A 62,905-nucleotide genomic window follows, 5' to 3' on the forward strand; every position below is an offset into this window, starting at 1 on the left:
ACTGGCACATCTGTTTGGCATAAGTGATGCATCAGTATGCCTAATAGTCCGTGTGTTTTCCCATGCCATACGAGATGAGATGATGCGCGAGTACATCAAGCTGCCAGAAGGTGAGGAGCTCCAAACCATCCTTCTTAGATTCAAGAATCACTGTGGTTTCCCTCAGTGTGCTCGGGCTATTGACGGGAATCTGAGAACCACTTATTTTAATTGCTATACATTTTAAACAGCATTCAGTGATTTTACAAGCAGTTGTGGACCACAAATACTGGTAAGGACGTGTTGTCTCTTGAGCAATACCTCTACCCCAACAGTTTAACAAACGTCAACATAGGATGGCCAGGAAGTGTTCATGACTCCAGGGTTCTTCGGAATTCTGTCATCTACGAGAAGGCAGAAAGTGAAGTCCTCTTTCCAAAAGTTAGTTATTTTTTCTTGTAAATTGAAATTCAGCCTTCAAGGTGTTAGTTATAATATTTATAGTATGTAGGTGTGTACATAAACGATACTTATACATGATACTGACGTGTAGGCTTATTATTTAACTGAAAACCTATACTTTGATTTGCATAGTAATGTCATTATCAAAGTATTTATCTTCAATAAGAGCAGTAATATCTGTTTAGATCTATTTATATATATGTATATCTTTTTAATATATATTTTCTTGACCAAAGACCACTGAGGAGATCCAGGGCACACAAGTGCCAATCATGCAGTTGGGGGACCCAGCTTACCCACTTCGGTCCTAGCTAATGAAGGGGTACCCAGAGACTGGGAATCTGACCGAATACCAGCGTCATTTTAACAAAAGACTAAGCAGTACTAGAATGACGGTATAGTGTGCTTTCAGGAGATTAAAATGTCGGTGGAGGTGTCTGGCAAAACGTCTAGATGTGGACATATCACTGGTCCCCACAATTATCTCCACATGCTGCACACTGCATAACATCTGTGAAAAACACAATGAGGCCTACAGTGAAGATTCTAGTGCAGCTGGACCTCCTGACGTACCAGAAGAGGCTGTTGACCCAGTTGGCAGTGCAGACACCAGCCACTACGAATCAGGGAGGCACTGACCCAATATTTTGCTGAATGATAATTATAAACAATGTAATAAAAGATAAGACAACATTCCTCATGCTGAACTTGTATTTATTTTAACTGTATTTTAGCAGTATTCAAACATGTAACATTTCCCAGTGTGTGTATATATATATATATATATATATATATATATATATATATATATATATATATATATATATATATATATATATATATATATATATATATATATATATATATATATATATATATGAAAAAATATATTCTGAACATAAATATCCAACCCAGCCTTTCAAAAAGTATTTTAAGGATACACTGAAATTAAATGTGACTGAAAATCACAAAAATGTAATAAACATTACAATAAGAAAATGTTCTCCAGAAATATAAATTAACTAAAGGTTAGTCTGAACTTGACATTGTCCAAAATAGTAACCCTGAAAACACTAGAAAAACATGAGATAATGTCTAGTCATCCTCTAATGGCGGGGGTGATGAAACTTGTAACTCTGGGATGTTTGGATTTGGCTGGGAGGAACTGACTTGCTTAGAGATAATGCGGCCCTGTTGAGAGGGTGGAGGTTGAAGGCTAGTGAAGGTTTTTGGAGTCGGGGTATCAGGAGGAATGAGGGTTGTACGGTCGGTTGAAAAGAATGGAGGGTAGGAATAGTGAAAGCGACATAATCCTGGTAAAAAGGGGGACAGAGGTGGCCATCATTTTGAGAGAAGTTTGGGCGTGTGTGATCCTGGGTAAAGGGGCCAGGGTGGGAATAATCTTGGCCAAACCTAGGTGGGTTAACCTGATCTGGGTAATAGCTTGACCCGGTGGCATGGCCTGGGTGAGGGTGTGGCTGGTTTGGCAAGAAACTGTGTAAACATTGTCATCATTTTTAATTCATGGGCGTGCTGGGCTGCCTGAAGTTTCAGCTGTAGCTCAGTATCGTCTGCCTGGCTGAGGGCTTCTTTGAATGTCTTTGCAAAAATATCCATTGTGGATTCAATCTTATTTTTTCGCTTCCTCCGTGTGGTAGGTGCACCTGTTAAAAGTTTTTACTTAGTGAGTTATGTGTTTATTGAGTACTATATGATTTACCAATATAAAGGATGTCATTTACACACAAAAAATAATAATAATTACGTTAATACAAATGACTATTAAACCTACCAGTTAAATTACGCTCCTGTTGGTTTGAACTAGGTGTTGGTGTTAAGGCCCTTGTAGAGACTTCTGTGGTGCTCACACTGGATGAGGCTGTCTCACTGAAGGAAGTGTTGGATGAACCACTGCTCTCACTCGAGGCGGTCTGTGGTGTGCCAGGGGGATCATCCGTTTCAGGACAAATGTTTACTTGTAATAAAAATAGTGGCTAATATGAACTAAATATATTAGAAATTACTCTAAAGTAGTATTACTAACAGTTAAGTCAGTGTATGATGAAAAACAATTAAATTCAAATAAAACAAATTTAAAAAAAAAAGTAATTTAATAGACAACTGAAGTACTAGCCTATTGCATATTATCTATACTATTGTAGCATTCATCAGATTAGAAAGTCATGTTAGCTATCATACTTGTAATGACTATAGCTAGGTGGCCGGTCCCAACATTACGCGTTGTGTCGAATGCTGAATGCTAAAATAATATATAAACTTTTCTAATCTGGCAATTGGTGTAACAACTTAATATGCTTGCTAATATATGCAAAGAAAAAAAACTTAAGTTTATCCTTACCTGTAACTTTAATGTCTGCCGGCTCTTCAAAGTCCAATGATGACGTGACATCATCTTCTCTGCAACTATCCAGTATTTGAGGTGGTTGGCAGCTCGGCTTGTCCCCCAATATGCCATCCATTTGATCATAAAATTGAAAAGTAATACGGCTATTGCCACTTCTATTATTGTGGTCTTTCACCGTTTTATACTTGAATTTTAGGCTTTTTATCTTTCGTTGGCACTGAAGCCACGAGCGCCCAAATCCACGCCTCACCATCTCGCCTGCAATTTCTTCAAATACCGATTTGTTCCTATTACAACCCTGCATTTTCTTCGCCCCAAAGGCTTAAAAGACATGAAACCTCCGCATTACTCCACTGTGTCGTGCCTTCATCTTCCATCGCGCCATTAATGTCATGTGATCGCAGGTAGTTTGTGTCAACCTGAGTTGACGTCATTCGCCTTTTTCAATGACGTACGACGCGCATTTACTGGGGAATATCCGATTTGACCGCTTACATGGCAGTCACAAATACACGTATCCGAATCATATCGGATTTATCACCACATATGAGTGAGGCCTGAATCCGATCTGTTGATATCGGAATTCATGCGTTTTTTTCCTGCTTACACGTTCACATGTCATATCTGATCAGTGCCACATGAGAGGAAAAAAATCGGAATTGGGTCACTTGAACCATGCAGTGTAAATGGGGCCAAAGAGAGAATGAATCAATGAACCCATGAACCGTGACAATTGCAGCATTAAGTATGTCACCGTTGTGGAGATCATCGGCTGATTCTTGATATCTGTGTGCGTCTAAACTAGCCTGGTTACAACCAGACCATTCTCAGTAGTAACTGAGTTATGGTCTGGCAAAGCTTCATAGACAAATCATTTCCAAAGGGTCGTCACCAACGGGCGTCGCTCAAATGCCTCTGCGCGCAATTGGATAGACCTCAAACCAATCAGAGCCTGAAACACATTCGTGTGGCTATTATGTTTAAGAATTGTTTTTATTTTTATGAAATGAGGCAGTGGTGTTTTATGACATATTTCGTACGCGAACTTCTCCTACTCCGGAGAACGAACTCCCGAGGACGGGAGGACACTAGTCCGCCTAGAATGCTCTTGACAGTATCACTCAGTATATATTTGTATATGTAGTGCAGGCAATGCATATTATCTTCAATGCATGTTTATAACAAAACGAAATATAAAAAACCCAGCCTCTTTTCGTTTACATTTAAAAAAACACACACATAATATAGGCTATGATTATCACTGTAATAAATTAAATATGACATAAAACACAACCCAGTCTCTTTTTGTTAAATGTCAGTTTATGTGTGATCATCAATAGCAATTATAAAAGTATAAGTAAAAGGTATAAGAAGCTATACAATAAATAAAGCAATTCAGTCAAAGTCAGCGCTAGGAGACAACAACGGTAAAGTTTAATGTCGTAAAAATATAAAGTTATGAAACTTCACTTTGCCCTCAGACAAAACGATCTGTCTAGGAACAAATTATAGATTAATGAGAGCAAAGATCAGCCGTTAGATCTACACAAGACGAGACGAATCATATCTTATGTTTAACTACTACAGAGACATCAGAACCAGCGGCAGACGGCAGAAGGACTGGCCGAGGAAAGGCGCCTCTCGGCGGGCTCAAAGAGCGATTGAGCGCCGCTGAACCACTGGAGCTCACAACGGCAGATCAAATTTAAAAAAAGGCGCTCTCTTTATAAATAAACCACATATTTGAGCTTTAAACAACTACATTCTCGCCTGAAAAGGACTTAAAACTATATTTTATAAAACATTAACACTACCAGAGGGCTCTCGCTAAGACCCATTAGTTTTTATCCACCAAGGGGCAAGCTGGTATATCAGACTTTTGCCGAATCCAGTCGGTAAGACAGCGATAACATCTTTTTTAGATATGAAGGCTTCGAGTGTTGTTCTTTGCTCGGGTTTTAACGAAAAAGAAAAGTTTAAATCGCTTAAAACAGACGCAATAGCTGATTCGAACGAGTGATGCTCCACAGCAGCGGCAAATCTGCTTCAATGTCGCTGCGCTGTCGTCATCGTGTAAAGCCCGCCCCAACGTTTTTAATTGGTGCCGCGATTTCTAGGGATTAGAAATGGGTTTGAATGGGGTCTTCGCCAGACTACTTGCAGAGCAAATCTAAATTTGCCGGAAGTTGTCTGGGTTTTCCCAGGCTACGTCTAAACTTGTTTACCCCTAGAATGTGTTTAAAAATAATCAGAATTCAGAAAGTCTGATCTGAAGCAAGAAAGTATTGTTGGTGAATATTATTTATTAACATTTTTAATCAGTGATGAGTTTAGTCAAACAATTTTCATGACAATTTTTGTTTATGGTTTATTTTGATTTGAACAGATTATTTGTTTTAACACTGTAACAAAAACCACAAACTAACATAAAAAGCCAAGAGTCAAACTCAGGGGTGATTATATGATTTTTTTCAGGGGGGCCAATCATATGTTGTGTTTTATATGTAAAACTGTAGATATCCAAATCATTTAAAGTTCAGCAAGCTTAAAAATCAGCGATTAACATAATACCTTATTATCTTTTAATGTCATTCAGTATTTCCCATAGGATTTAGTGAAACTGTGGGTGGACCTCTGTCCCTCTAGGGTGGTTCGGGGGCATGCCCCCCCGGAGGAAAATTGTGTGCATTTTTATGTTAAATTCATTAATCTGGTGCACTTTGAGATATCAAAATTAAGATCTCCAACCCATATTCAGTGCGCAAATTGAGCGAAGAAAAAGTCTTGACTTCAAGCATTGACTTGAACCTCAACTTTAAACAATGCGACAATGCAGATTTCATTGAGATGTCAGATGAGAGCAGAGAGAAGTAGGGGACCGTGTGTGTGATGGCTGTTGAGATGTGTGTGTCGGTTTGTGGTGTGGAGAATTGGCTGCTGATGGAGGAGGTTTTGTTTGTGAAAAATGAAGTAAAGCCATCAGCTGTAAGAGTTGATGAAGGGGAGGGGACAAAGGAGCGAAGAGAATGTTTTGAAAAGTGCACAAGAGTCAGAGCAGTTGTTGATTTTGTTGTGGTAGTATGTAGTTTTAGCATTGGAGACATTAGTAGAGAAAGAAGCGAGAAGAGACTGATACAGGGTTAGGTCAGTAGCGTTCTTAGTTTTGCGCCACTTCCTCTCTGCCGCCCGGAGTCCAGAGCGATGTTCACGGAGAACATCAGACAGCCAGGGGGCAGAGGGGGTGGTGCGGGCTGGCCTGGATGAAAGGGGACAGAGGTTGTCTAAGCAAGATGTTAGAGTGGAGCAAAGAGTGTCAGTAGCACTGTTAGTGTCTAGTGCTGAGAACTGAGCAGGTGGAGGGAGTGAGGATGAAACCATAGTGGATAGACGGGAGGGAGAGAGCGAGCGTAGATTACGCCGAAAGGTGATCTGCGGAGGAGTGCGTGTTGTGTCCGGAGTCAGTATGAGGTTAAGAGTGATGAGAAAGTGATCTGAGGTGTGCAATGGAGTAACTAAAGTGTTGTCTGTGGAGCAGTAGCGTGTGTAGATCAGGTCCAGATAGTTACCTGATTTGTGAGTAGCTGTAGTGGATACTCGCTTAAGGTCAAATGAGGTCAGAAGAGTGGTGAAGTCAGCAGCCTGGGGTTTATCAAGGTGGATGTTTAAGTCACCAAGCAGTACCAGAGGAGTGCCATCCTCAGGGAAGTAAGAGAGTAAAATATCCAATTCCTCCAAGAAGTTACCCAGTTGACCTGGAGGGCGATAAATAACTACAACATGGATTTTAGCCGGGTGAGTGATAGTGATTGAGTGTTTGATTCAAATGAGCAGTTGCCAGATAGAGAAGGAATGGGCTCAAATTTCCAATCATTTGAGATGAGCAAACCAGTACCTCCACCCCTCCCAATCGGGCGAGGGGTGTGTGAAAAAGTGAAATTATTTGAGAGAGCAGCAGGAGTGGCAGTGTCTTCTGGTTTGATCCAGGTTTCAGTTAGAGCCATGAGACTGAGATGTGAATGAGTGGAAATAGATGGAATAACGTCTGCTTTGTTTACAGCAGACTGGCATTTCCACAGACCAATTGGAATGGACATTAATGTAGCAGCGGAAATAGGTACACTACGCAGATTATTAGGATTACGGCGCCTAGAATGTACTGAGCGTGACTTACGGGTATATGTGGTAATAGTAGAGATTTGGAAGCACATAGTGAATACGGGGTAGAGAAATAAACAGATGAAAACGAGTAAAACACAAAAGTGGACAAATCTTCAAGTGCCTTGTCGGTGTCCTTGCTCGAGTGGAGTTGCGCAGAGTAGAGTCGAATGGTCTTTACACTCTTCGGTCTTCACACGAGGAGGCTGAACGCTCCCGCTGACGCTTCCGCACCAGCGTTAACGAGCGTATTAAATAGATGCTAATCAACACGGCTTCAATTCGCTCCTTCACTCTCAGCGCGCTTCTCCTGCTAACCTACAACAAATTCGTAAAGTTGTTAAAGAAAAATTAGTGGAAAGGTTAGTTTTAACTTTAGATACGCAATCTGATGTGGACAGTTTAGCCCCAAAGGGTGCTTCCACTCCGCATTTAGCTGAACTAAACAGTGATGTGGGGAATTATGGTTTAACGTTCGAGCAACAAAAAGAATTGTTAGAATTTAAAAGCAAGGAACGCGCATTAGATCGTCAACTGGAATGGGAAAGGGAAAAGAGTAGGGAGCGAGAGCATGAACGAGAATTTGAAAAGTTTAAAGCTTGACATAGGTTGGAGGAGTTGAAATTGGAGCAAGAAAGGGAGCGGCTAAGATTAATTTCTGAGGGTAGAATTCCTAACGTTGATTCGGAAAGTTTAACAACTGATCAATCGGGTGGAAAAAAATAAATTGTCCAATATCATAAACATGGTAAAAATTTTAAACAAATTCAATGAGAAGGATCCGGATGTATTTTTTTCACTGTTTGAAAATGTCGCTGAAGATAGAGGGTGGGATGAAACAGAGCGCACCTTTCTTCTACAGAGTGTTTTAGAGGGCAAGGCAGAACGGGCTTATATTGCCTTATCAAAATCTCAACAAAAAATATATGATGTTGTAAAAGAAGCTGTGCTCAAAGCGTATGAACTTGTTCCAGAAGCATATAGACGGCGTTTTAGAGGCTGGAAGAAGGGAGAGAGGCAAACGCATGTAAAGTCGCGAGGGAGTTAACTGGTAATTTCAGTCGCTGGTGTGTTTCTGCAGGAGTGGACTCTTTTGAAAGTCTAAAGCGATTTAATGGTGTTGGAACAGTTTAAAAGCATAGTCCCGGATTGGGTAGCTACTTATATAAATGAGCATAAAGTGAAATCCGCTGCTGAAGCATTGGTCTAACGCGGCTCTAAATCATGATGGTAATCGTAGAGAGATTCGAAGTACGGACGCATTTCATTCTGTTAATTTGAAAGTCAATCCAAACAAAAAAATAGATCCGAATTCTACGTGTAATTATTGTCTTGAAAAGGGACATTGGAAGAGGGAGTGCCCTGTATTACAAGGCAAGTATAATAAGTCCATTCCTAAGCCTGTGGCTTTAGCCTCTGGACAATTGTGCTGGGACTCGAATACAGGTATCGACTCTGATATAAAATCTATGGATAGTGATTGGGCAGGGTCAAGTGGGCCAGTGCGTGCTAAGGTTGAAGCCATCGATAAGTTCCCGTCTCCCACCACCAAAAAATAATTAATGCGGTTTTTGCAGTAGGTTACTACCGCAATTTTTGCTCTAATTTTTCAACCGTGATGGCCCCGTTAACTAATCTCCTGAAGGCCAAAGTAAAGTTTGAATGGTCCTCTGATTGTCAAGATGTGTTTGAAAACGTCAAGTTTCTGTTGAATACACCGCCTGTTTTGACTGCACCGCGGTGGGATTGGGCGTTTCAGTTGTATGTAGATGCCAGCCAGGTCGGTGCTGTTGCAGAAAGATGATGCTGGAATTGATAGACCTGTAAGTTTATTTTCGAAGAAGTTTAATTGCCATCAAGTAAACTATTCAACTATTGAAAAGGAAGCACTTTCGTTGATATGGGCCTTGCAGCATTTTGACGTGTATGTGGGTGGGTGGACAGTACCCATTGTGGTATTTTTGGATCATAATCCCCTTACATTTTTGCACTCCTTGCATTCTCAGAATCAGCGCCTAATACGCTGGGCGTTGTTTCTCCAGCCGTATTGCTTGGATATCAGACATGTTCGTGGAGTTAACAATATTGTGGCAGATGCGTTGTCTCGTTCGTTTAGAGAAATGTAAATTGCCTTTCTGCTGTTTCTCTTTCCTTTTTTTCCAGATGTCCTGCTCTCGTTGGTCAACGGGCTTGATGTTGAAGAGGGCCGGGTGGTTTGGGGAAATTGGGGGTAATCTTTTAACGAGTGGAAAAAAAAAAAGGAAAGGTGATTGTATGGTTGGATTTATCTTTTGGATTTATTGGTTATTTGGAGAATTATTTTTGATTATTGAATATTTTTGATTTGGTTAATTTAATTTATATTTGGATAATTTATATTTGGTATTTGGAGAGAATAATTTTGGGGTTTGGAACAGAGACTTCAAATAGTCTCTGTCTTGAGGGGGGAGGTGTTACGGATAAGGGTAACATGTTTTCCTGAAACGGAACCTGGTCGCCTTTAGGTGGCGTTCTAGATTCTGTTGTGTCTGTGTTCGTCTTTGTGTTTTACAGGGTGGACTTGAGTTACAGGTGTAACAGTTTACCTATAATGAGTGGACTGATAAAAGGATCTGTCTTTCGAAAGAGCATGGTATCTGCGCCTGGGTTCCTGATTTAATTTGGACTTGATCTCTCTCCAGCACCAGTTTTTGTGTTATTGTTACTTTTGTTTGTTAGTTTATTATGTGTTTCCTCTCTAAATAAACATATTTTTGAGTCAACTTGAGTTGAGCGTGGCCTCCCCGTTGTGTTACGCTGCCATGAGCCAGGTAGCATGTAACAATTCACTGTGATCCGAGACGCTAATCGCGTGAGCGAAGTGCATACTTCTCTTTGCGCAGCGCAAACAGACAGCGTTTGTGATTTAATAAGAACACAAAACCTTATCGAGCTCTGATATCTATTTGTGGCAGTCAGTGTTGATATTGTGACGGGGCGCCACAAACAAATCAATGTATGGGAAACACTGGGCATTTATTCACTATCTATCTATTCTATTTTGGCTCCTGCAATGGGTAGGGGGTGTCCTATCCCTGTGCGTTGAGCCGACCAGATGAACCAGTTGTTTCCAGTCCTGACGGTCTTGTGCCAGCTGCTGTGCATCCTCCACAGCAACTCCATGTTGTTGGAAGTCGCCCGCAAGGACGTCAAGCCATCGGGTGTGGGGTTTACCTCGTGGTCGTCTCCAGCCTGCGGCTCTCGGATCAAACTGGAGAATGGCTCTCGTCGGATGGTCAGGAGGGAGGCGGAGGACATGACCGAACCACCGGGTGCGACGTTGCGCAGCTAGGCAGGATGCTCTGGGCTGGCACATGCGGGCTCTAAGCACTCGATTGGAAACCCGCTGGGGCCTCCTGATGTTCTCGAAGGTTCTGAGAGCCCTGCTATCAAAGCCATCTAATCTTGCAGCTAGTGTCTTATTTAAGGGCCAAGTCTCCGAGCCATAAAGCAGGATGGACAGTACTGCTGAGCTGTAAATCCGAAGCTTCGTCTTGCGTGAGATGGTCTGGTGCCGCCAGAGTGGTTTCCAGAGAGACTGCAGGGCTGACGCAGCCAGGGCTCTTCTGCGGGTAATCTCTGGTTTTAGGTGCCCGTTGTCTGTCACTATGGATCCCAGATACACAAAGTTCTTGACAGGCTCTACAATGTCATTGCCAAGCCGCAGGGAAGGTGGATGCGGTCTGTCAACGACGTACATGAACTTGGTTTTCGTCCAGCTCACCTGGAGGCCAAGCTTCTCAGCCTCTTCACTGTATATGCCCAGAGCGTCTCTCAGCTGGCTGTAGGACGTGCTGAGCAGGATGGTGTCGTCAGCGTACTCCAGGTCAGTCAGGGTGTAACTGCCAAAGGACACTCCGGGGACCCGCTCACAAACCCTGGACATCAGATGGTTAATGATGCAGTTGAAGAGGTCGGGAGCAGCCACGCAGCCCTGGCGAACGCCACTGGAGATGGGAAACCAGTCTGAGTCTCTGCCGTTGATGCGGACACAGCTCTGAGCGTTGCTATAAAGCAACTTGAACAGGGCAACGATCTTGGGTGGTGCTCCAAGGGCATGTAGGATACTCCACAGTGAAGTGTGGCAAACGGTGTCAAATGCAGCCTTCAGATCTATAAACCCGATGTTAAGATGGCGGTCTTTACGGAATTCATAGGTCTTCTCTATCAGCAAGCGAACGGCAGAGATTTGGTCAGTTGTGGAGCGGTTAGGCATGAAGTCAGCCTGCTGGGGACGGCGGCTGCTTCTGATGGCTGGGAGAGCACGAGTGAGCAAGATCCTGGTAAAGAGCTTGCCGGTGATGGAGAGAAGGGTAATGCCTCTGTGGTTGCCACAGACTAGCCTGTCACCCTTACGTTTCCAGAAGGGCAAGATGAATCCTCTAGTCCAGTCGTTGGGAAGCCTCTCTGTCTCCCACACCTCATTGAATATGCGGGTAAGCCACTCGATAATGCCTTCACCGCCTGATTTTAGCATCTCCACGTTTATTGCACAGATGCCGGGGGCTTTCCTGTTGTTAAGTTTTTCCAGCGGCTCTGACTTCCTCAGGTGTGACAGGGTCTGTACTACAGACAGCACTGGGTTAGCGGCCGATGAGATGGCAGGATCAGCCGGGGAGGTACCGTGCTGCAGAAGGAGGCTGAAGTGCTCTTTCCAGCGTTCGAGGAAGTTTGCTTCAGTTGCTATAAGGTTGCCATCAGAATCTTTCACCAGGGCTGTCTTGATGCGTGGGCCATTACGAGCTTTGCACAGCAGACTAAAGACACGACTCATATTGTTGTTATTGGCCGCGGACTCTAGATGTTTAGTTTCTACTTGCCAGAACTTCTCCCTATCCTCGGCTATAGCCACATTGTGCTGGCGGTTCAGTCGCTGATACTCCGTCAGGTCACCTCGGAGCCGGGCCTCACGCCGCCGGTCGATGATGTTAAGTGTCCTCTCCGATATCCAAGGCTTTTTTGGGGAAGCTCGAAAGCATCCGAAGACATTGTGAGCTGACTGGATGACACTTTCCTTGAAGGTCTGCCAGTCGTTCACCTTGTCGGTAGCCAGGTTATCAAAGGTGCTGTGGATGTGGGTGTGCTGGCTAGCTCGCAGTTTTAACTTGAGCTGGGCCACCAGCAGGCGATGGTCTGTGTTGCCAAGCTCTGCTCCTCTGTACACACGGCAGTTGGTGACAAACGGCTTCAAGCGTCGAGAAATGAGGATATGGTCTAACGCTTTCCTGGTTCTGCCATCTGGGCTGTACCATGTCCAGTGATGGATAAGCTTCCAGGGAAACCAGGTATCAGCAATGCAGAGGTTGTTATGGTGGCAGAGAAGGGGTAGACGGTTACCGTTGTCGTTTGTGGACCTGTCAGCAAAGGTTGTGCCGACAGCATGAAAAGTGGGATTTTCGACCCCATAAACACCTGTAGACTCCCGGAAATCTCCCTAATTTTCGGCAGTTTTCGACAATTTAGAGGCAGCGAACGTCGCGTTCGTCTGTGCCACAAATTGTCGTAAACGAACCATGACATAGGTGGAGAGCCCCCCGCTGAGAGACCGCGCGGGTTAGCATATGAATAGCAGCGAAACCAGAGAGTCAACGGCCTGACTTGAATTTACTCACTCAGTATTGGCTGAAGCCACTACTTTTAAAAAAGAAAAATCCCTCGTGATTGGTTGGCAGATCACTGCAAACCAATCATTATTGGTCACCCTGGCTCATTATAAATGTAAACCCCAATAATAATAATAATAAATATATAATTTATGTTGTAATAATTTATGTTTTATATTAATGTTATTGTGCTATGAACTACACTATTCATACCATCAAGGAATATATGGGAAAATTTGCCCGGACCGTGCCGTTTATTCAAAGAAAGAGCTTCATTTATAAACACACAGCTGTTTATTCAAAGAAAGAGCTTTATTGTTAAACACACAACTATGTACAGTGCAGCAGTAAAGTCTCTTATGTTGTCCTCCAAAAACGTCAAAAAGAAGCGGACAACACATTGCTGCGAGAGGGCGGTGGCCGCACAATCCATCCAGACACCCCGTCAACAATGCCATCTTTCTCCTCAGATATGAGTTCAATGGTCGCGGACTTCCAAATGTCCACCTCATCCTCAGCCAGCACACTTCGTCTTGCTTCCGGCAACTGTAATACAATCCATAAAGACAATAAGCAACCTGAAAAATACTCTCATTGACAAAAAACGGATCTAATATAATAAATCTTACCCTTTTTCTTCTTGATCGACTCCAAGCTAAACTCCGCCTGCGATGCAAGTTCAGGTTGTTTGTATCTGAAGCTCCGGCGTGTCGATTCATAATACGTCTTACAGGCAGCTGGAAAACAATTACATGAGACTGGTATTAATAAAAACAGTCACGGTAAAATTAAACAAGGAATGAGAAAAACATTAGAAGTAATACTTACACACAATATCGTCGTGATCAGCGGTTAAATCTGGACTCGTGGAAATCGCTCCAAGCAGATAAGAGCTCACAGCTTCGTTATGAGGCGAGGATAGTCTGTATAAACAAAATGTGCAGTTTTAAGCTCGGATCTATTAACGCATCCATGTCCTTATACAGCTGAATAAAAGCATATTCTTTAAATCGTAACGTTACATTACCCATGCTCTGGTTCATAGCGCCTGCAGTTTGCCTCAGAGTTGTGAAGACGCCACAGCTTTACCGAGCAGCTGACTGACTGTAACCAAACGCGATGCGCAGTTTGAAGACAGCTGAAAATTAGTCGAAAAAGTCAGTTTATGACAGTTTACAAAGAAGGGAGTCTAACAACAAACTGATTTTAAGAAATATAAAATTAACAAGAAAATGAAACAAAAGAATGTTAAGAGGTGAATAAAATAAAAAAATGTTGATGTATTTTGGCTGTGTGCGTGTGTGTGTGTGTGTGTGTGTGTGTCTGCCTGCACAGATGTGTGTGTGTGTGTGTGTGAGTGCGTGTGATTGTGTGTGTGTGTGTGTGTGTGTGTGTGTGTGTGTGTGTGTGTGTGTGTGTGTGTGTGAGAGAGATAGAGAATCACACGAGTCTGGAAATCAGTCCACAGAGGGGCTTAATTTATCCCTATATTCTTCAACCTCATTGAGGTTTCAGACCACCAGCTCCAGAAAAACCTATGATATTTATTTTCACTTTATTTAAGTTAATGGGTGTGGCAAAAGTGCTTCAATTACATATAGGCATAACACCGTAACTTTTTATTTTGTGTGTATTTTTTTTTACATAACATTGGTTATTGCTAATGACATACAGAGTAATTAATCTACTCTGTTAGCCCGGACAAGTTGAATCTACTTAAAAAATTGGAGCAAACTGGTTGCCCTAAAAATTTAGTAATGTGAACTAAAACGAGTACATTTAACTTAAAATGTTTTAGTTTAAAAAATTCAGAACCTAGATAAAACTCCCCCTGCTGCTAGTCTGATTTGCATTTGTGTAGCTCACAGCATGTTCATTTACATGATAAAGCCTCCCCTAGAATTAAGGGGAGGGGGGGTCATGGGAGGACAACTGCCAAGCAAGGCCCACGTCAATTTCCGACAATTTACGGCAGTTTTCGGTGTTGCCTGCAAATAAGTAAATGGGTCAGAGAGGTGGGTATAAGGAAGATAACATTTTATTCCAGATAAAATATTTGCATCAGACACAGGTTAAAAAGGTCGTACTTCACTTCAGGCAGAAGTCACTTTAATTTGTACCCTTAGACATAATCAACGACCGACATAAACATCAGGGCCCGTATTCATAAAGATTCTAAGAGTCCTCTCAGAAAACTCCTAATTTAGCTTAAAAACGTTTACATAGGAGTCTTAGCTTAAAATCTATTCGGGACCGATCTGAGAGCAACTCTGAGCAAGGAAAATACAAAAACTTTTATCTTAGTGAAGAGGCGGGGCTGACCCCGTTGCTGCGTATGACACAGTCTTTTGAAGACTGTGATTGGTTGGTTGTCCAAAAAGGGGAAAAAAGGAGCGCTTTTAAGTATAGGGTCTATTCTAAGCCTTCACTTTAAAATTACAAGAGCAAATTGTCCTATTTTACCGTTCTCTCTCACTCACACACACATTATATATATGTATATAAATCCTTTTATTATTTACCATGCTGTTAATTTCCTAAAAGGTATTTGATTGGCTTAGAATTATAAACATTGTTCCACTATTTCCAATTGCTGGCATGTCTATTTAATTGGTGGATTGAAAGTTGGATTTAATGCAACAAACATGATCCCTGCACGATCTAATCTATAGTATTTTATTAAGTCACTGTCATCCATTGTCTGCAACACATTTCTTCTCCCTCTTCGTCTTTCTGCCATTTTCTCCACTGCTAAAGAAACTCTTAAGCCTCTTAAAAGTCCTTGTCCGTGCTCCTAACAAATTTGATCTTAAGACCTCTTTTAAGGGTTAAGTTGCTTTCTGAATTACTTTTTTCTTTACTAGGATTTTTTAGTTCATTTTAAGAGTAAACGCCCACATTTCTAAGAATTTTCTCAGAATTTTGTCACTAGGAGCTACTCTTTGCATTAAGATTCTTTATGAATACGGGCCCAGGCTTACTGCTGGAAGGAGCCGAGGCGTGGCAACAGGGAGTCAAGTGCCCAATAAGGCCGCCACCGCAAATCACCAGTCCCACTCGCCTGTGCACAACCACGCTCCACACACACACACCAAGTCACAGCAGCACTCGTGCAGAAAAGGTCACCACCAGAAATCCACCCTGTATTCGGCACTCGGCTCCTGGAAGCAACAGACATATATGTTACACACAAATCAAAATAAACGTTCAAAAAGAAAGAAAATCAATAAATGAAAATAAATCAATTACTAATCAACAAAATGAATATTCCACTCACAATGGAAAGTAAAGTACAAAAATTAGGAAATCAAAAACATAATGGGAGGAATCATAAATGGGAAAAACAATGTTACAACAGGACAGACAAAAATTTGACAGTGAAAATAAATTCAAAACCAAAAGAATAATAATCCAAAGGACAGAACGGAAGAGTAATATTACAACATCAAAAGAGGGACCAACCTATATCATAATCTCAAACAATAAAACTGATACAAGAATAACAATGCTACACCGCTCCTTCCCAACACGCTACTGTCGTGAAGGAGGGGGGAAAAGGAAGAAGGGCTTAAATCCAAGACGGGGCTTCCGTTGCTCAGTATGTAACGCGATAACGCCACATATAACTCAGTGACATTTAAGCTTAAACCAGATCGGAAAATGCTGCTTAAGCAAAGCAATGCGATTTAAGCATAGCGACCCTCATTAGACAAAGTAATACTGTGTAAGTAGCAGTGTGATTTAGGCCAGGCAACACTCATTCAGCGAAATCCGATTTAAACCCCACAAGACTGGTCCGGCAAAGCAGCAATTTAGGCTCCACCAGACTGATCAGACGAAGCAGCAGCATCCCTGGCGATCGTTCCACCCAGTCCCACAGCCAGGAAGCTAATCACTCTGGAACGTGATTGGTCTAAACATGCAGTATCTGCAGAGAAATGCCGTAATAAGGTGCGATGTCTAGTACACGGATCCGTCAACAGGCACAGGCATGACTAGGAGGCTACGAGCCTGTTCAGTTTATCTGGCGTGCAGTGTGAACCGGGATGACCGAGTCCATTCATGTGAGGCGATCCCCGTACTTACGGTACCCGAATCGCTCGCCCAATCCTCTGTAGCGGAACAACGCCAGCCAATATCAGCCGCCGGGTTCCGTGCACCGCGCTGCGCGGCGACTAAGTGTGACGTCGAAAGAACAGGGCGGAGGCTCGTGACGCCATTGCAGCCCACGGGCCGGTTTATATACAGTACTTCTACCTGCCGATGGGGTAATTACGGGGCAGGATAATCAATTACACGCAGATGGGGAAAAAAAGGTTGTTAGACCTGCCACACATGCATTCCTAATATTGGAATCCGAATGAAGCTTATGCGGTATGTTTAGAAATTCAATCCGGTTTAGCTCCATGTAGGCCTGTGTTATGTTAGTGGCACGAGTCAGTGTGCGGAGCTACAGAATCAGGCGTTGTTCATCTTATGTTGAGGCAGCGTTTCACCTCACGATGACGTCAAGGGTTGGCATATTCTGATTTCGTTTGCTGGACCTGGTGTCAATAAAAGCTTTTCTTTGACTAACAAGGACGTTTTCAGCTCTGAAATGTACAGGATATTCTTATATCACATTTAGCTTTTAGTATATCAAAAGCTCAAGGGAAAGTTGATTTCTCAATTCATCACCCCTTTAAAAAAATTGTATACAATGCTCCTCAACTTTGTTTGGAAGAATAAAACTTATTTTGTTAGGAAATCTGTACTTAAGAACACCATTGAGAAGGGGGGTTTAAACTTTCATGATTTTACCACTTTAAACGACAACTCTAAAAATAAATCCCTATCAAATTATCCCTTTTCATAGGCAAAATATTATTAGCGTGGTGCCTTATTTTTAAACACCTCACTCATATATAATTTGAAATAATAATAACCTACTGTATAAGCATAAATCTCTTTTCTTTGATAGTTGGTTTAAAAATTTACTTTTTAATCAAAATGGTTCAATCTGTAATCATTCTGAGTTCTTAGTAAAGCATGGAATTCCTGTTACTCTAAAAGCAGGGCTCGACATTAACGCTTGTCCGGGACAAGTGGATTTTTTTGAAGGGGCAAGTGAAAGAGATTTTTACTTGCCCGACCGGACAAGTAGCCTGATTAAAACGTCAATAGGCTACCAAAAAATAACTAGGGAATCACCAAAATTCAAGAATGATTCTACAATCATGTGTAAGTGGCGATTGTTAGTGGATAATAATATATAATGTATAATGAACTGAAGGTTAAAACAAGGTTGCGCTCGAGGAGAAATCACAGCTCACACAGAGAAACGTCTCGGGCTATGACTATAACCCTTGTTCCCTGAGAAAAGGAACGAGAACTGCGTCCAAGACACTTTGGGAACAAATACCCACTAGGCCACACCGAACCATGCCCGTCCTAGTGTGAAGCTGGGAAACCAGGCACAACCTAGGACGTGAGCACCCTGGAGCCAGGCGTCGCAGGGAGATCCAGACTGTAAAACCAGATGAAGGTGTGTGTGGGGTGGCCCACCCCGCTGCCTCGCAGATCTCAAGCAGCGAAGCACCAGAAAGGAGGGCCACAGAGGAGGCAACGCCCCTCGTGGAGTGAGCCCTCACGGCTATGGGTGAAGGCAAACCGTGCACCCGATAAGCCATGGCTATAGCCTGGACAATCCAATTACTGATTGTCTGCTTAGCAGCAGGCAGCCCTGTCTTGGATGAGCCAAAACACACCAACAACTGGTCCGATCTCCTCCACTGAACAGACTTCTCCAGATAGATCCTCAATGCCCTGACCGGGCAGAGCTGGTGAAGTCTGGCTTCCTCTGCCATCACGTGAGGCGGAGGACGGAAAGCCTGAAGGACCACTGACCGCATCCCACTGGATGGCACCTTTGGCACATAGCCTGGCCTGGGATACAAGATGGCTTTCACCCCGCCAGGGGCAAACTCCAGGCAAGTTGGCGACACCGCCAAGGCCTGAAGATCCCCCACTCTCCTCAGAGAAGTGATGGCGAGCAGAAAGGCCACCTTAAGGGTCAGGTCCTTGGCCTCAGCCGACTCCAGCGGCTCGAAGGGGGCCTCAACCAGCCCTTTGAGCACCACTGCCAGGTCCCAGGCTGGGACCCTGGAACGAGCCGCAGGCCTCATCCTCCTAGCCCCACGGAGGAACCGTACAACCAGATGGTGTCTACCCAGAGGCCCATCATCTACTGGTGAGTGGAAAGCCCCAATGGCAGCCACATAAACCTTAAGAGTGGACGGGGTTAGACGGGCGGAGAAACGATCCTGGAGGAACTCCAGCACTGCCCCAACAGCGCAGTTAACCGGGTTCAACTCCCGTTCTCTACACCAAGTGGAAAAAAGATTCCACTTCAGGCTGTACAACTTCCTCCAGGAAGGTGCCCTGGAGCTGAGTAAGGTCGCGACGACACCGGCTGACAGGCCCTCCTCTAGGTACTGAGCCCCCTTAGGGGCCAGACCCAAAGGTTCCACAGCTCCAGCCGGGGGTGAAAAATTGAGCCCCCTGCCTGAGACAACAGATCCCTCCTCAGAGGGACCTGCCATGGATGGCCATCTAGAAGAGCCATGATGTCGGAGAACCATATTCGGGTCGGCCACCGGGGTGCTACTAAGAGAAGGCTGATGCCCTCCGGGCGGACCCGCTCAAGAACACCCGGGAGCAGAGTGATCGGGGGAAATGTCATGGCATTCAACCCAAGCGGGGCTGGATGCCTGAGGAAGAACCACAGTGGACAGTGGGACGTCTCTCGAGACGCAAACAGATCCACTTCCACTGGGCCAAACCTCTTGCATATGCCCTCCACCACCTCGGGGTGGAGTCGCCACTCCCCGGGCCTCAGCCCCTGCCTCGACAGGACATCTGCTCCCTGGTTCTAGTCCCCTGAGACGTACATCGCCCTGAGGGACGAAAGTTTCCCCTTGGACCACAGAAGGATCTGATGGGCCAACTTGCATAGAGGGCGCGACCTCAGACCCCCCTGGTGGTTCAGATACGATACTACAGACATATTGTCGGATCGTATCAGGACATGGTGGCCGCGGAGGTCCGGGAAAAAACTCCTCAGAGCTTTGTCGACCGCCAGCATTTCCAGGCAATTGATATGCCAGGAAGAATGCTGGGTCTCCCACAGACCTCTCGAGCCTTCCATGACCACGCCCCAACCAGTGAGGGAGGCATCTGTTGAAAGGATCTTCCTGCAACATGACGCTCCCAACACTGGCCCCTGGAACAGGAACCAAGGATCTTTCCATATGACAAGGGAACGAAGGCACCCACGCGTTACCCTGATCATATGGAACGGATTCCCTCTCGAGATAAACCCCTTGATCCATAGCCACCACTGGAGGGTCCTCATGTATAGCAGGCCGAACGGGATAACGTTGGACGCTGCTGCCATGAGACCCAGCAGTCTCTGGAACTGCTTCACAGTGTGGCTGTGATCTAGCTTCACCGCTGATACGCGTGGGGGACATTCGGGCCCGCATCGTAGTCAAATCCCATACCACCCCCAGGAACACGTCCGTCTGAGAGGGCGCCAACATAGTGTTCTTTGTGTTGAGCCTCAGCCCCAAGCACCTTAGATGAGACAGGATGACATCTCAATGCCGAACCGCCATCTCTCGCGAACTGGCCAAAATCAGCCAGTCGTCTATATAATTTAGCACATAGATGCCCTGGAGTCTGATTGACGCCAGAGCTGCATCCATGCACTTGGTGAAGGTGCGAGAGGAGAGAGCTAGGCCAAAAGGAAGAACCTGGTACTGGTACACTTCACCCCCGAAAGCGAACCTCAGGAACTTCCTGTGGGCAGGAAGGATGGAGATGTGAAAGTATATGTCCTTTAGATCTATCGTGACGAACCAGTCCTCAAACTGGATCTGACTCACGATGGCTGGGATAGTGAGCATCTTGAACCTGAATCTCCCCAGAGAATAGTTCAAGTACCTCAGATCTAATAAAGGACACAGATGACCCCTCGGGGCTGGTCTCTGGTACCCACCGAACCTCTTTCACGACCCCCTGGGGCGGTGAACCGGCAGGGTTCGATCGAGAAAGATATTCGGTGTGTGCTCGCATTTGCCGTCCCGTCGCAAGTCCAACTGGAGGCAACAGAGGTGGTACACAAGCGCGGGAAATCAATGAGGCCCGAAGCGTTGTAAACAGCGGGAGTACAGCATTGATTTCCCCAGAGCCGCGGGGAACGAACACGTCCGTCCCTAGGGGGACCAGCTCTGAGCGGTCTGGCCGCAGCTAGGACCGCTTGCCAGAACCCTTCTTCGCCTGAAGGACGGCCCTCAGGTCACCCTTCGGCTCAGAAGCCTTCTGACGAGAGCGCCACCTCCGTTGCCAGGCTCCCTCGGGAGGGTCGCGGGAGGCGACACTCTCTTTCTGCGCCTGCCGATAGGCAACGCTAGTGGAGCAGCCGATGGCACGGGCCGTCTCTTTGAAGACACGGAGAGACAAATCGGTAGCCTTGCTGAGCTCAGTGATGTCATCGGGGGACACCCCTCTCCCTCATCGAGCTCCTTTAACAGCTCCGCCTGATAGGCCTTCAGGACCGCCATGGTGTGCAGGCAACTATCAGCGCGGCCAGCCGCCACATAAGCTCTGCCCACCAGGGACGAGGTATCTCTGTATGGCTTGGTGGGCAGGACCGGGGCTTTAAGAGAAGATGCGAGGCATCTTCCCATAGCCTTGCTCAGCCATGCCCACAACACAGCCAAAATCCAAAACAGGCGGATCCGACAGGCGTGCTGAGTAAGGTTTTCCCCAAGATTTACACAACTCATTGTGTAAATCCGGGAAAAACGGCAAGCCCCGGCATGAAGGCTGAGCCCGCTTAGTGAAAAAGCGTCCATCCAGCTTATTTGGTGGCCGGATTTCCACTCTTTCCTGTGGCCATTCCAGATTTAATCTAGCCACAGCACGGGACAAAACCTCTACAAGCTCTTCCTGAGCGGGGGAATGAAGAGGTGAATGCACCTGCATTCCGCCCGCCTCAGCACAGAGCCCATCTGAATCCTCAGAATCAGAGAGCTGCAGCACTGGATGATCCACCTCGCGGGAAGAAGCTGCCTCGCGGGCTTCCACACGAGGTGGGAGAGCATCTGATTCTTCCGAAGAGGAGTGGGAGGATGCCTCAGCATACCCAGCTCCCCTTGAAAGATCCATTTGAGAGCCCCACGATCTGCGTCTCCGGGCTGCCTCGGCGACCGTGGGACCAGAATTGTGGGGCTCGCGAGCATGGCCGGCCTCATTAAACACGGCCCACCGCGAGAGTAGCACTCTAAGCGGCAGCTTTTCACACTCGCTGCAGGCAGCCTCCTCGAGAGCCGCATGAGCGTGCTGCACGCCTAGACACTGCACACACAGCATGTGTGTGTCCGAGCTCGTTAGAAAACACAGGCACGGATGCACACACCTCTTAAACTGCTCGCTAGCCATGCTTTCTTTTCTTTTGTGAAACAAACAACACCAAATATGACAAACAATATTCAGACAAAGAGTGCCTGGCTGAAGAGCAAAAGGGCTACCATTACTATGGGCTGGCGTGCATTTGTAGCTTCCGGGCTTGCCGTCACAGGCTACGTGATGACGCAGCACTAATCAGGATTGGAGACTGATTTCATTCATGCTTCAGACGTGCTACGCTAGAGGGCGTATCCCAAAGTGTCTTGGACACAGTTCGAGTTCCCTCGAAAGTACAGCGGTAAACATTCGAAATGTGCAGTTTTTATATTTATAACACATCATACAGTGATAAGCAACATCACACAGACAGGAGTCCTTCCTGAATACCATCACAATTGAAAATGTGACACTGATTTCATATGACAGTTCCATAAACAATTAATTAACATCAAGTCAATATTTGAATAATTCATCATAATGCAATATATATATATATATTCTTATTCTTCCCAACAGTGTCAATATTAGTGCAATCAAACTCAGTCTCTGTGGTTTAGTGCCAGTGAAGTGCCTTGTAGTGTGGGATGCAGTTCCTCCTTGCCCCCGTGAAGAGAGGGAAGCTTTAGCCGGTTTAGCTGGGTGATCCACACTCCCTTGGGGGAAAGTCAGTCGCTCTCTAGGCAAAAGGAGAGACACAGAGGTTAGACGTGCACCGTGTGAGAGTCAAAGCAGCTCTTCCTTTGTTCCTCTGTGTTGCCCTAATTAGCATTGCCATGGGTAACGAGTAGGGAGCCAAGACTAGCTTGTCACCCCCCCCTTTTCTCGCAGGTGGGAGAAAAGTACATCAACATCATGGAAAGTGCCCTAGGTGACACTTTTGAGGATTGGCTGTTAGTCCCGCCCGACGGAGTGCGCTTAGTACCTCCGTCAGTCGGAACAAATGTTCCTCCCAGGTCTCCGAGTGGTAGGCAGCTACATAAGCCTGGTGTGGTCGGGGCACCCGGTTCATCAGCGGTTGGAAGGTTGCTGGTGCCCCATGCAGGCCGAACGGTAGGACTCTGTAATGCCAGTGCCCTGATGGAGTACTAAAAGCGGTCTTCTCTTTTGCAGACGGAGAGAGGGGGACCTGCCAGTAACCTTTTTTTAGGTCCAGCGTGGAGATGAGCTCATCGACCCGATGCATGGGGTAGCTGTCAAACTCTGACACTTCATTTAGCTTCCGGAAGTCGTTACAGAATCGGAAGGTGCCATCCAGCTTAGGGACTAGCACAATCGTATGGACGAGGGCTCGACGACGCCTAGCTGGAGCATCTTTTCCACTTCCTCCTCAATGGCTTGCCGACGAGACTCTGGAACCCGGTAGGGCCGCTGCCGGATTATGACGCCTGGAGTGGTTCAAAGAGTTAGAGAACAAGTAAGTAAATTCAAGAACCGTGACAGAATCACAATCTGCCTTTTTAAATTTAGATTTATAAAGGTTATTATAGAAAAGACGAATTTCATTGCAATCTTCAGTTATAACATCATTAATCTCACGCTTTTTTTTCCCTTCTTTGTTTGTCTTTGTTTTTCAAGGCTGAAAAAATATAAACTTTTTTTCTCTCTTTTCAATCCACCGGGCTCTTGAACTGATATAAGCTCCGTTTGCTTTTCCTGAGTCCAACTCATCTAATTGAGATTGCAACTCTTGTAGTTTTGCTGTGTTTTCTGGTGATACTTGTGCATTAACTGCCAATAAATGTATTTCCCCAATCAATTTCTTTTGTTTTTGTTTTCTTCTCACTGATAAGATTTTCCCTGTATCAATGGCTATTTGTTTGACCTTAAATTTAAACCATTGCCATTTATCCATTCCCAGCCAGACATATCAAGCTTTTTAATCTCCTCAATGAGAGTCATCACCTGTTTACAAAAGCTATAATTTTTTAGCAAATCATTATTGAACTTTCTTTTTTTAATTTGATTTCGCCCTGCAGCTCAGTCTGGAAACCTGTACATTAATTTCTACTGCTTCTGTTACACTTTTGCGGGAACCAATCACAGACTGGCTTATCCACCTGGCGCTATTGGCGGGTTTAACACGATGACGGATAGAGAAGCGATGGGTCGTTGCCCGTTGATCATGCCTCTTAAGCAGTGGTGTAGTGGTGCCTGGAGAAGTGGGTATAGTCTTAATTTATGCCCCCAATTTTTTTTTAAAGTGACAGCAAACTGAACAGAACGACCCTCCACAGCTTCCTGCTAAAGCATCTGCAATGTTCTCAATAAATCCACCGGAATCCTTTGACTTTGCGAAGCCACAAGACTGGGAAAAGTGGATAAGACGGTTTGAGCGCTTCAGAGTGGCTAGCGATCTGGATAAGTCATCAGACACTAATCAGGTGAACACGCTAATTTATTGCATGGGGGACGAGGCGGATGATGTTTTAAAAGGGCTAACATTAACCGCGGAACAGAAACTGATATACAGCTCTGTCAGAGACGGCTTCACAAACTTTTTTGTGCCGAAGAAAAACGTGATCTACCAAAGAGCTAAATTTAACCAGCGAGCTCAGGGGCCGTCCAAATCTGCAGACTCGTTCATAACTGCTTTATACGCTCTGGCGGAAGATTGTGAATATGGGGCACTGCGCGATGAACTGTTGAGAGACAGGATCGTAGTGGGCATTAGAGACACTGTGCTTTCACAGAAAATGCAGATGGAGAGCAGGCTGGATCTGGCAAAGGCCATTAACATGGTAAGACAAGCTGAGGACATTAAACGGCAACAAACGGATCTGAGAGGAGATGCTGCACATGCTACTAAAACGACAGTGGATGCAGTACACACTAAGAAAGCAAAACAGCTAGCCTGGAAAAATAAAAGACAGCCAGTGAAACAGCACAAAGACAAACACGAAACACAATCAGGAGCAGAGCATAGGTCATGCCCTAAATGTGGTAAGTCACATGCTAAATTCCAGTGCCCAGCAAAGAATGCAGACTGCCACATTTGTGGTAAAAGAGGACATTATGGCAAAGTGTGCAAGTCTACTAAAAGTGTGAGTGCTGTCACAGAAGACGACGACGACATATTCCTGGGAACTGTTGATGCTGGAGATCATGCATGGACCGTAGACTTACAAGTGAGGCGTACTAATGTGAGATTTAAGATTGATACCGGGGTGGACGTTTCTGTCATACCAGAGCAGGTGTATAGACAGATATGCTGTGGCACCGCATACAATCTAACTCAAAGCAACAAAGCACTGTTTGGGCCAGGCCGTGTGCCTCTCTCTGTTGTGGGTGTAGCCAGAGAAGTACTAAAATGTGGTGATAAACACACCACAGAGGAGAGCATCGACTTAGAGTCTGTAAAACAGCAATATCCAAAGCTGTGCGGCAGGTTAGGTTTAGTGCAGCATCAGTACACAATCAAGCTCAGACCAGATGCCAAGCCCGTGTCCTTGAAAGTGCCTCGCCGTGTCCCACTGCCCTTAATGTGGACCAGACGCTAGGCATGCTGTCTGGTGCAAAGTTATTCACAAAGCTGGACGCCAATATGGGGTTTTGGCAAATCCCATTATCAAGAGACTGTGCCCATTACACCACTTTTATCACCCCATTCGGGCGCTACTTCTTCAACCGCCTACCATTTGGTATAGCCTCAGCTCCAGAACATTTTCAGAACCGGATGGTGACGGAGGTGACAGAAGGCTTAGAAGGAGTCGTCTGCCACATGGACGACGTCCTTATATGGGGTTCCACACAGGCAGAGCACGACACACGGGTGCATGTGGTTCTGCAGAGGGCACAGGCGGCTGGCATCACACTGAATACAGCTAAGTGTGAGTTTAACAAAACCAAGGTGAAATTCCTCGGATACATCATCTCAGCAGATGGGATAAGCCCAGATCCAGAAAAGACACCTGCTGTACGTGAGATGGATCCTCCACACAACATCAGTGAGCTCAGGAGCTTTCTGGGCATGGTAAATCAACTTGGCAAGTTTGTGCCCAACTTAGCCGAAAAAGATAAAGCTCTCAGAGACCTGCTTTCAAAGGAGAACCTGTGGTATTGGGGGCCTGAGCAGCAGAGAGCGTTCACCAGCCTCAAACAAGAGTTAGCGTCCACTCCGGTCCTGCAGTTGTATGACCCACACAAAGAACTGAAAATCTGCGTATGGGCTAGGCAGCGTACTTCTGCAGAAATGCCAGGAAACCTGGGCGCCGGTGGCATATGCTTCCAGGGCGCTCACAAGCACAGAAAGAAGCACTGGCCCTGACTTGGACATGTGAACGATTCAGTGACTTCATCACCGGTCTCCATTTTGAGCTGGAGACAGACCACAAACCCCTCGTGAGCCTGCTGGGCGGACAAGCACTGGATTCCCTCCCACCTAGAATACAAAGATTCAGGATGAGACTCAGGAGGTACAGATACACAATCAGACACGTCCCAGGGAAAAGCCTCACGACAGCAGACACACTGTCACGGGCGCCGCTGAAGAGTGGTGAGACGGATGGAGATGGCTTGATGGAGGAAACCAACATTTATGTGGACTCTGTAATTGCAAACTTACCAGTAAGTGAGACCTACTTATCCGAACTGCAGAAACAGCTAAGTGCAGACAGCGTGTGCGCCGAAGTGAAGAAATACTGCATCGAAGGCTGGCCTGACCGCAGTAGACTTGATACGCTGGTAAGACCTTACTGGACGGAAAGGGCTGTTCTTAGCACTCACAATGGGCTATTATAGCGGGGTACTAGGCTAGTTATCCCATCAGTAATGCGGAATGGCGTGCTAGAGAAAATTCACGAAGGGCACCAGGGAATAGTTAAATGCCGCGAACGAGCCAAACAATCCGTGTGGTGGCCTGGGCTAAGTAGCCAGATAGGTGAGCTGGTGTTGAAGTGCACAGCGTGCGTTAAAGAGCGTGCCAATGTGACTGAGCCCCTTATGCCTTCCAAGCTACCTGATAGGCCATGGCAGAAGCTTGGGGCTGATTTGTTTACACTGAAAAACAAAGAATACTTGCTTGTTGTGGACTATTTTTCCAGGTATGTGGAGGTGGCCCAGCTGAGCCCGACAAGAAGTGTGGATGTGGTAAAGCACCTCAAGTTAATTTTCGCCAGGCACGGCATACCGGAGATTCTAGTCTCGGACAACGGGCCTCAGTTCGCAGGGGCTCACATGACAGCTTTCGCCACCGAGTATGAGTTTAAGCATGTAACGAGCAGCCCAAGATACCCTCAAAGCAACGGGGAGGCCGAGCGTGCCGTCCAAACCATCAAAAACTTGCTTAAGAAAGCAACAGACCCCTTCCGTGCGCTGCTGGCTTACACTCCTTTGAGCAAAGGTTTTAGTCCGGCCCAGCTGCTCATGGGGCGCCGCTTGCGCACAACAGTGCCAGTTCTCCCGGCGGTGTTGGAGCCAGCTATCCCAGACCTTCAGTCGCTGCAGCGTAAGGAAAGAGAGAAGAGATGGATGAACTCATGCAATTATGACCGCAGACACAGAGTGAGAAACCTCTCTGACCTGTCACCAGGAGATCAAGTGTGTATTACAGATACAAGATCTACAGGTACTGTGACATCTGCACATGAAACACCAAGATCTTACCTGGTCAGTGGACCACAGGGTACTGTAAGGCGAAATCGCCGCCACCTTGTGCCCATGTCGGCAGATAACAGCAGTGAATTACATGAACATGCTGCAGGGGTTAACCTGCAGGATACTTTGACAGGCACTGGTCATGTGTCTCCAGAGGGGCCTCCGTGCTCTCCTTAAACTGTGAGAACCAGGTCTGGCAGAACTATCAAAAAAACAGATAGACTGGACCTGTGAGAACTAAAAAAAAAATGTGAAATGTGAAAAAAAAAGTGAAATGTGAAATGTGAAAAAAAGATGAAATGTATTGGTGGGGCAATGCAGAGTAGTTTGTTTAAGTGGTCTTCTAAGGAGTTTAAGGGGAAGTTTAATCCTGTTGAGTGTTAAATGTTTATGGAGGCTATTGGTGTTCATTTCTAGCCTAAAAGAGACCTAAAAGAGTTAATATTCTTGAGTGTAATCTGGTCTCTATGTAAGTTATGGGGAAAGGAAAGAGTTAAATAGATTTTGTAAAGAAATGTTATAGTAGCCTTGATATTTCATAGTGTTATAAATGTGAGATTAAAAGTTTGATGTAACTGTGATAAAAGATGTAGATCACAGTTTATTGCTTTTCAGAAAGGGAGATGTGGTGTGATCTATAATAATGTTACATGCCTGGGCGCTAGGGGGCGGTAGAGAGCCTTCCTAACAAGACAGCGGGAGAGTTCGTGAGTGAATAAATGAGGTTAAGCCATGTAAACATGCGCTGCTGCATCTTTATTCATTTTATCAAGAACCCAACACGACAGTCTATTATTGTCTATTGCGAGTAGCTATTTTGTTCAAATACAAGGGTGTGTTAGCTAGCTATACCTACATGTGCGTCAAAGCCATTCAAATCTAACTATAATTTCTCTGTTGTTTTGAGAATAACCGTTTTGAGAATCAGAATCAGAATGTTTTATTTCCATTGTTGATGAACAGAATTCACAAATAGAAAATTGCTTTGGCTTAAAAGGTGCATAACAGAAAATTACACCATGTAAACGACCTGATCCGATTACTTTGAGTGTACGTCTTTCTGTGATGTGATTTACAGCACGCGCGCCTCCACAACTGAAGAGTGCGCGCCACGCACACACCAGGCTAATGTTGACAAGAGAGGAAAGTTAATTTTTCAGAGGTATTAAACTTTTTTTTATTTCATAACAAGTTATGAACATAATGTTGGAATAATGACACAGACATAGCCTGGCTACACCATCTCATCTTGTCAGCGTTTGTCCTAGGCTTCAATTTATTTTTCTGAGGTGATTCTTACACTTTACAAAAAATAATAAATAGCTTTTATAAAACTGTATAAGTCCTGGTGGGCGTTGAGAGTTGCCATTGCAACGGGGAACATTCAAGCTGCTGGAGAGGATGTTTCGATATTTCTCTCTGTTTCACGTAAGTTATATAGACTATATATATATATATAAAAAGTTCTACAACTACTTCAAATTGGTTAAGTAACATTACCCACGATGTTTAATTACTTTTGTTAATATTTATACCTCTGTGATTATGGTATCTTTCCTTAATCATCTGAAATATTTATGCGTTTAGTATGTATATAGCCTAACGTTAGTAATGATGCTGAGCAATGTTTGTCGGACCTGCTCACATAGTAACGGTTGCTATGATGTGTGATTGGACAATGGCCGTTTAGGGGGAGGGGCCGGCGAAAGGCTAATTGCATACAGAGTCATTTAATTTATGCCCGTTTATCACGCCTCTTGTGGTCTGATTGGTTGAAGGACTATCCAATTGCATACAGAGTCATTTGAACTATGCCCATTGATCACGCCTCTTGTGGTCTGATTGGTTGAAGGACTATCCAATTGCATACAGAGTGATTTTAACTATGCCCGTTGATCACGCCTCTTGTGGTCTGATTGGTTGAAGGACTATCCAATTGCATACAGAGTGATTTTAACTATGCCCGTTGATCACGCCTCTTGTGGTCTGATTGGTTGATGGACTATCCAATTGCGTACAGTCATTTAATTTATGCCCGTTGATCACACCTCTTGTGGTCTGATTGGTTGAAGGACTATCCAATTGCATACAGAGTCATTTAATTTATGCCGTTTATCACACCTCTTGTGGTCTGATTGGTTGAAGGACTATCCAATTGCATACAGAGTCATTTAATTTATGCCGTTTATCACACCTCTTGTGGTCTGATTGGTTGAAGCACTATCCAATTGCATACAGAGTCATTTAATTTATGCCCGTTGGTCACGCCTCTTGTGGTCTGATTGGTTGAAGGACTATCCAATTGCATACAGAGTCATTTAATTTATGCCCGTTTATCACGCCTCTTGTGGTCTGATTGGTTGAAGGACTATCCAATTATGTATAGAGTCATTTTAACTATGCCCGTTGATCACGTCTCTTGTGGTCTGATTGGTTGAAGGACTATCCAATTGCATACAGAGTCATTTAATTTATGCCCGTTTATCACGCCTCTTGTGGTCTGATTGGTTGAAGGACAATCCAATTATGTACAGAGTCATTTTAACTATGCCCGTTGACAGGGTTGCCAACTCTCACGCATTTGGCGTGATCCTCACGCTTTCAGGCTTTGTCTCACGCTCTCACGCTGCCCAACTTAATCTCAAGCCAAATTGCCAAACCTGCTTTTGATAATAAACAAAGTCTAAGCTTTCACTTTTTTTAAGTTTTAATGCGAAATTCAAGCAATAAATAGCGTTTTGGCGCTAATATGGCATAACAGTTAAAGCCAGAGTGTTGAAAAACGGAGTTGCGACATGCTCTCTCATCTCCCGCGGCGCGCGCGGTCACGTGCTTCACGGAGCGCTCAATACTTCTAGCGCTCGGTCAATACATTTGAATGGCTTGATACACAACAGCTCCACTTTACATGTGTTTGCAGCAAGTTTTGGTAAACAGTACAGCATAGTGTGCATTGATTATTACGTCAACCTTACATGATCGTTTTATAATGGAGAGTGATGGAGACGCAACAATGTTAACATTAATGTTAATGTTTTTTATTGTATTTAGCCCTCAGGTATTCCTTACTTATTGGTCACACTCATACTCATTGGTCAAATGTAACCATACACCTTAACTGTTTTTCAATTGAATAAATGTTCTATATTTTAGTTAATAATATTTATTGAATATTTTGAGATATTTTGGTACTAAATACTATTTTTCCAATAATTATGGTCCATTAATGACCACTTAAAATATTTTTCTTCTAATATTTGTATTATTTATATTACAATTAGTTTAGTAATTAAGGTTAAATTAGAGAATTCTTATTCAAAGAGGCAAATTAGAGTAATTTTGTGGCTCGAAAAATAATAATTTCCATTTTACCCACTGGTGCCTGTATGGCTCTTTAATCAATATACATGTATCTAATCTAGTTGCTCCAAAAAGTATTGCGGTTTTGCATTTTAATAAATATTTATATATGATCAAACACTAGATTTCTTTAAATGTGAAATTTTAAAATGTTAATAACGTACATATCCTTATTTCCTTATATGTACAGTAGGCTATGAATTGATACTGAAATCGAAATCGACATACCGTCATATACCGTCAGCCATCAGAAAATCTCACTCCAACCTGATCTTAAAAGTTGGCAACCCTGCCGTTGATCACGTCTCTTGTGGTCTGATTGGTTGAAAGACTATCCAATAGCTTACAGAGTCATTTAATTATTGCCTGTTGATCACGCCTCTTGTGGTCTGATTGGTTGAAGCACTATCCAATTGCATACAGAGTCATTTAATTATTGCCCGTTGATCACGCCTCTTGTGGTCTGATTGATTGAAGGACTATCCAATTGCGTACAGAGTCATTTTAACTATGCCCGCTGATCACGCCTCTTGTGGTCTGATTGGTTGAAGGACTATCCAATTGCGTACAGAGTCATTTTAACTATGCCCATTGATCACCCCTCTTGTGGTCTGATTGGTTGAAAGACTATCCAATTGCATACAGAGTAATTTAATTGATGCTTGTTTATCACGCCTCTTGTGGTCTGATTGGTTGAAGGACTATCCAATTGCATACAGAGTCATTTGAACCATGCCCAAAACAAAACTGACAAAATTCAAAGGGCTTTACATAGAAAATGAATTAAAATAGTGATAACATATGCATAAGAAATAAAAATACCATGTATAAGAATTAAAAATAAAAACAAGGACATTTAAAACAGTTGTAAAGAAAAAAAAATGATGATGAATAGATCCCTAACTGCCTGATTCTCTAAATTCGGGAATCCCCTATCTGAGATAGAGCAGGTTCGCATGGCTCCTGGACCTTACAAGCCGGCCCAGGGCGGGCTCCTGTAGGGGACGTTACTATGCCCCGCAGGGCCTCCCCTTTCTTGAGTCCGCTTCTTTGCACTGTCTGCTACCGTTTTACCTATGCCTTTAGCACGTAACTACGCTATCAGCAACTTCTTATACCATTAACCCTCAGTATAATTATGCCTCCCTCTTCACAAGCAGAATGAAGCGAAGCACACTGCTCTCCTTTTCTAATCTCTTCCAGTCAGAAAGCCCTGACCAAAAATAATAATCAACAGATGCATAAGAAATAGAAATATACGGTTATAAAGAGAACTTATTTTATTCAGATAAAATAACAAGTACCAAAGATAAGAACAAAGGTAAACTAAAACAGTTACAAAAGGACGATACATAGTTGGACGTACAGGGGCACAGAGCACATTCAGTAAATGCACAGCTAAACAGACGTGTTTTGAGTCTGGATTTGAATGTAGCTACTGCTAGAGCACATCTGATCTGTTCAGGAAGCTGATTCAGCTGCGGCTGGCATAATAGCTAAAAGCAGACTCTCCTTGATTTGAGTGTACCCGTGGTATTTCTAACTGATCCTGATGATCGGAGTGATCTGTTGGGTTTGTATTTAATCAGCATATCAGCAGTGTATTGAGGTCCTAGGCCATTGAGTGATTTATAAACAAGTAACAGTACTTTAAAATCGATGTTAAATGTAACTAGAAGCCAGTGTAAAGACCTGAGGACTGATGTGATACGGTCATATTTTCTGGTTCTGCTCTGTGTTCTGTAGGAGCTTCAGATGTCCAATGTTTTTTTTTACAATAGTCCACCCTACTGGTGATGAATGCTAGCCTGGTCCTATCAGACTCTTGTACATTTAATTTGTACAGAGAGTCTGGCCACGCTCCATTGACAAGCGTTAACTTCCTTGAAGGCGGGTACTCTGTTGAAGTTTAAAACTATTGGATCTGCCCAGAGCCGCTCTGGATCTGCCATAACAAATCGCTTACGTTTGGTCGTGACGTATTGTCATCTCAAACTAGCGCACGACATCAACGTCATTGTTCTTGCAATATTTTTCAGATGACAGTAATCTGATTTAGTTATTGCTTTGACATGACTACTGAAACTCGGCTCCGACTCTAAAATCACACCAAGATTCCTGACTTGATTTTTTGTTTTTTGTTGAGTTTTTAGACCTTTAGCCTCAAGGTATGCATTCACCTTGAGAATTTTATCTTTGCTTCCAAATGCAGTGAGTTACGTTTTGTCTTTATTTAACTGAAGAAAGTTGGCACATCCAGTTGTTAACAGAAAAATACTTAGCGTAGCTGCTGTTCAAAGCATTAAGCAAAGACAATCATGTGCACTGACATAACTGGAGTACAAGGTTATGAGATGCATAATGTGAATGCCTGGCTAAAGAGATGCGTCTTTAATCTAGATTTAAACTGGAGGAGTGAGTCTTATTAGGAAGGCTATTCCATAGTTTAGCTGCCAAATATGAAAACGTTCTTCCTCCTTTAGTGGAATTAGATATCCTAGGTATTACCAGAAGCCCAGAGTTCAGTGATCTTATAGATCGTGATGGGTTATAAGGCAATAGAAGATCAGTTAAATTCACAGGAGCTAAACCATTTAGGGCCTTATAGGTCAGTAGCAACACTTTATAATTGATACGAAACTTAATAGGTAACCAGTGTAAGGATGTTAGAATTGGTGTAATGTGATCATATTTCTAGACCTAGTAAGAACTCTAGCAGCTCATTTTGGTCTAATTGTAGCTTGTTTATTGAGGATGCAGGACAGCCAGCTAGTGATGTATTATTAATCTAGTCTAGAGGTCATGAAAGCATTAACTAACTTTTCCACATCAGAGACAGATCGCATGTTCCGTAGCTTAGCGATGTTTCTGAGGTGGAAGAAGGCTGTTTTTGTAGTATTTGAAATATGATTTTCAAAAGACAAGTTGCTGCCTAATATAACACCCATGTCTTTAACTGTAGCAGATGAAGTAACAGTACATCCTTCTAAGTGCAAGTTATAATCTAAGAGATTCTGTGTACCAGTTTTTGGTCAAATAAGTAATACATCAGTCTTATCTGAATTTAATAGGAGAAAATTACAGGTCATATATATTGAGAATAGCAGAGGGCCTAACACAGATCCTTGCGGCACTCCATAATTTACCAACGTTATCTTAGATTGTTCTCCATCTAAATAGACAAACTGGTAACGCTCTGATAGATATGATGCCTGTCCCTGAGTACCAGTGTAATTTTGTAGACGATCTAAGAGTATTTTGTGATCTATGGTGTCAAATGCAGCACTAAGATCAAGAAAAACTAGTAATGAGACACAGCTTTGGAAAGAGTAATTCATGTTGTTCATTTGAGATGTACATGTGATTTATTGATATAAATTTGCAATAACATCTCCAGGGGATGGTGCTGGAAACCCTTCGGTGGACGGTTCTCTGACTCCGGCGCCTGGGCGACAACAATGGGCCCCTCCGGCCTCAGGCAAACGCTGGCGACTCTTCCGCTCCCTCTTGACAGATAGACAGATAGAGTCCAGTTCCTAAAGCGCACTGCCATCCGGCCTTCCAGCAGCCGGGTGAACTTCTCCAGGCGATGGCGCTGGAAACCCTTCGATGGACGGCTCTCTGACTCCTCCCCTGCCTCGTGGACGACGACGGGCCCCTTCAGCTTCAGACACCTGGAAGTGAGTCCCCCGTTCCCTGCTCCTCCTCCCTATGATAAACTCTATCTATCTATCTATCTATCTATCTATCTATCTATCTATCTATCTATCTATCTATCTATCTATCTATCTATCTATCTATCTATCTATCTATCTATCTATCTATCTATCTATCTATCCATCCCGTCTGTCCGTCTATCTATCTATCTATCTATCTATCTATCTATCTATCTATCTATCTATCTATCTATCTATCTATCTATCTATCTATCTATCTATCTATCTATCTATCTATCTATCTATCTATCTATCTATCTATCTATCTATCTATCTATCTATCTATCTATCTATCCATCCCGTCTGTCCGTCTATCTATCTATCTATCTATCTATCTATCTATCTATCTATCTATCTATCTATCTATCTATCTATCTATCTATCTATCTATCTATCTATCTATCTATCTATCTATCCATCTATCTCTGTCCATCTATCTCTGTCCATCTATCTATCTATCTATCTATCTATCTATCTATCTATCTATCTATCTATCTATCTATCTATCTATCTATCTATCTATCCATCTATCTCTGTCCATCTATCTATCTATCTATCTATCTATCTATCTATCTATCTATCTATCTATCTATCTATCTATCTATCTATCTATCTATCTATCTATCTATCTATCTATCTATCTATCTATCTATCTAGGAGGAGCAGGGAACGGGGGACTCACTTCCAGGTGTCTGAAGCTGAAGGGGCCCGTCGTCGTCCACGAGGCAGGGGAGGAGTCAGAGAGCCGTCCATTGAAGGGCTTCCAGCGCCATCGCCTGGAGGAGTTCACCCGGCTGCTGGAAGGCCGGATGGCAGTGCGCTTTGGGAACTGGACTCTATCTGTCTATCTGTCAAGAGGGAGCGGAAGAGTCACCAGCGTTTGCCTGAGGCCGAAGGGGCCCGTCGTCCCCCAGGCGCTGGAGTCAGAGAGCTATCCAAACGAGGAGGAGTTCGGTGGATTTCACCCAGGTGATTTTTTTCTCTCTCTCTACCCTCGTCGCTTCTCATCCTTCCATCTCCTTTTCTCTCACTTTCTCAATGGACTCTCGATTTTCACCGGTTCCTCTTTCTTTTTAGCTTTGATTGGAGGCAGGATGCGTAGCACTGGTATTTCTCCAATCTGCAATAGAGACATGATTTTTAAGTTGGTCACACTATGGATCCATGTTACAATATTTGATGAGCAAGACAAAAGTATGGGGTATGTAGTGCTGGTTCTGTGTGGCCCTTACCATTTTCGGTGGAGGAGGAGCAAAAGCTATCTCCAGTCTTTTATTCCTCCGTTCCGCATGCCATGCTTCCAACTCGAGTCGGTTCTTTTCTCTCCCACTGTAAAGGAGGGAGATTATAAAGAGATCACACAAACCATACAATTATAATAGCCACTGATGATCATCACAGTAGCTTTATCGCTTTGTGTCATGAAGACATGTATTTTTATATCTTACGTGATATCATAGGCTTTGAAAAGCTTCTTTCGTATTTCACGGCATCCCTCAGGCAGCATAACTTCTATCTTTTCAAAAAGCCTTTCTTCCAAATTTGGCAGCACTCCTAATACGAAGTCAGGGCAGCAGAAACGGCCTAAGGTCTCCTCGTAAAAAGCAGAGAGCTGTTTACATAATTTTCTGATCTGGTGAGGCAAAAGCAAAACGATGAGATCAGCCATACAGTCCTTTAATACATTTGGATGTGTGTGGTGGTGTGACGGCTTTAGATGGGACACGATGTGCTTACCTTGTTTCTTGTAGGGATTGGGTCAGATTTGCACGACTCCAGGTATTCAAGCTTCTTTTCCATCTGTGGTATGGCTTTACTGTTCTTTGCCTCCTGTTTCTTATTTAAGTCTGACTGCTCTCTAAAGGCATCTATCGTCTTCTTTCTGTACAAAAACACACAAGACAAAAAGATGGTCAAACACTGTTACTGTCTTCAGTTCCCAGACTTCCCACCGATTGAGAGTGTGTAGAAATCAAACACATGGTTGTGCACAAGAAACATACATCTTTTCCTTTTCTTCCTGATAGCGGATCTGATCACAGTGATGTTCTTTCATTAAATTCATGTACATCATCCCTATAAGTTCATCAGAGTCCTGTTCTTCAGAATCATTGACGACTTCACTGAAACAGTAACAGAGATGAAGAATGTTATCAGAAGCAGTATCTTCACTGTACATATGCAACATCATACATTAGGGGTGTAACAATACATCGCTTTTTTATATCTCGATATACAATGTAAACGATATGATTCGCGTTATAGAGTTGTTTTATCCAAGGCTCAGCTTACTGTGTTTATAAGGTATAATTCAGCCAGAAATGTAAATCCTGTCATCTACTCACCCTCATGTCGTTTCAAACCTGTACGATTTTCATTTAACTTCAAAACACAAATGAAGATCAATTTCAAGAAACCAGAGAAAGATTTCTGTTCCTCCATTTAAAGTCCATTCGTAAAAATAATCAAGTATACAAAAATCGAGTGTCTAATCCAAATCCAAGTCTTCTGAAGAGACTCGATGGCTTTATATGATGAACAGATGTACTGTAGTAAACACGGACCTTTAATGCTTGCGTGCTAAAACAACATGAGAGTGAGAAATATGGGATGATTTTAGCCTGATCTAAGCTCTACAAGAAAGCATGTCAAAATGATTATTCTCAAACTGTAAATGTTTGGTTCTGCATTTACGCTATGGGATGATTTTAGACTCAAAATGATTAATAAATGCACACACACTTATCCATGAACTTGGTAAATGTTGCAGACACGTTTTACTATCCACAAACAAATGCCTTTTAACTTGTGTGTGCAAAATACAGAATTACATGAATATGCAGCGATTTGTACAAATAGAGTCATAGTTGTGAATACAAAACTTTGATAAGTGTGTGTGCAATTATGAATCATTTTGAGTCTAAAATCATCCCATAGAGTAAATGCAGAACCAAACATTTACAGTTTGAGAATAGTCATTTTGACATGCTTTCTTGTAAATACGTGGGCGTTCTGATGAGAACGAGCCTGTAATAGAGACAGAGCGTATTTAGGCCACGCCCACACCGGGGGGGGGAACAATCCAACACTCTCCATTGACTTTGCATTGCGTGAGGCTGCCTCATTGTCATTTCGGACTTATAACAAAAAACAGAACAATGTCTAAAAGCTAATATGTGACAAGGTGTACAGCAAACAAGCTAAAAAACAGAAATAAGTTTTTATAAGCTGTCGACCCAAAAAAACGAGCGTTTAAGAAGATAAAAGTGGATAAAGGCAATACGAAGTGAAGCTTCAGCTGAAGAATGGGTCAATTTTGGGATCCTGACACTCAGTAGGGTTGGGCGATGTCCCCTAAATTGGCAGTTGACGATGTTTACAGTAAAACATCGTGATGGTCGATGATATCGTCGTTTTGGGGGGGGGGGGGGTAATTATGTAAATAGGTAGATAATATACTATATCTATTTACATAAATACTATTTTCTACTTAAAACTATAATTTCGTTATTTTTACTAACCCAAATAATGAATCATCCGCTATAGGTTGCACGTGAGGGGAAAAAAATAGGTTCCTTCCACTAAGAGTTGAGCTCTTTTTTAAAAAAAATTATATCTCCTTACATAAATACTATTTTCTACTCTTAAAAAATAATTTCGTTATTTTACTAACCCAGTGTTTTGTATGTGAATGCTGTTGCAACTTGCACGTGAATATTACTACAGGAGTGAAGCACAAAGCTTTTAGCCTAGAAAGGAAATAATGGTCAGATAGCACTTTTTCATTCTGCTTTGCGATCTGGATCTGGTCACTCGATTTTCCGTGAATTTTAACAATAGGCCCAGTCCATTTTATCCCAATGGACATGGACATCTCGTTTCTTTTCCTAAATCTTCACTCACGTCGCCATTTTCGCAGGGGATTATAATCGTTTCTTCCTTTCGTTTGCTTATAATTAAGTCTATTAACTATTCACATCCTTTACTGCGGTAAAGTATAAAAAACACTGAAGGACGAATACCTTTTTACTTCAAATTGTATTTAACACAGTTTGTTCTTGTTATTAAACTTGGTTAGGCGCGTCAAGAATAGCGGTCTATTTGAATAGCGCATTTCACACACACGCCGCGGTGATTTTAGTTTCGTTTTCTCTGGCAGTGAATAATCAAACATTGCCTAAATGTCTTGCCCTTGTGGAAGATAAAATCCGCTCTTCAGAACTTTTACAACAAGTGTTGCCTTGCAACATCAGGAGAAAACTTGAAGATATTCGAGAAGGTGTCTATCCAGCTCGTGTCCCACATTCCTCTCAAAGCGCAGAGCGGTAGGCCTATATGACGCATCTTTGCAGGGAAATAGTATGAATAAAATATTTTTCTAACTAATATTTAATTTTCTTATATTCTTGAGGTAACGATTATTTACTGAAAATCGTTTAAATGTTTTATAGGCTGTGTTGTTTCACTGACGGAAGTGCTAAAATAAACACGCATGCATATGGATGTTTCAGCCTCAAATGATTTCAAAATGTAGGCTATGCATATATCTGGCATAGACTACAGTATTTAAAATAGCATAGGCTATATGCATTAGTTACATTCTCAATTTAATTTACAGAGTAATTCCTGCTACGTTTTTAGTTTAACTAATACTATAGAAGAGATTAGTGTGTGTCGCACTCGCAACGGGGGCGTGGCATCACGATGGTCGCGCTCCATCGTGATGTCGGTCTGCCATCACGATGGACGATGATATCGTCCATCGGCACAACCCTAACACTCAGTGTGTCTCAATATGTGTATGTGTGCAGTAAACATTTTGTCACTGTTAAGTCAAATATCCAAATGTCCGTTTTATATATTATATTTACTGTCGCTGATTACGTTCCCCTCTAGTCGTCGTAGTTCTCAGTGTAATATGACCCGCGCGCTCTGTCTCAATGGCCTGAATCCACTTTTTTGTACTTAAACGCTCGTTTTTTGGGTCAATAGCTTATAAAAACATCTGGGTTTTTGCTTCTGGGTTTTGTTTAGCTTGTTTGCTGTACACCTTGTCACATATCAGCTTTTATACATTGTTCAGTTTTTTGTTATAAGTCCGAAATGACAAAAAGGCAGCTTCACGCAATGCAAAGGCAATGGAGACGGTTTGATTGTTTTCCCCCCCGGTGGGCGTGGTCTTCAGATTATGACGCGTGTCGCTCTCTCTCTATGAGTGAAGCGGACCGGTGATGTTCCAATGTAGTTAACTAATGAACCTTATTGTAAAGTTTTACCGTTGTAGTATTAGTTCTTACTTTGCTAAATATATATATATATATATATATATATATATATATATATATATATATATATATATATAATTTCTGATTCAGGCATAGCTTTCTGCCCACCCAATTAGGCTAATAAAGTAATGATTAAAAAACACAAATGCTTGATCAAGGGCCAACCCGAGGATAGTGGCGGGAAATATCGGCCCGACTCGGCCCGCAAGTTCAGGCTCGGGCAGAGAATCTAAACTCTACTTTCTTGTGATTAGATCTGTGACTGACTGCATTGATCATCTGAAGCGCACACACACTCCTCAAAGTGAAAGCGCAAACATCATTTAAATCACCAGATCACATCTAGTTTTAGTAATAGGATTATTCGAAGAATTTGAGATGGTTTATTCTTATATGTTAAGTGCATTAATAACAGGAGTGAGCGCGGATGAACGTTTCAGTGACATTACTACATTAACCACTATATGTAGTGTTGAATATAATACATAGTAATGCAATGGGGGAATATTTGTTTGTCCTGATAATAATATAATAACAATAATATAATTTAAATAATAATTAAAAAAACATCTCTTCTTTATTTATATCGCGATAAATATTGCATCATGAGTTTAGTCTCAGGCGTTTGCATGGAATCGTGACACGAGTGCATCGTTAAAGGGTTATACATATGCAAAACATCCATTGTGCACATTGGCATGACAGTGCTATTGTGCTGACCTTTCCCACACGTTAAGCTCTTCCGTTTCTCCTGGAGTTCTGGTCCAATCCTGATCTCTGAAACATGACGAAATAAAAAAACAATAAATCAGTGTCTGGCAACCAAAACTGAAACAAATTAACATGTAAAAGTACTTACTCTTGTTCGGCCTTCAGGTCAATCGTCTCGCTTTCTGGCGTTTTGTGAGACATATGATCGGCCACTCCGGAGTCCTCACACTTTTCGGAGCTTATATAATGCAATTCCATGGGGTCTGCAGTTGTTTCAATCTGGAAAAAGTCCCGAATCTGGAGGGAGAATTACAAAAACATCAGCTCGCGTGTTGCATTTTATCCCACATTGCTGTGTTCTGACATTACTGAACCTTATTTTCATTTTAAAATCATATCAAAAACATATACAGATTCTTTCAAGATTGGCAGTGCATTATTCACCACTTTCAGCTGTTTCATCGGGTCCTTAATTTCCGGGTGGCTACCGTCCATGATCCTATCAAACACCTCCTGGACCCAGGTCTTGAGTATATAATAGTTGTGGCTCTGTTGCTGAATTTCTCCAGCTTCCCTTTCCTGTAGAACACATGAATAGTCAGTGATCTTAAGAGCCAGAACTGTCCAGAAGACATCAGTGTGTCTTCTTGTCCATGTAAATGTATGTGTGTATTTACCAATTTAGTTATTTTTGATGATAATCTCCACTTCTTTGCCTCTTGTACTTCTATCCTACACTGTGAACGTGAGTTTTGGAAAGAAATTTCTTTGAGGACAGACCTCATTTCCTCCAACTCCTTCTTCATTCCTTCCTTCATATTTAAAATATCACTCTGTATGTCAAGAAAAGCTGCACTCCTTGAAACCCTTCTCTTAGGCTCCTCTTCTTCTCTTTCCTACCGTAAATATATCACAAATGTATTATTATTAGTAATATGCATTGCTAAGGACTTCATTTGAACAACTTTAAAGGAGATTTTCTCAATATTTAGATTATTTTGCACCCTCAGATTTTCAAGCAGTTGTATCTCGGCCAAATATTGTCCTATCCTAACAAACCATACATCAGTTTTTAAATTTCATTATGACTGGTTTTATGGTCCAGGGGTGACATTAGGGCTGAAACAATTCCTCAAACTTTCAGATTCAGCTCATCTCAAGATCAGAGACTGCAAAGCGAGAGAGAGCGCCATCAGCACTGGTGATATCATTTAGTCTTTTTAAATGAAGACAGCTGAGCTTCAGGATGCGATGCTGAGCTTTTAAGCTTCATTTGCGTCAGCTGAAGAGATACGAGCAACTCGAAACACATGAACAGCATGAATGGAGTTTGCACACGCATCACCGTCATTGTGATGTGTAAGTGAAACGTTTAATGGGACTTTATATAGGCCTACTTGATGTCACCGAAATTCACCATTAAAGGGGTCATGAACTGGCTTTTTAAAAAATGTTATACTGTTGTCTGAGGTAAACTCATGACGTTTGTGTGGTTTTTGCATTCAGAAACATCATAATGATTAAGTAATAGGCTATTTTCTGCCCTGGTTTTGAGGCTCTCTGAAGAAACGGTCGGTTTTGATGGGTGTGCCGCACTGAAGACTTGGAAGTAAACGCCCACGGCTAGGATTGGATAAGATTTGCATATTTAATGAGCTTCAGCTCCTCTCAGTACATGTGGGGATTGTTTTGAAAGTGTCTGGGGAATCGCTCACAGGATTCTCAAAATATCTTTATCAAACAAACAATGATTCATCTCTCATCCACCCGCGATTGATTGGAATTTTGTCGCCCGATCAGTGAATATAACCGCGAACCGTACACACATACACACGCGCACACACACAAACACACGAGCGTGCGTGCGCGCAAGAAAGGAATTTTATTTCACTATTTATGATGGCTGAAAAGGCTGAAAAACACATAGCCCCGGGGACGTTGGGCCCTGGCCCATAACGTTACAAGTCCGAGTCTGATCCCGAATGAACCAATAACAGCTTCTCCAGCCTGTGTGTATATATATATATATTTATTTTATTTATATATTTGTATTTGCATTTTGAATATAATATGGCAATTGAATGCACTAAATTGGTTTAGTTTTCACAGATATTAATGTATGCAATTTCAGCAATAAAACTTAAACTTTTTCTACTTCTAAGGAAACAAATTAGTTGTTCATTTTAAGATGCACGTCTTATTTTCTCTTGTATATTTAGTATTAAATATAGAGACACTGAAGGAAATAATACATATTATCATTACATTTTACATAATAATACAATTAAGATATTATCGGAACACAGGATTAATATTAATAATGTCCCATGATGGTTGAGAAAACTAATTCAATAGTATGATAGCCTTCTTACCCTCTTCGCCAAAACTTTATACATTTTTGGCTTTGATGGAAGTGTCTTCAGTCCAGGTAGGCCTTTGGCGCCAATAGGTGGTGTGACACCTAAAGCCTGAACACATGAACACAGGATTAATATTAATAATGTACCATGATGGTTGAGAAAACTAATTCAATAGTATGATAGCCTTCTTACCCTCTTCGCCAAAACATCATCAATTTTTGGCTCTGATGGAAGTGTCTTCAGTCCAGGCAGGCCTTTGGCGCCAATCGGTGGTGTGGCACCTAAACCCTGAACACATGAACACAGGATTAATATTAATAATGTACCATGATGGTTGAGAAAACTAATTCAATAGTATGATAGCCTTCTTACCCTCTTCGCCAAAACATCATAAATTTTTGGTTTAGATGTAAGTGTCCGCAGTCCAGGCAGGCTTTTGGCGCCAATAGGTGGTCTGACACCTAAACCCTGAAGACATGAACACAGGATTAATATTAATAATGTCCCATGATGGTTGAGAAAACTAATTCAATAGTATGATAGCCTTCTTACCATCCTCGCCAAAACATCAGAAATTTTTGGCTTTGATGGAAGTGTCTTCAGTCCAGGCAGGCTTTTGGCGCCAATAAGTGGTGTGGCACCAAAACCCTGAACACATGAACACAGGATTAATATTAATAATGTCCCATGATGGTTGAAAAAACACATTCAATACACCCTTTTCACAGACTGTGATGACGCGTTTTTAACGGTCATCAATATCGTAAATCCTGCAACGGTTTTTGTATTTTCTTTTCTTTTATAAGGTAAATGTACCTATCAGGCTCACCAAAATCTACACTGTTATAATTTTATATAGCCGATATGACAGCCAAACAGTTTTTTTTTTAAGTGATTCCAATCATATTTCAAGCGACTCATAACGGCGCATCTGAAGTGTCTCAGCTGAAGGAAAAAATACATATTATCATTACATTTTACATAATAATACAATTTACATATTATCGGTTTTAATATATCGGACAAATGTTCTTATCGGGCCGATGACGATATCATTAAAAATACGCATATATCGTCTGATACCAATATGGTGGCTGATAATTTGCGCATCCCTAAAATGTATCTTGAAAAATGTATGCAGCCATGACTTTATGAATGAGACTTTCTGCTCTGATAAGGTCTTTTTAAGACTCAGAGAAGCCCTGGACATATGAACGCAGGCTTAATGTTAATAATGACTCATGATGGTTGAAAACACATTCAATAGTATGATAGCCTTCTTACCCTATGCCTCGAAAGTATTTCTTTTATATCTTGATATCTTGGTTCTGTCCACAGTCCAGGTAGGCCTGTGGCGCCAATCGGTGGTGTGACACCTAAACCCTGAACACATGAACACAGGATTAATATTAATAATGTCTCATGATGGTTGAAAAAACACATTCAATACACCCTTTTCACAGACTGTGATGACGCGTTTTTAACGGTCATCAATATCGTAAATCCTGCAACGGTTTTTGTATTTTCTTTTCTTTTATAGGGTAAACGAACCTATCAGGCTCACCAAAATCTACACTGAGACATTTTAGTGCACAGGGTATTGGTTTGAGTACTAGAAGTTATGTTAAAATAAAATATTAATCTCTCACACAATCATATTTAATGTTATTTTAAATGGCAAAAGCATTTCGATTAAGATGTACATCTTTGCCTCTGATTGGCTGTGGTCCAGATATTCCTGCTCCGTGCTGTGTGTGTGATTGAAATTGCGACCTGAGCAGCACCAGATAATTTCAACCCACAATAAATAAACACACGAGTGTTGTAAACTATATTCCACTGCTGTCACATACAATAGTCCATTAACTGTTGATCACCAGGTGGCACCATTAACCCTTTAGATAGGCCTGTGCTAAAAAAAACTTAGTTTCTGGCTCTTATATGGAGTTATACAGCAAATAAACGAAGGAGAAAAAGTTAAAATCTGATGCTGCACAAAAACTAACAATGCATCAAAGCCAATGTTTTTACTAATCTTTCACAGGTCCCAGACAAAGATATCCAGTGCACAATCACTTACAGTCATTTTGTGTGTTTTATCCCCCAAATCAGTGACATCATTTATGAACTTGGCAAGCTTAAAAATACTGGATTTTTTCAAACATTTAGTAAGGGTAGTATGATAGCCTTCTTACCGTCACGTTGCCTACTGGGTTGAGTTTGGGAGGTGGTTGTGGTCGCGGTAAAGGCTGGTCTCTTAACATTGGTCCGCTCTGAGCCGGACTGTCACTCAGGGGCCTGAACTTGCGATGTTTGCTACACATTATGATCTAAACAAATACAGCTGAGCCAAAATCTTATTAAGATCTAAAACTGTAACGTTACACAGATCCGAGATGGGGTGTGCAATTCCACTGTTCTCGTGCACAGATCTGGAAATTAATACTGATTAATTTCAAAAACAAGGCAGATGTAAAATGCTGACGGGAAGTCGTAGATCTGGTTCAAATGGCAAACTGAGAAAAAATGCAGATAATAAAATGCTGATGGGAAGTCGTAGATGTAGATCTGGTTCAAATAGCAAACTGAGAAAAAATGCAGATAATAAAATGCTGATAGGAAGTCGTAGATGTAGCTGGTTCAAATGGTAAACTGATCAAGAGCTGTAGGAATAATATGCATAAAGTCGAACACAGGCGCTGATAAATGTAGAACGAGTGAGAGCCTTTAAGCCTCTACTACTGTGACGTCACGAATGGAACGCATTCCGCAGCTGCCGCGGTGATTGTTTTGATTTAAAAACGGTTCAAGATAACCATAAAGATATACACGCGCTGCCTATAATACGACCTAAAAGTGTGTAGTCTTTTTGTGAGTGTGTAGCAGGAGAGTATGCAAGCTTTGGGACATACACCTTAACTCTGTCACCGCTGTCAAATCATCTTGCCACCGTTAAAATCCTCCACATTCAATTGAATTTCACGTTGATCTGCCATCAGTGGGTGTTTATTGTAGAGACAATTTGATGTATTTAAAAGTTAATGGTCAAATGTGTCATTGCAAAAGTTCTCAGATGAAATATAAATGTGGATAACGTTAAATAAATATCATTTCGTCAGGTTAGATACTGATAATTATCCACTCACACCCCTTTATCTTAACAGTCGGACTCGCGCATCTTTGCCATGTTTGTAGTTTTTTGACACCTTTTTATCCGCGTTTGTAGTTCTAATCGAGGCAATATCAGCCGTTAGAGTGTGAAATAGCAGACCATCCGGGTATCTTTGGAATACTTCAACATACTACGATGTGGGACGTACTAATTCTATGTTCAAATATTATTTATAGGATAGGAATGGGGAAATGAAGCCTCGTGAAGCAGCTGAGGCTTTCCCCTGACTGTTCCGGGAAAAGAGTCAAAGCTTCGAGAGTGTAGAGAACAGCGCCATCTGGAGCTTATTTAAAATAAAGCAGCCAGAAGCCTGTGGAAGAAGCTCTGTCAGATGAAGCAACCACAACACACTCAATCGTTTCAATGCTGTGTGTACAATACACACCTTACACGTTTGTGCTTAATGTGTGCATTAAATTAATTAATTTACCCATTAAATTGTGACAATAAAATATAATATGAGCTGAATATGATTCAATAAGATCTAACGTAGGCCTTCTCTCTCTCTCTCTCTCTCTCTCTCTCTCTCTCTCTCTCTCTCTCTCTCCCCACACACACACACACACACACACACACACACACACACACACACACACACACACACACACACACACACACACACACACACACACACACACACACACACACACACACACACACACACACACACACACACACACACACACACACACACACACACACACACACACACACACACACACACATTGTGGACATTGTGTGATAGGATCATCTGTAATTAAATGTGCTTTGACACTTGGCAGTGATAGTGCTGGTGTAACTGTAGGAATGACAGTAGGTGATACATTTTTAATTATTTAATTATGTGCTGTAGTTATTTGCTGTAGTTCACGCAGTATCTATGTTTACCCAGCCACACTTATATCAGTATATATATTATCAGTATATATTATCAGTATATATTATCAGTATATATATGGAAGCAAATTAGAGACATAATTATTTGAAATTTAACAGCCACTGAATACTTAGTTTTGAAATATTTTAGTTTTAAAAACTTTTATCTGAACTTCTTATGCTCTGAATTCACCCCTTTGAAATTATTTTACTTTGGAAACCATTCGAATTTACCTCTCAACCTGAATTTCGATTAATATTTTTCAATGCTCACAAATTCAGATACAAAAAAAAAATCAACTTGCAGAATTTCAGATAAAATAGATTCAGGTTGATTAAATTTGATTGCTCAAATTCAGATCTCAAATTTCAAGTTCATATTTTTCAAAGAAAACTTCAGTCTAATTCTACTGCTCAAATTCAGATCGAAAAATTCAAGTTAAATATTCAGACGGTAACATCCGGGCTACCCAGGATAGGAAAAACAGTTGAGCGCCTATCAGAGCACGACGACCTGTCTGTCGTGATGACTCGTGATCCAATCATCCAAGAAGTCGATCTGCACGGAGGGTATTAAGATGTCTTCCAGGGGAAATGAAGTAAGTTTGCTGTTTATGTACAATCAGACTCAGGGCTCGACAGAAGTATGTTGTTGCTAATTATGTTTGGAACACATAGCTATGGTTTGTGTGAATCGTCTCTCTTTGTAGACAGTCAGCTAGGTAACACGTTATAAGCTAACGTTAACGTTACTGAGAATGAGCGCTCAATGCGTGCTCTAATAACACACACACACACACACACACACACTGGACGCTCGTGGTGTTTTCAGCATTTCACTGTATGAGGACATGATGTAGGCTACATGTGAACTTCATGACAGAGCTGCTATGAGAGTCAGTTCACGAGAATCTCACCAATTCTTTTGATAAAACTATCGTCATTCATTTGTATCATATACACACAGAACTCTAGTGTCTTTACGACAACCTGTCAAAATAAAAGTTCGGTATCGCGAGGAAATTATAACAGAAATATATTGCGATTACACAGTAGAGTAGAGTATAGTCTACTTCAAGTAACTTTAGGCATAATAATACAGTAGTTTATTAAAACACACAGAAACTCAAATGTCTATAACCCACCGAAATAAAGGTCCGGTCTAACTCAAAGAAATTATGAAAGAAATTGCACAGTAAAATGTACTTTAAAATAATAATAATAATAATTTAAGATACTTAAAAAAAAAAAAAAAAAGGAATATCACAAGTTTTCATACAGGTTTTAATTCAAACAGTAAACTTGCCAAAACATTAACACCGTTTTGTTCCCCAAAAAACACCATTTCTAAAATTGAATTTGTATTTTGTGCCTATAATGTTTTTAAAAAAAAATGTTGTGTGTGAAAATTGTCAGCTGAATACGGTGTATCACGGTATACTCACTACAAAAAACTAGACTACTACACCACTGAGTATAACGTAACGTTACAGCGGGCTATTTGTCATATAAACAGCTCTCTATGCAGATTACCTATACTGACCATACCTGTAGGCTGGTCAATGATATCCCACATAAAACGCTTTTCAGAGTAGGATAAAGTTACATCACGCCAGACTTGGAGTGAATATATTAGCTTTAGGGAATCGGTTGGATAAGTCATGGTAAGCTAATAAGCTAAAGTTGGGGATTCATCCGTTGTGTGAGTTTTCAGTGATTTACTACGAGCCTACTACTAAGTTACTAATACACTCTTATCATAGTTCTAAGATAATAACCATTGCTTTAAACATATTGCTGAATATTGAGCCCTGAAACCGCATTTAAACTGTTGGGAGAATGTTAGGATTTGAAATGTAATTACTGTATGTTCATTAATGCAGCTGTTTTTTCTGACTTCCATTTTTTTGTTTCTAAGGAATGGCTGCTTGACCACATTTTGGAACGACTCCGCTCTCGTTTAGAGCATATTCTTGGACAATTGCCTCTGGATTTGGACTACTTAGAGTTCATTAGCACACAAGAATTTGTGTTTTTAAATGCCATATCCAGTCATGTAGCTGTTTCACAGCCTATTTTAGATGCCTTGACAGAGCTACATAGCCTTGTAAATGTAGAAAAAGAAAAAAATATGCAACACTGTAAAACTGTACAATTTGAGCAAGGACCAGTTGGACGACCGAGAATGGTCCTGTCTTTGGAGTACATTTCCAGCCTTTTGGACCTTAATCTGTCCATCCCATGCATAGCTGCGCTTTTGGGAGTGTCGAGGCGAACAGTCCATCGACGCATGGCTGAGGCTGATCTCTCAGTTAGGGCACTGTACAGCACTCTGACAGATGAAGAGTTGGACCAGTGTGTGATAGACATAAAATCCAGGCAGCCTCATTCTGGATATCGAATGGTGAAAGGACTTCTTCAAGCTCAAGGACTGCGGGTGCAGTATGAACGGGTCAGAGCTTCCATGCACCGTGTTGACACCATCGGAGTCATATCCCGAATTACAAACTTAGGTTGCATAGTTCGAAGAACCTATTCCGTTCCTAGCCCCCAGTCCTTGATGCACATTGATACAAATCATAAACTAATCCGGTAAGTTTTTAAAGTCCTTTTATTGACAAAGGACAGATTAATTAAAAACTGTAAGATAATATTGTAATCAAATAATTATACTTTTGTATAGGCCTATTCAGCATACCATCTTTATTTAATAGTGCTTTGACATACTAAATTACTTTTTGATTGCTTCTAAAAATGACAGTAATAATCCAGGGTTTTAGAAATTGCTGTATTTCATTTTGCAGTTGTTAAAATTCAGATGTTTTTTCAAAAGCTTACCTGTGAAAAAGCAAACAACTAACATTTTCTCTAAGTTATATTTATCTTTTTTGTATGTGTGTTTTCCTACAGCTACAACATTGTCATCTTTGGTGGCATAGATGGCTTTTCACGGAAGGTAAGCACAGTATTCAGTGATAAATACACAGTACACGTTTGTCATTCTTATATACATTTGTGTTTCATCCAAGTAGTAAAACTGCATTGTACTGCAGATTATGTATCTTGGTGCAGCTTCCAACAACCTTGCTGCAACATCCCTGGCATTCTTCCAAGAATCTGTGGAGAAGTTTGGTTTCCCTCTTAGGTAAGTATTTTACTTAGGAATGTTTAAGTTTTACAGTCATGCTTGAATGGTTTTAAACCTCTTTGAAATAACCAAAAGTACACTTTTGTGTGGTATTTTCCTAAAACACTGTTTCTATATTTGTATAAATTGTATAAAGATCATGCTGTACTTCAGGAGCCATTTATACAGGTTGTCTTTCGAGAGTACTCTCGTGTTGTACGGGAAAACCTATTATGGAAATTATCCATAATTTTTCATTTCTTGTCAACACATTGCAGCAGCAAGCAGACCTAGGTGAGCTGGCTCGCGCGCCCATTGGCTGCTCTGCGGCAACCTATCGACGAGCCGCCAGTGATGTCAGCACCTTGGCAGGTCATGTCCCACCGAAATAGGCGTGGCTCATGGCTATAAATACCGGGCTCGGATAAGCTAGCTTTCGCAACACTCGTTCCCGCTTCTAGAGAGAACCGAGGTTATGTTAGTAACCGAGACAATTTCAGTTATAGACTGTATAGATCTTTTTTTTGTTGTTGTTAAAATCTATATAGATATAATGGGGTACCCTTTATAACTAAGTTAAAAGCATGCATCATGTTCCACATTAATGTTTTGTTGAGATGTATATAAAAAAATAACTCTTGTAAATGTTACTCTGTTTCAATGGTACGGGCTGATCAGGGTGTGGAAAATGTAGACATTGCACGCCTCATGTTTACAGTCCGTGGCACTGGAAGGGGCAGCTTCATATCCGGCCGGCAAGAGTGTTCACAATCAACGGTCAGTCCAAAACTTCAGATAATGCTAGCTGAAAGATACCACTGGATACGATAGATACCAGTGGAAGCTGCTGTCAGTTAAAGGGTACTGAATAGCAACCTCCTTGCAAATTCAACAGCCTTTTTCTTGCTGCAAAAAAATAAGTTAGTTTTTTGCTGGGCAATGGGTCTGGAATTACATCTGTATGTCACTTCTGTTTTGATAGAATGCAGTGACATTATATTCCATTAAACATGGTTTCTTCTTCTAAACAAATAAAGTAGATAAAGAAAAACACAATTATGCATTGAACAATCTGATGAATTTTCCCTGTACATAAGTTTAAAGGTTCCTATTGAACTTCACTATTTTCCAGAATCGAGAGGCTTTGGAGAGACCTGTGGGTAGCTGTCACAAACATCTACTATGATGTTCTCCACTACCTTGAAGAAGAGGGCTTCCTCAACATCGCCAATGCTACACACCTCCTCTGTTGCCATTATGTGTTCCTGCCACGGCTGCAAGATTCCCTGGACACTTTCCGCTGTGGCTGGGACAATCATCCAATAAGAACAGAAGGCCATATGACCCCTAATCAGCTGTGGGAGCTGGGCCGAATCCATCACCCAATTCAAGGCCCAGAAAATATGGAGGTATGTACCAAATGTACAACTTGAATGCTTTCAATAGTATACATTTTTGCTTGCAAACATTAGTTATGAAGACAATGCACGTTTGTCAATACTCCCTTACCAAAGGCTGGCCTTAAAGGAATACTTTACTGATCAGCATTAAACTTTGTATCCGTAGTATCCTGGTGGTATTTTCGAACAAAAGTGCGTCGGTCCCTCATACCCCACTGCGACGAGAAGTTCTCATCGCAAAGGAATATGAGGAAACGACGCACATTCGTTTGAAAATACTATCGAGATACTACGGATACAAAGCCTTACGCTAATCGGTCAAGTATTCCTTTAAGTTAATAAATATTTAGCAAAGTGGTTTACAAAAGTGTAGGTTACAGTAAGTGCCATAAAGCCATTAGGATAAATAATACTGCAAACAAGTAAGGTTTTTCTATTTTGCTTTGATAGGGTATGGATATTCCTCACATTGAGTGGGAAAACAGTGGACTTACTGCTGATGGCTACTCCAGTGTCATCGTCCCAGACACAGAAAGCCCACTGACTGATGGACAAATGGCAGCTTTAAGAGAAGTTGTTGACCCAAGAGCTATATCCCAGTCCTTTGGCTGTGATATCTATGTTGCTGCTGTTCAATTTTGTGAGCATGTTCTATCTGAAAACTGAGAGACACACGCATGCCCCCCTTGTTTCTGTTCTGTTTGAAACTCAGGGCAAGCGAACTACCAACATTTACAGGACATAAATACATTTTAGGCATTTCTTATAATTGTTTTGTTTTATGAACAGGCCTTTATACTGTACAGATGTAAACAACTTAATTAAACTGGCAATAAAAACCCTTTAAGACTGGTAGCAGCTGCTAATGTGTCTATTTGAGCAAACGCCCCACAAATTAATCAGTACATGAGTTGTACTGAAAATCAAACTGACCCTGCATCACAATATACATATTTTTCTTGTATAACCGGTGGATTAAACATGCACTATTTTCATATTTAGGACGTTATGAAGTAAATCAGACTGAAAACTGTTGCTTAATTGCAGTCAAATGACCCTTAAAAGCACAGATGGGTGTTAAGATAATCAGTGTCGTGTCTTTATAGAAGTTATTTGGTACCAAAGATTGGAAAAGCATGTTTGCAAAAGCAACAAAGGTTATAGTGGATTTGTTCTAGGCATTGAACATTCACTCTGGAGACAGATGCATTCCTGCATAAGATGTTAAGCACAGCTAAATAAAACAGGCATCATATGAGTTAATCTATGAGTTTCCATCATTCTAATCTGAAATAATAAATGTCAATCAATGATGAATTTTTATGTAATGAAAACACTGATGGATCTGTAATGAACACAATGATACATTTATTATAAGTACCTCGCAGACAAACACTGATGAAGCAATCTGAGAACAGCAGCGGCAACAAAATATAAAAATACACTTCATCCAAATATTTCTGTGCTTAACTGCATTTGTACATTACTAAAATAACACTTAACTTTCCTTAACTTTTTTTAAAAGGACGTTAACTTTGAAGTTGCTACATTGCTATTGCTAGCAGGCTGCATGCCATTTAATACAATTATTCAACCCCCTATACTGTATATATCCATCAAAAAACAATGAACTTTATATTCGTAATTTAGCATATTAATATGCAATCATTTAAACATTTAACATTAACATATGGCGTTATTCACCACTGCTTTGTCCCTACACAAGACCAAATCCTGTTTGGCAAGTGCCAATACAAGCCAGGATGTCATTTTTAAAGGATGCATAGTCCTTGTAATGTCCTGGGATTCGCAGGGTCTCAAAACAGGTGGAGGCTGTTGGGAAGCTGCCTTTAACTACCTCAATGGATCGGTTATTCCTTGGCATAATCTCCCACCCTGTCCAGAATTTCAACAGGTCAGTCAATTCATCAGGTGATGCTGTGGATTAAACAAAATGGATCAAATGATAGGTTGCTACAAATAATGAAAATAATTTAGAAAATTAAAATAATGTTTAGTATTCAATAAATGTATCATAGTAGCTCTGTTATGTAACAAATAAAGCAGTTTCTTGAACAGAAATACCATAACACCATATACCCTGGTGAAATGTCAAAAAGGTATGAAAAAATCCTATTAATAAAGCTGTGTGCGAAGAGTGTGCGGTTATCTACTCTTTCTGTCATATATACAGGTGTGCAAAGATAGTCTTAATAGTAACCTTAATAATGAATTTAACAATTTCTATAACTAACTGTCTAAAAAGTAACCTGCCACTTATAAATAAAAACTTTGGGTGACTAACTTATTTAATTAACACGTTGGCAAGATTTCGAACTCTGTACACATACCATTTTCAATGAAGTGGCGAAGATAACCTGATATGCGGCATTTTGTGTCAAGTGAATAATCGTCATCGTCGTCATCATCTTCATGAGGCCAGGTGATGTGCTGTAGGATTATCTACATTGACAATAAAACAACATGACTTTAATATTTTTACCACTTTATCAAGGATTCTATCTATATAATATAATATACACACACACACACAAATAATATCAAATTGTATAAACTTACCGCAGGGTTACAATCCACTGCTCTCTCCTGTGGAAAAAGCTGGGCCACTGTGTCAGGTCGTTTGGTCAGCAATGTCCACATTGGTGTCTCTTTAAGACCACGCCTGAATTGTTTGATTTGTCGTGTTACACGTCCAATTACCTGTTGATGACATTACCGGACAGAAGGTGAAACAAGTCATTTTTTATGATTATCCCAAAGCCAGTTCTGAGGATGACTTGTGCCAATATGTGACTTTAAATTTCACGCACAGCATGGATCAACATCTTCTCAAAAAGCCATCTTCGGTTATTTCCAGTAAGGCCAGGGAGATCCCAAGCAAAGGCCAACTTCTGGACACTGGTTTTGTCCTTGTCTGAGAGTTCAGATTCCTCTTCAAGCTTTAAGACAGAGAGGGAAGCAAAAGGCTAGGCAAGTTTATCTATATAGCACTATTTAAATTGCTTTACATTCAACATTAAAAAGCAGTTTAAAATGTAAAAACATTCATTAAGGCGAATAAAAAAAAAAAAGCACAGTCTTCAGAAAATCCATGGGAAAGTCCAGAAATAATGAGGTTAGATAAAAAAACCATACAAGCCTGATTGTTTCACGGATGTCTAGGTCTGGACAGTCCTCTGGTGTTACTGTTGCAGTTTCCGGGCTTCCTCCAAACAGGACATGCACAACAGCAGGGCTAAGCCCTGACAGGCATGGTCCTCCATGAACAAAGGAGTGCCCCACCATTCTGCCTGCCATGACGAACATGTCACTTTCCACAAGAAAGTGAGAGGCTGAGGGCACTAAATGGCCTGGCTGTCCATCAAAGAGATGTGTAACAGCAGTGTTTGCTGTTTAAGAAATTTACAAATTAAGACAAAAGAAAATTCAAAATACTACATAGTACATATTCTATAAACTTTAGAAGTACCAGGTTAAAGCAAAAAAAAAAAAAAAAGTGTATATATATATATATATATATATATATATATATATATATATATATATATATATATATATATATATATATATATATATATATATATATATATATAAACAAACATAACAGAATTACAATATGTTTAAAAGAAAAAATGTTTAAACACAAGACTTTAATAACATAATATTTGCTAATGACAAGTCAGATTACACATAGCTACAGTCAACATACCAAAGTTGAAGCAAAACCCAGACTTTAGCTTGTTCATGCAAGTTGAGAGGAAAAAGCGACTCACACCCTCTCCAATGGCTGCATCACCTGTAACACAATGGAGGGTTTGATATAGTAAAAGGGAAAAGCAATACTTAAGGTAGGCTTTTACTACTTTGACATGAAATTTAAACTACCTTCAAGTCTGCAATTCAAGGGTCGTGCCCATTCCACATTCGGCTTCTTATAGAAGCAGATGAGTGCAGCGTCTTGTTCAGCAGGGCTCTTTCTTATATCCATGCTGAGAAGTAAGGGATTCTTACTTTGTTGATGGCTGAGAATAGAATCCCGAAACAGAGACATGGCCTTGGTAGGGTCTTGTACCGTGAGCCACTCTAGTGAAAGATAAAAAGAAAATGTTACCAATAAAATTACTTTGGATATGCAAGTTAATACGGAAAGAGTATTTCTTCAATTTTACTTTCACAGTTTACCCTCCATAACATTACTGTCCTGCTGCTAACCCTGAATAGGACCTACCATCTGTAACATGTTCACAACTGGACGGTCCAGGCATTGCTTCTTGCTCTTCAACAGTACTCCTATCCAACACCTCATACATTTCTGCACTGCCCACATTCACAACACAATGTTGAACACTATAATTATATTTGTTGCTGCTTCATGGTTTATATCTGATGGTGAGTGAAACAAGTACATACAAATAAAACTGAATTACAGTATATAATGTACCTTTCACCACACGAAGCAGCATGTACTTCAATAAAGTCAGTGGTAAACATTTCCATGCAGATAGGACAGGGCTCCTGAACTGGTGCTGAGAAAATGGAAATAGCAAAGATAATCAAAAATGTGACTTCAGCAAGAACCACTAAATTTAGTCATGGCGTTGTATTTTTCAACAAGACCATTTGCCCTTATCAAAAATTTTGATTTTAGGCCATCCATATTGAATGTCAAATCTATTGAAAATGCTTAATTTATTTTTTACATTGTCTCTCACCTTGCACACTGTTCTCCTCCACATTATCCAGATTGTCTTCATCATTGTCAACATCAATGATGTTGCAAGACTTCAAGTGTTCCATAAGGAGCTGCAGGGGAATGGCTGCTCCACACTTTTGGCACATTGCCTTGGGCATGCCACTGAATACTTCATTACTTAGTTGCAAAGGAGTAGTGTTAAGTTCGTCTTGAATTGGAGCTATGTAAAGAGGAGATTTACCCCCCTGGCTTGCAGCCTTTACGATCTTGCCTGTGTATCCAGTATGATCAGGTGCCACCAGGGAGAGCTTTCGGGAACCCCATCCTCCTATAGAAAACATGAACATGGGAAAAAAATCTAAAAATGCTTTAAATAATATGATATAAACTGTTTACACACACAAAGTTGTGCATACCTGTTGCTTTGTAAATCATCCAGCCTCCAGTTACAGCCTCAAATTGAGGATAGACACCTTTGAGTGTCTCACATATCTGTAAGCAAAGCAGATATACAGAACATTAATAATATGGGCCCCACTTTATATTAGGTGGCCTTAACTACTATAAACATCTTTGCTGATATTGAAGTGGGATATGGGTAAAGTTATGGACAGGTGTGGTGGTGTGGGTAAGTTTAAGGGTAGGGTTAGGGACAGGTGTGGTGGTATGGGTAAGTTTAAGGGTAGGGTTAGGGACAGGTGTGGTGGTGTGGGTAAGTTTAAGGGTAGGGTTAGGGACAGGTGTGGTGGTATGGGTAAGTTTAAGGGTAGGGTTAGGGACAGGTGTGGTGGTGTGGGTAAGTTTAAGGGTAGGGTTAGGGACAGGTGTGGTGGTGTGGGTAAGTTTAAGGGTAGGGTTAGGGACAGGTGTGGTGGTGTGGGTAAGTTTAAGGGTAGGGTTAGGGACAGGTGTGGTGGTACGGGTAAGTTTAAGGGTAGGGTTAGGGACAGGTGTGGTGGTGTGGGTAAGTTTAAGGGTAGGGTTAGGGACAGGTGTGGTGGTGTGGGTAAGTTTAAGGGTAGGGTTAGGGACAGGTGTGGTGGTGTGGGTAAGTTTAAGGGTAGGGTTAGGGACAGGTGTGGTGGTGTGGGTAAGTTTAAGGGTAGGGTTAGGGACAGGTGTGGTGGTACGGGTAAGTTTAAGGGTAGGGTTAGGGACAGGTGTGGTGGTGTGGGTAAGTTTAAGGGTAGGGTTAGGGACAGGTGTGGTGGTGTGGGTAAGTTTAAGGGTAGGGTTAGGGACAGGTGTGGTGGTGTGGGTAAGTTTAAGGGTAGGGTTAGGGACAGGTGTGGTGGTACGGGTAAGTTTAAGGGTAGGGTTAGGGACAGGTGTGGTGGTGTGGGTGAGTTTAAGGGTAGGGTTAGGGACAGGTGTGGTGGTGTGGGTAAGTTTAAGGGTAGGGTTAGGGACAGGTGTGGTGGTGTGGGTAAGTTTAAGGGTAGGGTTAGGGACAGGTGTGGTGGTGTGGGTAAGTTTAAGGGTAGGGTTAGGGACAGGTGTGGTGGTGTGGGTAAGTTTAAGGGTAGGGTTAGGGACAGGTGTGGTGGTAAGGGTAAGTTTAAGGGTAGGGTTAGGGACAGGTGTGGTGGTGTGGGTAAGTTTAAGGGTAGGGTTAGGGACAGGTGTGGTGGTGTGGGTAAGTTTAAGGGTAGGGTTAGGGACAGGTGTGGTGGTGTGGGTGAGTTTAAGGGTAGGGTTAGGGACAGGTGTGGTGGTGTGGGTCAGTTTAAGGGTAGGGTTAGGGACAGGTGTGGTGGTGTGGGTAAGTTTAAGGGTAGGGTTAGGGACAGGTGTGGTGGTGTGGGTAAGTTTAAGGGTAGGGTTAGGGACAGGTGTGGTGGTGTGGGTAAGTTTAAGGGTAGGGTTAGGGACAGGTGTGGTGGTGTGGGTGAGTTTAAGGGTAGGGTTAGGGACAGGTGTGGTGGTGTGGGTAAGTTTAAGGGTAGGGTTAGGGACAGGTGTGGTGGTGTGGGTAAGTTTAAGGGTAGGGTTAGGGACAGGTGTGGTGGTGTGGGTGAGTTTAAGGGTAGGGTTAGGGACAGGTGTGGTGGTGTGGGTTAGTTTAAGGGTAGGGTTAGGGACAGGTGTGGTGGTGTGGGTGAGTTTAAGGGTAGGGTTAGGGACAGGTGTGGTGGTGTGGGTAAGTTTAAGGGTAGGGTTAGGTGTAAGGGAAGTGTCAACAGTGTAATTACAAATGTAGCTACAGAAATTAATTACAGATGTAATTACATGCAGGTATTTTTTTAAATGTAAGTACAATGTAAAAACATGTATGTACACAATAAGTGCAATGTATCAAATTATTAATTAAAATGTTAGTACATAGTAGTTAAGGCCACCTAATATAAAGTGTCCATAATATGCATGTATCCAGAAAGGATGCTGAACTGTTGAAATGAAGGATGATTGTACTAGAACATCAGTCTTGATTAGATGCATTTTAGCTTATTAGAATTCAGAATTAAAACCTGTGCCAAAGGATTATAATTTTCAAATACATTAATGCAGACTATGTTAAAGGTATAATTTACCCAAAAGTTAAAATTCAGTCATTATGGAAGCTAGCGCAAATATACATCTATGGAATCTGCTTACCTCATCATGTGTTGTGCTCTCATCTAAATTAACAGTCCTGCGGCCCAGTCCTGCCTGCAAGTGGACTAGTTGGTCTTGTTCTTTTGGGGTTTTCTCATATTGTTTTGGTAAAAGGTAAAAAGCAACTTCTACTGGTTTAGGCCTTTTAGCAGGAACAAGATTCACTGCCGGAAAACGCCTCTTCCCTTTTCCCTTAGTGAACATACCTGGAAACGACCTGTAGGATATAGCACAGTCTGTTAAAACTTGATTACTATCAAATTAAGAGTTTTTATAAGATTCAATTAATCCAGAGAATATAATGCTGAACCTTGTCAATTCCATCTGAATAGAAGGTTTTGGTGGCTGATTGCCTGACCTCTCATTTTGGCCTATTTGCCTCCGTTCCCTGCAGTATAGTAACCAAAAATAATCATTAATCACAGATTTGAAAAATATCCATGTGAACAGATTTAAACATGTTTTTTAAACACTTAACCTTATATCCTGACTGCTGCAAGGAACATCACTAACGTTACTGGCTGCACATCCTCCCCTTTCAGATTCGGTCAATAAGGACATTAAGTGCCTGGCTGATCGTAACAGCTCAGCATGACTAGTACCCTGTCAACAAAAAACATCATACAGAAAATACAAAATAACATCACAAGAGAGAAAAAAAGGTTTAAACCCACTGACCATACGACTGATGTTAAAGCTACAGTGTAATCTGCATAGAGAGCTGTTTATATGACAAATAGCCCGCTGTAACGTTACGTTATACTCAGTGGTGTAGTAGTCTAGTTTTTTGTAGTGAGTATACCGTGATACACCGTATTCAGCTGACAATTTTCACACACAACATTTTTTTTTTTAAACATTATAGGCACAAAATACAAATTAAATTTTAGAAATGGTGTTTTTTGGGGGGGAAAACGGTGTTAATGTTTTGGCAAGTTTACTGTTTGAATTAAAACCTGTATGAAGACTTGTGATATTCCTTTTTTTTTTTAAAGTATCTTAAATTATTATTATTATTATTTTAAAGTACATTTTACTGTGCAATTTCTTTCATAATTTCTTTGAGTTAGACCGGACCTTTATTTCGGTGGGTTATAGACATTTGAGTTTCTGTGTGTTTTAATAAACTACTGTATTATTATGCCTAAAGTTACTTGAAGTAGACTATACTCTACTCTACTGTGTAATCGCAATATATTTCTGTTATAATTTCCTCGCGATACCGAACTTTTATTTTGACAGGTTGTCGTAAAGACACTAGAGTTCTGTGTGTATATGATACAAATGAATGACGATAGTTTTATCAAAAGTATTGGTGAGATTCTCGTGAACTGACTCTCATAGCAGCTCTGTCATGAAGTTCACATGTAGCCTACATCATGTCCTCATACAGTGAAACGCTGAAAACACCACGAGCGTCCAGTGTGTGTGTGTGTGTGTGTGTGTGTGTGTGTGTGTGTGTGTGTGTGTGTGTGTGTGTGTGTGTGTGTTATTAGAGCACGCATTGAGCGCTCATTCTCAGTAACGTTAACGTTAGCTTATAACGTGTTACCTAGCTGACTGTCTACAAAGAGAGACGATTCACACAAACCATAGCTATGTGTTCCAAACATAATTAGCAACAACATACTTCTGTCGAGCCCTGAGTCTGATTGTACATAAACAGCAAACTTACTTCATTTCCCCTGGAAGACATCTTAATACCCTCCGTGCAGATCGACTTCTTGGATGATTGGATCACGAGTCATCACGACAGACAGGTCGTCGTGCTCTGATAGGCGCTCAACTGTTTTTCCTATCCTGGGTAGCCCGGATGTTACCGTCTGAATATTTAACTTGAATTTTTCGATCTGAATTTGAGCAGTAGAATTAGACTGAAGTTTTCTTTGAAAAATATGAACTTGAAATTTGAGATCTGAATTTGAGCAATCAAATTTAATCAACCTGAATCTATTTTATCTGAAATTCTGCAAGTTGATTTTTTTTTTGTATCTGAATTTGTGAGCATTGAAAAATATTAATCGAAATTCAGGTTGAGAGGTAAATTCGAATGGTTTCCAAAGTAAAATAATTTCAAAGGGGTGAATTCAGAGCAAAAGAAGTTCAGATAAAAGTTTTTAAAACTAAAATATTTCAAAACTAAGTATTCAGTGGCTGTTAAATTTCAAATAATTATGTCTCTAATTTGCTTCCATAATGGTGTTTCTTCTTCGGCCCTGATGACATTGCCACATTCTGCCTTTAGCCGTTTGACAGCCTCTGTCATTTAAAGGGTTAGTTCACCCAAAAATGAAAATTCTGTAATTAATTACTCACCCTTATGTCGTTCGACACCCGTAAGACCTCTGTTCATATTCGGAACACAAATGAAGATATTTTAGTGTAAATCTGATGGCTGAGAAAGGCTTCAGATAGGCCTCCATTGGCATTCAGTACACTTATACTCCCAAGACCGATAAAAGGCACTTAAAATGTTGTTACAAAGTCCATCTCACCACAGTGACTCTACAATAATCTTATGATGCGACGACAATGGTTTTTGTGCGCAAAAAAAAATCAAAATAACACCTTTATCCAGCTTGTTATTGCCTTCCGCGTGTGTCTCCACGACGCATGCGTGAGAATATGATGTAGCGCCGGGGTTCGGGAATCCATGAAATGCTCACTTTAGCCCCATTTTGAGAACTACGCCGAGACCTAAAGCACGATCAGTGTAGAATCAACAGCTGAGACACGCGCGTCTTCCTCTGCTTGTCAACAAATCTCTTCTGGGTCATGTGTCCGAACGCCGGATCTGCGTCATATTCTCACGCATGCGTCGTGGAGACACACACGGAAGGCAGTAACAAGTTGGAAAAAGGTGTTATTTTGATTTTTTTTGCGCACAAAAACTATTGTCGTCGCATCGTAAGATGATTGTAGAGTCACTGTGGTGAGATGGACTTTGTAACGATGTTTTAAGTGCCTTTTATCGGTCTTGGGAGTGTAAGTGTACTGAATGCCAATGGAGGCCTATCTGAAGCCTTTCTCAGCATCAGCTTTACACTAAAATATCTTCATTTGTGTTCCGAATATGAACGGAGGTCTTACGGGTCTCGAACGACATGAGGGTGAGTAATTAATTACAGAATTTTCATTTTTGGGTGAACTAACCCTTTAAGCTTGGTTAAGGAAACCCAAGGTTTTAGAGTTGCCAGGGTCTGAGCGACTCCATATTCCAGATGTGTTCTCTCAGACGCCTGATGAGGTTTTCAGTTCCTTCCTTTGTGATGTCCATGGATAACCTATGAAATACAAAATGATTTACTCTGTGCAAAAATAAAAAATAAATAAAAAAGACATCAGAAATTGCTAATGAGTATTGTAAATAAATACAAATAAATACCTCATTTGCTCAGTCTGTGATGTATGGTGAATCATTTTTAGCAAAGGAATTTGGAACCAGACACTTGTTTTTCCTCGGACAGCTCTACAGTGGCCAGGTGGAACGGGGCGAGAACCATAGACTGTAAAAAATATGGGCGTAGTGTCCGTGACGTCACCCAAAGGATTCTGATGAGGATTCCGTCGCCATCTTGTCAGCGAATCACTCCCGGATAACAGAAAATGGGCAAAGAGGCGGGACGTGGGCGGAGCTGAGGTGACGTGATGACTAACAGACAGCAGACAAACGGCAATCCACCTGTCACTCAAAGTGGCCACGCCCTTAATTATGCTGAACTTTAAGGCTTTGTAAAATGTAAACGAATGAGTTATAAAATAATTCCCCCCCCCTCACAGTCGTCATGAAGGACAAAATTAGCCGTACAGACCAAAACCACAGTTTGTCCCAGACTGTAAACATGTGTTCTTCTGCTGTAAAGTAACTTTTCCGTCCGCTAGAGGTCGCCTGTTCAAAACAAAGGCGTAGTTTGATGACGGCACGTTTGAGCGCAGACTCTTGG

The 62,905-nt window shown here is 41.7% G+C and overlaps 2 protein-coding genes across 2 annotated transcripts; one reads left to right on the top strand and one right to left on the bottom strand.

Annotated features, from left to right (window-relative positions):
* The first annotated feature begins 47,656 nt into the window (after positions 1 to 47,656).
* Positions 47,657 to 52,506, top strand: LOC307135911 (uncharacterized protein). Its single transcript, XM_079832633.1, has 6 exons — positions 47,657 to 47,724; positions 49,044 to 49,717; positions 50,036 to 50,081; positions 50,179 to 50,270; positions 51,385 to 51,661; positions 52,103 to 52,506. Exons 1-6 carry the CDS (start codon positions 47,704 to 47,706, stop codon positions 52,316 to 52,318), a joined length of 1,326 nt encoding a protein of 441 aa, XP_079688759.1. The 5' UTR covers positions 47,657 to 47,703; the 3' UTR covers positions 52,319 to 52,506.
* An 863-nt stretch (positions 52,507 to 53,369) lies between these two features.
* On the bottom strand, positions 53,370 to 60,657 carry LOC307136042 (uncharacterized protein; the record flags this gene model as incomplete). Its single annotated transcript, XM_079832788.1, has 15 exons — positions 53,370 to 53,590; positions 54,004 to 54,115; positions 54,233 to 54,373; positions 54,484 to 54,612; positions 54,809 to 55,062; positions 55,383 to 55,469; positions 55,559 to 55,756; positions 55,902 to 55,990; positions 56,115 to 56,199; positions 56,386 to 56,694; positions 56,783 to 56,858; positions 58,962 to 59,178; positions 59,272 to 59,349; positions 59,440 to 59,564; positions 60,637 to 60,657. 15 exons carry the CDS (start codon positions 60,655 to 60,657, stop codon positions 53,370 to 53,372), a joined length of 2,142 nt encoding a protein of 713 aa, XP_079688914.1.
* Between the last annotated feature and the right edge of the window lie 2,248 nt (positions 60,658 to 62,905).

Source organism: Gobio gobio, assembly GCF_949357685.1.
Source record: "Gobio gobio genome assembly, chromosome: 13".
Classification (NCBI taxonomy): domain Eukaryota; kingdom Metazoa; phylum Chordata; class Actinopteri; order Cypriniformes; family Gobionidae; genus Gobio; species Gobio gobio.

What these genes read in the sequence shown, in the direction of transcription:
- LOC307135911 (XM_079832633.1), top strand. Translation starts at nt 47,704, where the DNA reads ATGTCTTCCAGGGGAAATGAA. An exon ending in TGTCTTCCAGGGGAAATGAA is followed by an intron (nt 47,725 to 49,043) that starts GTAAGTTTGCTG and finishes TTTGTTTCTAAG; the next exon opens with GAATGGCTGCTTGACCACAT. An exon ending in AAGGCCCAGAAAATATGGAG is followed by an intron (nt 51,662 to 52,102) that starts GTATGTACCAAA and finishes TTGCTTTGATAG; the next exon opens with GGTATGGATATTCCTCACAT.